Source organism: Nicotiana attenuata, unplaced genomic scaffold, assembly GCF_001879085.1.
Source record: "Nicotiana attenuata strain UT unplaced genomic scaffold, NIATTr2, whole genome shotgun sequence".
NCBI classification, from domain to species: domain Eukaryota; kingdom Viridiplantae; phylum Streptophyta; class Magnoliopsida; order Solanales; family Solanaceae; genus Nicotiana; species Nicotiana attenuata.
The window spans coordinates 33,997-106,085 of record NW_017671056.1 but is presented as its reverse complement, the minus strand read 5'-3'; the positions used below and the strand labels follow the sequence as shown (position 1 = coordinate 106,085).

The following is a 72,089-nucleotide window of genomic DNA, read 5'->3' as shown; positions in this document are numbered from 1 at the left end:
ACATACTCTGACTTTCCCATCTTTCTTCTGAACTGGCACAATATTGGCTAACCTAGTTGGGTACTCAACCACCCTGAGAACCTTGGATTTGATCTGCTTGGTAACCTCCTCCTTGATTTTCAGGCTCATGTCTTGTTTGAACTTTCTGAGTTTCTGCTTCACTGGCGGGCACATTGGATTGGTAGGTAACTTGTGAGCCACTATGGACGTGCTCAAACCTGTCATGTCATCATATGACCATGCGAAAATATCCTCATATTCTCTTAGGAACTGAATGTACTCTTCCTATTCTATCGGTGACAAGTAAATGCTGATGCGAGTCTCCTTGACGGTCTCGACGTCTCCCAAATTCACTGCTTCTGTTTCGTCCAGGTTGGACTTAGGCTTGTTCTCAAAATTATCAACTTCCCTGACAATTTCCTCCGGTATTTCGTCCTCTTCATTTGAATCACTATTCTCATGTTGCGTTACTTCATTACATGTCACAGTCACTGGTTCATCAGGAAAAGTAATAATAACACTGTAGAAGGAAAAGTATAAAAATAGTAATGAATAATGATAAAGAACAAATGCATTTGATTAAAGTTGAGAAACTCGTCCAGACGAAGCATGGTTCAATAAATCGAGCATTTATTTTGAAACAAGTAAATCTTAAAACAAAATTACTGGAAATCTTAAATGCCTAGAACGGCTATAGAAGTAAAATCTGCCAAGCTACCTAAGGACTCGGCGGGCTCGGGATGGTATGGTGGTCCAATTTCTGAGAATAGCTCCCTTCTCCACAGCCTGAATAGTGAGTCCTTCTTCCTCCTCCTCCTCAATTATTGCACTGCATTGTATCATTTATTCTGATCTTTACTTTTAGGATCACTTGGAAGAGGATGGTGTGGGGGACCTTTAGGTATGCTGATGATACCAGTATGTGTGAACCAACCTCAGTGGATGGGAAAAATCAAAATAAAGGAAAAAACAAAAGGTAAACAAGTCAGTAAGGTTTTTGAAATATTTGTAGCATTTAAAAATATATTGCGGGAATGTAAATTAGTGTCCTAATTTGGGAGCCTCGTTGTGCCCGAGGTAGGCCTAGCGACAAATAGATTCGGAGAACTTTAGATGCCAGTGAATGCCTCATTTCATGATATAAAAATAGACGAATCCCAAAATGACACTAAGATAAAAAGATAAGTCACTACTGGCACTTGGCCTTATTATATTTTAGGAAAGCAAATAAATCTAGCCTATTTGGTCCCAGAAGGACTTTCCTCGGGTTGAATGCTCTTGTCGATCAAATCCCCCAGTTCGCGTAGGTTCATCAGTAAGAATGCCTTTGCCAAATGTCCTCCTTCGTTTCCCTCAGCTTTCTGGCAGTCGGTGACTCTCTTCCTCACTTTTCCTTCCAATTCCATCAGATTGTATTCCAGATATTCCAGATGTTCGCTAGTATTGACGGCCCTTTCTTCCCATTCATTGATTTGGTCGCTTGATGGAAGATTCCTCCACCAGTATAGCAAGAGTGAGGGTATGCTAACCATACCGAATCTGGGGACCTCGTGCCTCATTTATGCAAAACAAAAGGGTTAGCCTCCTTATCCCCCACCAGACTCGACTATTTATACATTCATGATTAGCATATTGACATTTAGTTCTCCAAATTAATGCACAGAACGTGGTTGTGTCCGTTGGGATTATGGAAACCCCGGTGGACTTTGGATAAGGCTCATCTTAAAGGATCATTATGTGGACAACATAATTGATCCGACTAGGTTTGACCATGATGCATGCACAATTTTGACCAGAGTAAGGTTACTATGGGGTTTTAGACTAGTACCCTCAAGCGGACAACTTGAGGGGGAAGGCACGAAACCGTCGACTGCACCGCTAATCGACTGGTTTAACCGCAAATAAGCCTTTCCGAATTTAAGGGTAAGAAATAGGAAGAGCGCAACCACTCATTAAGCGTTGCTACAGGATTTGATACGCATGAGTGGAATATGATGTGGAGTATGATTTATGCAGCAATTAATAACATGTAGTCAAGTATTTGCATGTAGGAAAAATAAATACAGTATTTAAATAATTGAAAGACAGTTACAGGAAAAGAAAACAAAAAGATACGTCAATTTCAGGGATAAAGAATCATAAATGCTTAAAAGAAAACAGACAGTTAAATTCAAATAAGGGGAAAGGGGTACGGGATAAAGCATGCTTGGACTAATTCATAAAAAATAAGTTCGTTATGGTAAGAGCCTAAAAATGTCCCCAGCAGAGTCGCCATGCTGTCGCGCCCCCTTTTTTTTCCTCCACGGAGAAAGTCCGGGTTTTGACGTTCATGGGGGGTAATAACTCATTTCCTTTGGGGATTTGGGTATTTGAAGTGTCGCCACCTAACGGATTATGGTGCGTTAGGGCACCTAGAGCGATTAACTCTTAGACTAGCTTGCATTACCAGAGATTAGGGTAAGGGCTCGAAATAACCTTGAGGGGAAGGTGTTAGGCACCCCTCTCGGTCCACAACAGTGGGTCCCGACCGAACTTGTATATATGAATTAGTCTTTTAACAAGTAAATAGTTGAAACACATAATTGCAGATAAAGCATGTTGGACATTGTATGACTCAAATAATAAGACAAAGAATTTGAACAAGTTATATAGAAAAGTAAAGTTTTAGGTAAAGGGAATTTTGGGAAGGACGGGTCCTAGGTTGGTTAGCCTACAGGATCACCCCACGCAATGCCCCGTACACACTCCTCAATGAGGGGCTACACGTGACATTAACGCGTAGTCATCATATCCATATCTACCCTTTCCCACCCCTTAGCAGTTATTAAAGCGAGTTTTATTTAAGCGATCTCTATGCGTGCTGTTACCCGTCCCTTCCTAATGGTCCTAGAGGAATTTAGGACCTCTACCTACAGGCAGTTTTAGACAGACCCTTAGGTTTAAATGAGAAAATACTAGGGCGACAAGCAAGAACACATCGAACTTTTAGCAAATAAAAAGCAGGAAAGAGCAAATAAGAGGCTCATTTTTACCTCCACAGACAATGCATATAAACATCACGACTCAAACACAAATAAGGGCAGTATTTGTTAAACAGGATCCTAAGACATGATGTCTAGGTGAGTATCAGAACACATGAGATATGCAGTTTTATTTTATAACACAGAAGTAGGGGCCCTAATCAGTTTTCCTACTGATTTAAGCCTGTTAACCATTAAGAAGTAAACACAAAGAACAGTTTCCGATTTCATAAAGGTTGATTACCTAAGGCTTTGCCTAGGCGTAGGACAATGCACAACAGTTACCAGAACCATTAGAACAATGAAGGAGTTGTTTTACCTAAAAGAGCATGCTGTTCTAAGTCTTACAGGATACAGGACTATTACAAATTTGTTTAAAGCAGGATGAGACTGTTTATATTCCTTTTCATGCATCAGTAGTTTAAATAGGCGTAGCTGAGTGAGTATGAACGAGAACCTAAACATGGTATCTAATATGCACACAGAAGGTATAGAATGATTTATATGCAAAATTCCTAAAGTAGGATTTCTAAATGCACAGCTTGATTGCAGAATTTCCTAAAGCAGGATTTCTAAACGCATAAAAGGTTACAGCATTGTAGAGCATGCTGTCAAGTGTGCAGGGGTAGAAGTTTTTGTTTTAATGCCATTTATCCTAGAAACAGATTTTCTAAGTGATAGCAAGAATGTCAAAATGAGATGCCGAAACAGCATACATAATAAAAAAAACCTAGGGAGCATGGTCTCTAATACATGATATGCTTTGCACATGTTGGTCCTAAACATGGATTCTATTGCGCATATAGGAAATGTAAACCCAAAGCATGGTTTCTACCCCTTTGATGTCTATAACATGCATAGCTACCCTCCTATTTTCACTATCCATCCCCAGTATCTATTTACAACAAATTATTACAGGCTAATATCGAATGAATTACATAAGTAGATAAGGAAAATAAGAAGTTACACTATAGGGAGCCTGAAAGTAGGCCCAGATTTCTAGAATTTCCAATGCCATATTGCCTCAGAGCCTTTCACATAATCCGGGTGTGTCAGAGTTTCCTAAGGACCTCAAGGGATCCCGGACAGTGCTCACACCCAGATTTTATAATCATAGTTGAATAAGTGTAGTGTGGAAAGGCCAGCTCTAATGTATCAGAGTTCAGAGGGATCTCATAGGGATCCCTAAGCAGTCACACATTACAGGGGCAAAACTTAAAACCTAAGAGTAGATGTGAGGATGCTTGACATAGTTTTCAAAAGATTTAAGCAAGAAAACAGTTTGAAAAGAGACTTGTTTGAAATAGTTTTGTAAAAACAACAGAGGGAGTTATTCAATAGGACAATTTTGAAAAGAGAGTAGAGTAATAAGCAACAGTCCAAACACAGCACCCAAAACAGGTTCATACATAACCAAGGAACATAGAACCAAGGTAGGTTCAGCCACCACAAACAGGGTAATGGGATTTGGGGACACATAGAGCACATAGTATACAGGAGCATAGCAATTCTTGTGGAGGTTTATGTTATTGGGGGGATAGCTAGTGGTACCAACACAGTATGAATTTTAGAACCAATCATAGAATCAGACATTTAAAGTGACAGATCAGTTTGCAAAGTAAGTGCATATCAAAACTAGATAACAAGTAGACAAGCATTCAAAACAGGGTAGAGTCACATTGAGACAGACTACCAGGGAAGTAGAACATGTTCTGAAATGCCTTAAGAGGGTTTGACTAGCACGCTAGATGTAGCAATAATGTAAACATGTCAATTACATGTTGAACAACAGAACCATAGATAGAAACAAATTAGAAACATGATAAACTGAAGCAGTAAAAGAAACATATTGGTTTTGGGACTTGAATTGAAATCAGAACATACCGGAAAAGAGATAGTAAACACAAAGTGAAGAATAAGAGAGCACAATAATTATTAGCCTTGGCTTGCAGCCGGCTAACTCAGAATAATAGCAAGTAACCAAAGAAAGAGAGCACAAAAGTTTTGAGTGTGAGAGAGTTTGAACTAATGTGTTCATATGTGTTGAATGTTAATGAGAGAGCATATATATAGTAGTTTGAAACTAGGTAAAATAAGGTAAGAATCACAATTGTATAGTAATTATGGAACTGAGAACCAATTAGAGCAAAATCAGTACAAGTACTCCCTTAATTAAGGGAATCAATTCAAAAGGTAAGAACAGATGGCAAATAAGGAAAGAAATCAATGTGTAACTGGAGCATAACAGATAAGGAAATAATTCAAACATAGTAGGCACAGAGTAAACAATTAGGGCTAGGTTCATAAGGTTCTAATTAAGGAAATAATATAAGAATCAATTAACAGTATAGTCAGCCATGTAATAAGGCAAGAAGTAAACTAAAGTCGTAAATCAGTAAAGAATATTACATAGAAAATCAGTAAAGGGTATCAATCATAGAAAATTAAGGATTCAACTAGAAATAGTAGTGATTAGAACAAACTACCACAAATTTCTGTCAATAAACAAAGTAAACATAATATAGGAGGGAGAGGCAAAATTAGAAACCCTAATGAGCATAAGGGGGGTAGAAAATCACAGAGACTCAGAACATATGCATGAGAAATGGACATACGCATAAATTAGACGAGCAAATAAGCAAAGACAGTCTCAGACCCAAGATTAAAACCAAAAATTAGGGTTCTTAACGTAGTTAATCAGATAAAAGGAAAAACTTAAATAAACCATTTAAACATAGTAAACGTCATAGAATAATACTGAAAATCAGAGGAAAAGTCATTTTGAAAAGGGGTTAAGAAACCCTAGTTTTGAAGACGAAGAGGCATTTTTGAAAAATCGGAGATATTATCATGGAAACAGCAAAGTAACTTGGAATACTCTTAGATCTGTTACAGATCTAAGAAGTCAAGAGATAAATTAGGGTTTCAGAGAGAGATAACCAAGAGATGGAGAGATTCCGGCTTAGAAGCCATGGATCTTAGCCGGAGAAATAGAAAGGTCTTACTCAGACGGGCCAAGGTGGCGTGAGAATGGCAAGAACAAACCGTAGGTGTGAGCTGAACAGCCACTGGTCCCTTGAGGATCTCAGGGTAGCAAGAATACGACATGGGGGGAGCCATGAAGGCTAGGGGTGTGGTGGAACCACCATTAATACCGGCGAGCCAACGGCCGGCGAGTAGGAGCCATGGTTTAGCAGAGAGAGTTTGAGAGAGAATGAGAGGGTGTGATGACGGAGAGTGTGAGAGAATGAGAGAAAATGAGGGTTTGGGGAGTGGGGGAGGGGGTAGACTATTAGGTTAATTATGGAAAGGAGGGATCTGGACCGTTGATTAGAACCGACCAACGGTCAAGATTGGACCAGGGATTGGGTCAGGTAATTTTGATGGATTTGGCCTGGGGTTTGGGCTGTTTTAATTGGGTTGGGGTATGATTCAATTAGGCTAGAATTGAAATGAAGTTGGCTATTTGTTAAATACCCAATTAAATTAAATAAAACAATTTACAAAAATAGCTGGTAATTGTACAAAATAAATTTCATGCATAGAAAATAGTTAAAAATGATTACTTAGTCTTTTAAAATACAAATGATTAATTTCCGGTCAAAAATAGTATAAAATCATATGCTTGGGCTATAACTGCAAAGTTATTACAATTATAGCCAAACGATGCCAATTTGGCTAATTATGAAATAATTTGGTTTAAATAGGACCATAAATAATAAATTAAATCAAGAAATGCTTTTGAAATCATTTGTACTGCCGTTTTGTAATTATTTATTGGAAATAAAATGCTGGGTAAATTAATAAAAATATAGGAAAATATTGGAAGACATATGCAATTTGATATATTTTTTGGGAAAAATTGGGTATCAACATCTAGTCTGATGAATTTTCTCCTAGGATTAGAATCTTAGTCTGATGAATCTTTCTCCTAAGATAGAGGACCTAGTCTGATGAACTTTCTCCTAGGATCGAAGTCTTAGTCTGATGAATCTTTCTCTTAAGATAGGAAACCTAGTCTGATGAACTTTCTCCTAGGATCGAAGTCTTAGTCTAATGAATCTTTCTCTTAAGATAGGAAACCTAGTCTGATGAATTTTCTCCTAGGATAGAAATCTTAGTCTGATGAATCAGGAAACCTAGTCTGATGAATTTTCTCATAGGATAGAAATTCTTAGTCTGCTGAATCTTTCTCCTAAGATAGAAGACCTAGTCTGATGAACTTTCTCCTAGGATAGAAATCTTAGTCTGATGAATTTTTCTCCTTAGATAGAAGACCTAGTCTGATGAACTTTCTCCTAGGATAGAAATTTTAGTCTGATGAATCTTTCTCCTAAGATAACAAAGAAAAAAAAAGAGAAGAAGAAAAGAGACCTAGTCTGATGAACTTTCTCCTAGGATAAAAATCTTAGTCTGATAATCTCTCCTAAGATTAAAACCTAGTTTGAGGAAGTTTCTCCTAGGATAATAATTTAAAAGAAAGGGAAGTCTGGATTTTAAAAAAGGGAAGTCTGGATTCTTAAGTTATCAATCTTTAGTTGTCTTGATCAGGACCCTCCTGGATAATGTGATTTAATTTTAAAGTTTTTCAGGACCCTCCTGGATAATGAGATTTATTTTCAAGTTTTCAGGACCCTCCTAGATAATAGATTTAATTTTAAAAGTTTTTCAGGACCCTCCTGGATAATGGGATGTAGTTTTAAGTTTTCAGGACCCTCAAGATTTAGCGTAAGTTTTACTTTTAGGAAATAGAACTTAGCTGTCAAATTTTTACTCTTAAGATGAGATTTAATTTTATTTTTCAGGACCCTCCTGGATAATGGGATTTAGATTTTAAATTCATAGAACTCTTTTGGATAACAGGATTCGATTAACACTCACAGATGTTCCCGGTACCAAACTGGGGCAAAAAAGTTTCTTTTGTTTTGTCTGCTTTGCTGTAGTCTCAGGCACCCACCTGGAGAACGAGGGTATTTATTTCAAGAGTTTCAAGTTTTATGTCGGTAGAAGGCGCCCACCTGGAGAATGAGGGAAGTAATTTTAAGTTCCAGTTAGAGACGGCAGGATCCCTCCTGAAGAATAGGGGCAACCTCCAGTCCTGTTGTCAGTTCAAGTTAGAAGTATTAGGAGCCTTCCTGAAGAATAGGGTCAACTTTCAGTTTTCAAGTTCAAGTCAGGGAGGCATTAGGAGCCCGCTCGAAGAACATGTTCAGTTTTCAATTTCAAGCCAGAGAAGAATCAGGAGAATCCCGCCTGTAGAACAGGGCCAACTTTCAGTTTACAATTTCAAGTTAGAGAGGCATCAGGAGCCCGCCTGAAAAATAGGTCAACTTTCAGTTTTCAATTTCAAGTTAGAGAAGCATTAGGAGAATCCCGCATGAAGAACAGGGTCAACTTTCAGTTTACAATTTCAAGTCAGAGAGGCATCAGGAGCCCGCCTGAAGAATAGGGTCAACTTTCAAATTTCAAGTTCAAGTCAGGGAGGCATCAAGAGACAAGAGCCTGCCTGAAGAAACATGCTCAGTTTCAATTCCAAGTTAGAGAAAGCATCAGGAGCCCGCCTAAAGAATAGGGTCAACTTTCAGTTTTAAAGATTCAAGTCAAAGACAACAGGAGTCCGCCTAAAAAATAGGGTCAACTTTCAGTTTTCAAAATTCAAGTCAAAGACAGCAGGATCCGCCTGGAGAATAGTGGGAAATTTTAATTCAAATCAGAAAGTAGCACGAGCCGCCTGGGAGCAAGGTTTTCGAGCTCAAGTCTACTCCAAGTTCAAGTTTATTTCAAGTGCAAGCAGCAGGATGCCCGCGCTGAAGAACAGGGTAACTTCCTGTTTTCTTCAAATTCAAGTCAGCAGGATGCCCACCTAAAGAATAGGGTGAATTTTCAGTTTCACGTTGAAGGAGCAAGTGGAATTCAAGGAAGATTCAAGACAAGAAGTAGATAGGATCTTGTATTTTCTTTCATATTTTGCTGTAATTTTTCCTTTATTTTTGATGTAATGTAGGAACCGCGGACCGGAACCTCGACGGCACCTCAATAGGCTTCCACCTCAGTATACATCCATCACTGTTCCTTACTTTTGAACTACACGTGGCCTGATCCTTTATAGCCAAGGATATGTAGGCAGCTCAGATACTAAGGCTCTGTCACATTCTCTTTTCTTTTAGTTTTTGGTCTCTTTAAATAAGGGTCGGGTAAAAAAAACCTGTCTCATCGGTTGTCTGAAAACTCTTCGTTTTTCAGCAAAAGAGGGGCAGCTGTAGACAGTAATTTTTGACCCGCACAAATTTTAAGTTAGCTTGTAGTATTTATATTTACTTGAGTTTATTATAGATTTTTAATCCATGTTTATTACCACTTTAATAGTTTAATTTATTGTTTTAGTATTTAAAAAATTAAAAGAAAAATACAAAAAAATAGCTTCAATTTTTATATTTCGTTTTATTTTTCGTAGTTTATTTTGATTAATTAAGAGTGATTTGTATACAATTTAGAAGTACATTACATTATTTTAGTCTTCCTACCATATTTAAGCCCAGCAAGTCAAACGCCCATTCTTACCAACCCATTAGCCACTCTCCACTTAAAATGCAAAATTTAATCTTAGCCATTTATTTCTTTCTAATCCAATGGCCATCATCTCTTCCCACCTCTATATAAAATATCCAATTATAGAAACCCTACCCTAATTCCTAAAAAAAGTGAAGGACGGCAGCTCCTAAAAACAAAAGCGGAGAATGGAACTCCTCCACACCCAAGTCAGCCGAACCCCCCATTTTTCCCCTAAAGTTTTGCTTGATCTTCTCTGAAAATTGAAATAGACACACACATAGCAGCCATCTCCTAACCTTAGAGCCAAAGACCTCCCTTCCAAACTCTTGGAGAGGTCAAGCTCTCATCTCTTAAAGAATCTGAATCTCTCATCTTCTCATAGACAAGAGAAGGCAGCCGCAACTCTCTTCTTCTTCACGCCAAAAATCACAGTCAGTCAGCATTTTTGGTAGATTCCATTTCCACCCTTCATCAGTTGCTCAACTTCACCCTAATTCCCAGCAAAAACAGCCCTAAATTCAGCCATGAAACACCCCTAAACTCCAGCAAAACAATCTATGAAAACATCAGAGAAAGCAACGAAAATCAGCTATAAAATAGCCAAAAAATACTGCTAAAACCACGGAACCTGGGAATGCCTAACACCTTCTCTCGGGTTAACAGAATTTCTTACCCGAATTTCTGTGTTCGCGGACTGTAAAACAGAGTCAAAACTTTCCTCGATTCGGGATTTTAAACCGATGACTTGGGACACCATAAATTATCCCAAGTGGCGACTCTGAATTTAATAAATAATCCCGTTTCGATTATTGTCACTTAAATTGGAAAAACTCCCTTATACCTCCTGCGGGAAAAAGAAGGTGTGACAATAGCAGGCAAGTTCACAGGGTTAAAGCCATCCAGTTGCTCCATTAGAAACAAGTCAAACTTGGAAGTCATGGACCTCCTCTCAGCACGGGGTAACAGAACTTTGTTCACCAACTCGAAGAGCAACTGTAAATTGGGAGTAATACCTTCTTGTGAATCTGGTCCCCCTTTTGGTTCGCATTATCCTTTACCACAACATTCTGGAAGTTAGACCCACACACATCTTTCACACTAGACACACCAACCGTAGGGACTTTCAAAATATCCCCAAGCAGACTCACATCAAACACAATGTCCACCTCATTCACTAAGGCACAAATATGGTCGGTATCAACAGGAAAAAGGCTGGCATAAAAGCTTTGAACCTCATCCTCATACACTTTTGGTGCCTTAATTGTTCTGAAGCAGAACTAGTTTCACTCCTCATTTTTTTCACAGAACCAGGTTCCTTAACGGGTTCCAAGTTTCTCTTGCCAGACTTCATACCACTTGATTTTTCTTTTCCCTTAGACTTGACCAACACATCCTCATCAGAAACTGAGGGCTCACTCACAACATCCTTAAATTTTGAACTGGGGGTTGTAACATTCTCTTCTGAAGCAGATTGCTTCTTCTTTTGGGACCTTCTCACTAAGGAACTAGGTTCCTCTGTTGTTTCCTTCTCAACTTCCACCACAGGGACAGCCTTATCACACACTATTTCATTGTCTTTCACCAATCTCCTCTTTTTCTTCTTACTGCTCTTTTGAAGGGCAGAGTCATAAGCTACCTTTGCTTGTAGCCTAGTGGTAGGTCGCTTAGTAGAAGACTCAGGAGTGATCACTACCCTTCGCTTGACTATGAAAGCATCAAGAGGAGTGTTGTCTTGATCTTCCTCATCACTAGACCTCATCTCAGGGACTAGAATTTCCAAAGGCTCAACAACGAATGGAGGAGAAGATGCAGGAGCAGAACTGGCCTGGGAGTGAGTTCCCTGACCTATTTCCTCCGGAGAGGGGTCAGGTTCCTCACAAGAGGGCCAGTAGTTTTTGCTGGTGCAGAGCCTTCAACAGCCACCATTGCTCCTTCTCCCCCCAGACCTTGTGTCTCGTTCCTCTGAGACATGGAAGCACTAGAAACTATCTCATGTAAGAGTCCATCAGCAGATACCACAAGGATGGTGGATATTTTCAGCCTCAATAGGCTCCATGGCCACCACTGAGTTTGAAGCAACAATGGCGGAAACCTCTGCTACCTTAGAACTTTTACCTTGTTCTCCACTTTTCTTTTGATAAATGGGAAAAGCAGAAGATAGAGAACAAGGATCAATGACTTTAGGGGTTTCTGAGATAGTCGCCTTAGAACTGGAGGGTGACACGAAATCTGGGTTAGGGGTGATTTCAGGGATGAGGACAGGGATGGTTACAGAGGACTCATCGGGGACGGAGGACTCAATGGGTTTTTCCAGGTTAGTGATGACTGAGGCAGGAGTTTCGGAGTTTGAGTCAGCCATTGAAGAGATAGAGAGAAAATTCTTTGGAGAGGTTCTAATGGAGGACTATGATCTGTGAAGAAAGGAGATTGTTTTTAATGAGAGAGGATAATTATGAAGGGGGAGATAGGAACCGGTTCTAAAATGGCAATTGTGCTTGGAGAGGTACAATGTTTCAGAGGGAGATGGAAGGATTTGAAGTGAAAAAACGTGACAGCAGAGTTCTGAAAAGTTGGATGACATGCCAGTTGATTTTTGTACCTTTTCAAGACGTGTATTAAAGAATGCACAGAACTACTAACCTTTGGTACAAGAACCAGGTTATTGACCTGTCATTGAAAATTTCAATCCTCTTTTATCACCCATGCAATGCATCTACAACTTCTATAATCATCATGCGTGTTTACCTGCAACGGTATTGAAGTGAGTTAGACTTGGCCAGAAAATACTTTAGCTAATTTTACGTGAAGGTGATTTTCATAGCCAACTGATGGGGAATCAGGTTCTCAATTAGGCTTCAATAGCCCCAGCTTCACCCTGTTTCTTTCAAAATGTTCCCCACTCAATGCTTTGGTGAAGATATCTGCAATTTGGTCTTCTGTGCTGCAGAACTTCATACAGATCAGCCCTTTCTCCACATTGTCCCTCAGAAAATGATGTCTCACATCAATATGCTTGGTTCTTTTATGTTGAACTGGATTCTTGGCCATGTTGAGTGCACCGGTGTTATCGCATAAAAGAGTCACACAATCAGTAAATACCCCAAAATCCTCTAGTTGCTGTTTAATCCATAGGAGCTGAGCACAATAGGAGGCTGTAGCTACATATTCTGCTTTACCTGTTGAAAGAGCCACTGAGTTTTGCTTCCTTGTACCCCAGGAGATGAGACATGATCCTAGAAAGTGAGCCATTCCAGAAGTACTTTTCCTGTCCACAAGATAACCTGCATAATCAGCATCAGCATACCTAATAAGATTAAAATTGTCACCTGAGGGGTAATACAAGACCAGGTCCTGTGTTCCCTTAAGGTATCTCAAAATTCTTTCGGCAGCCTGTGATGAGATTCCTTGGGATTTGACTAAAACCTTGCACGTAGCCCCATACTAAAGACAATATCAGGCCTGCTGGCAGTAAGATAGAGAAAAGACCTAGTAATGCCTCTATACATAGTTTGATTCACAGGAGATCCAGTTTCATCCATGTCCAGTCGAGTAGCCGTAGCAATGGGAGTGTCTATCACTTTTGATGCTTCCATATTAAATCTCTTCAAGAGCTCCTTGATGTATTTCTACTGACAAATGAATGTACCCTTTGTGGACTGCTACACTTGAAGACCCAAGAAGAAATTCAGCTCGCCCATCATGCTCATTTCAAACTCACTTCCCATGAGTTTTGTAAATTCTTCACACAGAGAATCAGCTGTTGCCCCAAAAATGATATCATCAACATAGACCTGAACAATGAGCAGGTTCCTTCCCCGTTTCTTTAGGAACAAGGTGTTGTCAATTTTTCCTCTTGTAAAACCATTTTCTAAGAGGAACTTTGACAGCCTTTCATACCAAGCTCGAGGAGCCTGCTTCAACCCATACAAATGCTTTGTCCAGTTTAACACATATTCAGGGTGTTCATGACATTCAAACCCTGGAGGTTGCTTTACATATACTTCTTCCTTAAGAAGTCCATTCAGAATGCACTCTTGACATCCATTTGGAACAGAGTGAACTCCATATGAGATGCAAAAGCGATTAGGATTCTAATAGCTTCCATGTGAGCAACCAGAGCAAACATCTCATCATAATCAATCCCTTCCTCCTGATTGTAACCTTGAACCACTAGCCTGGCCTTGTTCCTTGTAGTGTTTCCATGTTCATCAAGCTTATTCCTAAATACCCACCGGGTTCCTATAATGGTTCGATCTGAGGGTCTAGGTACCAGGTGTCTTACATTGTTCCTTTCAAACTGATGCAGCTTATCTTGCATCGTTGTAATCCAATCTGCATCTTTCAAGGCTTCCTTGATATTTTTGGGTTCTATTTGGGAAAGAAAGGCTGAGAAGGCAAGTGAATTTCTGGCTTTTGATCTGGTTTGCACTCCAGAATCTAGAGGGGTAATTATGTTGTCAAGAGGATGAGACCTTTTTTGTTTCCAGTTGGGCATTTGAGGTTCATTTATAGAGAAGCTGGGTATATGTAACTGGTTCCCATGTGTTCTTCTCTCAGGTACCTGTGGAGTACCCAACACTGCATTAACCACTCTTTCTTTAGCTTCAGTGGTTGTAATTGAGATACCTGGTTCCCTTGAAAAAAAGGCAGCATTGTCTCCACTTGGCTCCTTCACTTGGCTCATCATATCTGCCTTTCCATTTGTCATGTCAATGACTTCACCAGGAACCAGTAAGGGATCTCCATCTTGGTCATCCTTGGCACTTTTCTCACAGGAGGGATATGACTCATCGAAGATAACATGAACACTTTCCTCAACACATTGAGTCCGCTTGTTGTATATCTTGTAAGCTTTGCTTTGAGAAGAATACCCTAGAAAGATTCTTTCATNAGCTGAGAAGTTGTGAGTAATGCCATTTTCATTGCAGAACTCATCAAATCTGGCATTGTCAAATTCTATTCCATGATCTGATCTAATACATGCGACTATAGACTCCATCTTCACCTGGATTTTCTTCACAAAAGCCACAAATACCTCAAAGGTTTCATCTTTTGTTCTAAGAAACAGAGTCCATGTGAATCTGGAGTAGTCATCCACTATCACAAAAATGTATCTTTTTCCTCCCATGCTTTGCACTCTCATAGGGCCACATAAATCCATATGCAGAAGATCGAGTGGCTTTGAGGTGCTAACATCCTTTTTAGACTTAAAAGAGGACTTCACATGCTTTCCCCTAGCACAGGCATCACACACTTTCTGTACTTTGAACTTTGACATGGGCAGACCACGGACCAGGTCCTTACGAATTAGTTTATTCAGAAGACAGAAGCTTGCGTGCCCCAATCTTCTATGCCAGAGTTCAGCATCATCATCAACAGCTTTCAGACAACTCAGATCACCATTTTGTATGGACTCGAAATCAGCAACATAGATGTTCTTGTATCTCTTGGCCACAAGTACCACTTCACCAGTTACCAGATTAGTAACTGTACATATCTTGGACAAGAACTGCACTTTGTTTCCTTTATCACAGATCTGAGAGACACTCAAGAGATTGTACTTAAGACCATTGACATAGTACACATTCTCAATAGAGTGAGTGAGTGATTTCCCGACTTTTCCAACTCCAAGAATGTACCCCTTTTTCCCATTGCCAAAGGATACACTCCCTCCTTGCAGGGCTTTTAGTGAAAGGAAGTCCATGGTGTTCCTAGTCATGTTCTTTGAACATCCACTCTCCATGAACCATTGCTGACTGCTTCCTTTCACTGTTCCCAGCACAAGGAAATCAAGAGTTAGTTTTAGGAACCCAAACAAGTTTGGGTCCCTTGTAGTAGGCAAGAGGATGAATAAGAGATCTCTTAGTCCATGCAGGCAATATGCGTTTTTTGTGGGTGGCACCTGGTCCCTTTTTAGTAGTTACATTTTTAGCAAACACTTTGTTTTTCTTAATGGACTGGACCCTGGCTTGGCAATTTTCCTTGAAATGCCCATTGTTCCCATAGTGGGTACACAGCCAGTTATCCGGTATAGTAACATACTTGCTATGGGGGTTGTAAGGGGTTTTCTCCCTTTGGAACCCTATTCCCTGCCTATTTCCACCATTATTAACATATATGGCAGTGATAGCTTCTGAGGACCAGGTCCACTTTAGGGACTTTTCAAGATCATTTTTTACTCTTTCCAGTTCAGTTTGGAGATGCTTGTTTTTCTCCGTTTCAACACACAGGCTAGTTCTCACATCCTTCAACTCGTTTTCAAGCCTAATGTGTTCCTCACTGGCTACCTCTTTTCCCTTTCCAAAATTTCCAGGTTTTGACTCAGTTCCTAGTCCCTCTATTGTTTCCCTCAGGTCTGCAATCACTACCAAGAGATCATCTCTTTCTTCCTCAATCTCAGTCACTCTTTTCATGAGGTCTCTTTTTCTTTACCGAAGTTCTCAATTGTTTCGTTATGGTCAACAACTACAACCACTAAGTCATCTCTTTCATGTTCTATGTTTGCAATTTTTTTGGTTATAAGAAATTTTTCTTTCTCCAGCTCACAAATGGTTTCCTTCAGATCAACTACACACACTACCAGATCATCTCTAGTTTGTTCAGCTTCTCCTAGCTCTAAGGTCAAGGCACCGTATCCTCCACAAGACTATGATAGGCATCAATCAATACACTAGCTAAAGACATGAGTTTCTTAGGAGGCTAGGATTTCAGATTTCTCTGAACATCCCTAAAATTTACCTCACTGTTGTCATCGTCTTCATCATCATTTGATTTGGCCATCAAAGAAAATATTGAATCATATTCATTTTCCTCACTTTCAACTGTCATCATGGAGTTGTCACCTGCATCAGTCTCATCTTCAGAATCACTAGAGGAGTCTCCCCATGCTGCAAGAGCCTGTTTCACCACATTGTCAGCATATCTCTTCCTTTTGAAGTGCTTGTCAGTAATCGGGTTCCTCTTGGCTGCTTTCTCAGGGTTGTACTTGGAGTGTTCTTGCTTCAGAAGAGGACAATCTTTGATGAAGTGTCCAGGCTTTCCACACTTGTGGGAGAGATCATAGTTCTTTGGTTTGCTGGATTTGCCCCTTTCAGTATTCCTCCATTTCTTCTGACCATCTTCTGAAACCTTTTGGTTAAGTAGGCCATGTCACTGTCCTCCTCACTCGATTCATTGTTTTTAGTTTTGAGTACCGGGTTCTTTTCTTTCTTTGGTTCTCTTCTTTCACTGTCTATCTTCCTCTTCATCTCGTAGGTCTTCAGATTTTCAACCAGCTCGTCTATGGTCAGCTCCTGCAGGTCCTTTGCTTCAGTAATAGCATTCACCTTGCTTTCCCAAGAACTAGGCAGGATACTGAGAATTTTCCTCACTAGCTTGTTCCTAGGAATGATTTCACCAAGTGAGTGTAACTCATTTATGATAGAGGTGAATCTTGTGTGCATATCTTGAATAGATTCATCGTCCTTCATCCTAAAGAGTTCATACTCGGTGGTGAGTATATCAATCTTAGATTGGTTTACTTGAGTGGTTCCCTCATGTGCTGTTTGTAGAGCTTCCCATATCTCCTTGGCAGTTTCACAAGCAGAGATTCTATTGTATTCATCAGGTCCTATTCCACACACCAAAATTTTCTTGGAATGAAAATTTTTCTCCACGGCTTTCCTGGTTGTGTCACTGTATTCTTTTCTGCTTTTTGGCATTGTAAATGGAAGGTCTCCAACTGCCTTTGTTGGGATGTAAGGACCATCATATATGACATCCCACAGCTCAGAATCTTCAACCATGATAAAATCATGCATTCTTGTCTTCCACCACCCATAGTATTGCCCATTGAACCTGGGTGGTCTGTACGTAGATTGACCTTCTTCAAAATTTGGTGGAGCAGCCATACGGATCCTTCCTAGGTGTTAGCCTGATAGGAGGAACCCGCTCTGATACCAGTTGATATTTTATATGAGTCCACCAAACTATAGAGTACCTGGTCCTCTATAAGTTTCCACTGAGAATACTAATAAAACAGTAAGTAAATGTGACAGGGAGTTTTACGTGGAAAAATCCCTGCTCAAGGGGATAAGAAACCACGACCTACACTGGTAGGATTTCAACTTCACTATGAGCAACTTTTAGATTACAACCTATGCAATCTAGGAATTAAACTCTTAATCCCTCACTAACTCGTAATACACCTATTACAAGCCACTTTGCAATACACCTATTACAAAGACTTCAACTCATGACTAACTCTAGTCACGACACAAACACAAGAGGTTTATGGTTTTACAAGGGGGTTCCTAAGCAACGCTTCTAGCTAAGCAATTTAGGAATTATAGTAAGAATAATCACAAAGTTACAACTCAACTAAGGACAACAAAATACTTGATTTAGGAACTGGTCCGTAGTAGCATTGAACTTTGTTCTTCAGGTTCTTGAGAGTTAAGTTCACTGTTGTGGAAGGCTTGAATGCTTGAAGTTCTTTCTCAAGTGTTCAAGTGATGTTTTTGTTGTAATACACTTGTTAATACACCTTTGATGACATCACTTAAATGATGCAACCACTTGGTTGGTCAAAGGACAAGTGACTGCAAAACTTCTGCATTGTGTGCACTATTTCTGTGGAGTCGCTTTCCAGCTGTGCACAGTTGAATTTCGTACTGCTGTCAGGGGAACACAAGGGATCAGGTCCCTGTCTTGTTTCTCTATTCTCTACACTTGCAGCATATGTGTGCCTAATGTAGATGGGCTACATGAGTTGATTTTTTAGGAGGCCCACAACTCACGGTATTCCATCCATCCGGGTGCCACGAAGATGTATCAGGACTTGAGACAACACTATTGGTTGAGGAGAATTAAGAAGGATATAGTTGGGTTTGTTGCTCGGTGTCTCAACTGTCAGCAGGTAAAATATGAGCATTAGAGAACGAGTGGATTGCTTCAGAGGATAGAGATTCCAGAGTGGAAGTGGGAGTGGATCACCATGGATTTCGTAGTTGGGCTCCCACGGACTTCGAGAAAGTTCGGTTTTATTTGGGTGATTGTGGATCGGTTGACAAAGTCCTTGCACTTTATTCCAGTGGATACTACTTATTCTTCAGATCGGTTGGCTGAGATTTACACTCAAGAGATTGTTCGCCTTCAGGGTGTGCCAGTTTCTGCCATTTCAGATAGAGGCACGAAGTTTAAATCGTAGTTTTAGGGAGTCGTGCAGCGGGAGTTGGGCACTTAGGTTGAGTTGAGCACAACATTTCACCCTCAGATGGACGGACTGTCCGAGCGCACTATCCAGATACTGGAGGACATGCTACGCGCTTGTGTCTTTTTATTTCGGGGGTTCATGGGACAAGTTTCTGCCGCTAACAGAGTTTGCTTACAACAACAGTTATCAGTAGCACATTCAGATGGCTTTGTATGAGGCTTTATATGGGAGGCGGTGTAGATCTCTGGTGGATTGGTTTAAGCCAGGTGAGGCTAGGCTATTGGGTACTGACTTGGTCCAGGATGCTTTGGACAAGGTTAAATTGGTTCAGGAGCGGCTTCGCATTGTGCAGTCTAAACAGAAGAGTTATGCCGACAGGAAGGTCCGTGATGTGTCTTACATGGTTGGGAGAAGGTTTTGCTGAAGGTTTCACCCATGAAGGGTGTTATGAGGTTCGAGAGGAAGGAAAAATTGAGCCCTCGGTTTATTGGGCCTTTTGAGGTGCTTTAGAGGATCGGGGAGGTGGCTTACAAGATTGCCTTGCCACCTAGTTAGTCGAGTGTGCATCCAGTATTTCATGTTTCTATGCTTCGAAAGTATATCGGCGATCCGTCTCATGTTTTAGATATCAGCACGGTTCAGTTGGATGGTGATTTGACTTATGATGTGGAGTCGGTGGCCATTTTCGAGCGGCAGGTTCGAAAGTTGGGGTCAAAGGATATAGCTTCAGTGAAGGTGCAGTGGAGAGGTTAGCCCGTTGAGGAGGCTACTTTGGAGATCGAGCGGGAGATACGGAGCAGATATCCACACCTATTTGTGACTCCAGGTATGTTTTTAGACTCGTTCCAGGAGGAACGTTTGTTAAAGAGGGGAGAATGTAACGACCCGACCGGTTGTTTCGAGAGTTGCAGCCCCGTTCCCCCATTTTCTGCTCCTTTTGTACTCTACAACTGTTATATGACTTACCGGGTTGTTTGGTTTGGGCCCGGAGAGATCTCAGAGTGAATTGAGACACTTAGTCTCATAATTGAAAGCTTAAGTTGGAAAAGTTGACCGGATGTTGACTTATGTGTAAACGACCTCAGATTTGAATCTTTATGGTTCTGTTAGCTCCATTAGGTAATGACTTAGGATGTGTCCGGATTGTGATTTGGAGGTCCGTAGTAGAATTAGGCTTAAGTGGCGAAAGTTGGAATTTTGGAAAGTTTGACCGAGAGTGAACTTTTTGATATCGGGGTCGGATTGGATTTTAGGAAGTTGGAGTAGGTTCGTGGTATCATTTATGACTTATGTGCAAAATTTGAGGTCAATCAGACGCGATTTGATAGGTTTTGACATCGTTTGTAGAATTTGGAAATTTCAAAGTTCATTAGGCTTGAATCCATGTGCAATTCATATTTTTGATGTTGTTTGAGGTAATTTGAGGATTCTACTAAGTTAGTATGATGTTTGGGACTTGTTAGTATGTTCGGTTGAGGCCTTAGGGGCCTCAGGTTGATTTCGGGTGGTTAACGGACTTGGAATTGAGTTAGAGGAGTTGCTGAAGATTGGCAACTGCTGGTGTAATCGCACCTGCGGAGTGGGAACCACAGGTGTGAGATTGCATAAGCAAGAAGGGGACCGCAGAAGCGGTCAAGGAGGAAGCTGGCAGAAGTCATAGGTGCGAGGTCCTTTCCACACCTGCGTGTCCGCAGATGCGAGTGTTGGGTCGCAAAAGTGCATGGGCGCTTGGTGAGGCAGCTTCGCAGAAGCGGACTAGGCGTTGCAGAAGCGTGTACGCAGAAGCAGAATGGGCGTTGCAGAAGCGCGAAAGGCCGCATATGTGGTTAAGTGAACCGCATAAGCGGTTTTGCTGAGCAAAATAAAAATTACAAGGGTTCGCAATTTTCTGCATTTTCAAACGTTTTGAGCTCAGTCTTAGGCGATTTTGGAGAGAGTTTTCGAGGGGATTCATGAGAGGTAAATCCCCTGTGCTCTTTTTTGATCAATAATCTTGTATCCTCATTAATTTTCCCACCTAGTTTGTGTGTTTTTGAGGTGTAATTTGGGAGTTTGAGGCTAGGAATTTGGAGAGTTGATTTGGGAGATTTGGATGACGATTGGGTGTTGGATTTTGATAGAAATTGTATGGATGGAATCGTGGTCGTATGGGCTTGCGGGCTTTGTAACTTTTGTCGGATTTCAAGACATGGGGCCGGGGGCCAGGTTTGAGCCGATTTCATATTTTGAGCTATAATTTCGTAACTTTTTTGTAGAATTGATTCCTTTAACCCGTATTGATTGTATTGTACTGCTTGTGGCTAAATTCGGGACATTTGGAGGCCGATTCGCGAGGCAAAGGCATATTGGAGTAGAGTTTTGCTCGGATTGAGGTAAATAACAGTTCTATATCTAGTCCTGAGGGTATGAAACCCCGGATTTTGTGTTATGTGATTGGTTTGGAGGTGACGCACATGCTAGGTGACAGGTATGTGGGCGTGCACCGTGGGAATTGTGACTTGGTCCATTCCGTGAAACTGAAAAGTTGAATAAACTTGTTGTTAGCTATATGCTCTCCATGTGTTATAGAAATTTGACTGTGAATCATATTAGAGACCATGTTTAGGGTATGTGTTGCTACTATTGGGACCCACAGAGATCGTGTTACATGTTAAATTACCTGCTAAATGCTATTTGTATTCAGTCTCAGTTTTTACTCGCATATCATATCTCAGTCTCTATTTTTCTTGTTGATTCATTATAATATTAGTGTTTGGGCTGATTTTCTTGATTTTTGAGAGCCCGAGAAAATGGAGGATTGATGACCGAGTGAGGCCGAGGGCCAGATTGTAAGGATATTTATTTGATCGGGCTACACACTGCAACATTTCATTGATTTATGTCATGATTAGCCTGATATAGTGCTTGGGATGAAGGAGCCCCTCCGGAGTCTGTACACACCCTCCCAGTTAGCTCAGGTACCTACTGAGTGTGAGGGCCGAGTGCTGAGTGACTGTGAGGAAAGAGTGACTGTGAGAAATGAGTGATTATGAGATTGGAGTGAATGGGGGGACTAAGTGATTAGTTGCCCTGAGAGGTTATATATGATTTCATTGTTGTTGCACATAGTTGCCATGTTTCACTCTTTGGAAACTTTTAAGAGATATTTTTATCTGATTTTACTTGAACTTGGCATGTATAAACTGATTTGACTTAATTTACCGGATTTAAAAGCATGTCGACTTTCCTTGTTGAGACTACTAAAATTAAAATATAACTATGTAGCTCGTCACTATATTTTAGTTCCTTATTTACTATTGTTACTTACTGAGTTGGTCGTACTCATGCTACACCCTGCACTTCGTGTGCAGATCCAGGAGTTTCTGGACGCAAAGGGTGTTGATATCGAGGTAGCTGTCTGGCGTTTGCAGTCCTTGCTTCTCCTTCCTTATCTTTTCTTTTGTTGTATTTAGATACAGACTTTGATAGACACTTCATTTCTAGACTGGTGATGTATAGATGCTCATGGGATTAGTGACACCCCGATATTGGGAGCTATTTTCCGCACTTGCATTATTTGGGTTTTACCCAGTTTATGAAAACTTTGCTTATTTACAACTTCTTGATTCAATTTCGGTTAAATATTGGAAGTATTTTGGAAATGTCGGCTTGCCTAGTACCATCGATAAACGCAATCACGACAGGTTAGAATTTGGGTCGTGACATTGATTAATATTTCTTTTCCCATAAAAATGATTAATTTTCTAGAATTGGTGTTCTATTTAATAATGTATTAAATTTCAGGAGAGTAAGAAATTTAAAATAGGGAAAAGACAGGATTATGACGAGCAACTAGATATTTTTTTTACTCTTTTACCATTATGGGTATGTGTAGTTTTTCTGGTTTAAACTTTTTTCAAGAAATTTTTAGGGTTAAGATTATTATCTTGCAAAGTTGTAAGTGGCACTCGATCTTAGTAATAAAATATATTTTTAAATGGGTAAAATAAAAAAGTTGGAAGTCTTTTAGTTTTGAGGGGTAAATATGAGTCAGTCCAGTTATGATAAGGTATATTTGGTACAAAAGTTAAACGGAGGACAAATTTATTCTATTTTTCATAGTTGAGAGAAAAATATGAACCAATCCACTAATGATAAAGTCACGTTTGGGAACAAATTTAAAATAAGAGCAAATTTACTCTATTTCCCATAGTTAAGGGGCATTTTTAGCCCTTTTCATACTCCTAGTTCTTAACTACCCGTTGGAACTCATAATCAGTTAGTTCAAATTGTAGATGATCTCTTAACACTTCGAGCTAGGGGTGTTCGTGGTTCAGTTTGGGTCGGTTTTTTTCTAAAAAGAAACCAAACCAAGTAAGTCAGTTTGTTAAATATTAGAATCAATCTAAACCAATTAAGTCAGTTTTTTATCGATTCGATTTTTGTCGATTTTTTTGGTTATTTATCGGGTTCTTTTCTTAAATATGAGACTGTGACGACCCGGCCGATCGTCTCATGAGTTACCGCTCCGTTTCCCCCTCTGCTTGTATTTGCTTTAGTTATCGGTTTTATGTGTGATCGGGTTGGTGGGTTCGGGTTCGGAAAGGTTTTGAGAAGGTTGAGACACTTAGTCTCTTTTTAAGAAAGCTTAAGTTGGAAAAGTCAACTGGATGTTGACTTATGTGTTAGAGGGATCGGATGTGAGTTTTGATGGTTCGGATAGCTTCGGGAGATGATTTGGGACTTAGGAGTGTGATCGGAATGTGTTTTGGAGGTCCAGAGTAGATTTAGGCTTGAGTTGGCGAAATCGAGTTTTTGGCGTTTTCCGATTGATCGGTGAGATTTTGATATAGGGGTCGGAATGGAATTTCGGAAGTTGCAGTAGCTTCGTTATGTCATTTGGGATGTGTCTACAAAATTTCAGGTCATTCAGACGTGGTTTGGTACACTTTTTGATCAAAAGCGGAATGCGGAAGATTTTAGAACCTTAGGCTTGAATTCGATGTGTTTTGGTGGTTTTGATGTTGCTTGAGGTGTTTTGAAGGTTAGTATAAGTTTGAATGGTAGTATAAGACTTGTTGGTGCTTTTAGTTGAGGTCCGGGTGGCTTCGGAGTGATTTCGGATGGTTGACGGAAGGTTTGGAATTAAGTTGAAGAGCTGAAGTATTTTGTTACTGTCATAACCGCATCTGCGGTTAAAGGATCGCAGGTGCGACCCCACAGATGCGGGAGGCCAGTCGCAGAAGCGGAAAATGGCTAGGAAGGCAGGAACCACAGAAGCGGTTGTGGGACCACATTTGCGAAGGCGCAGGTACGGAATGCACATCGCTGATGCAGTTTTGGCCGCTTAAGTGAAAACCGCAGGTGCGGCCATTGGGACCGCAGAAGCGGTCACGCAGGTGCGGCATCTGGACTGCAGGTGCGAAAAGCCTGGGTCAGAATGTTTATATTTCCTCCTTCGCGATTTTCAGAGGGTTTCACTACTTTTAAACACGAATTTTGGAGCTTTGGGCGATTTGAAGAGAGAAATCAAGGAGACATCATTGAGGTAAGGTTTTGGATTATGAAAACTCGTTTTTATGGTATTAATTCGCGGACTAGAGCTGTAATTAAGGGTAAAATTAGAGAAACTAGGGCTTAGAAACCTAGGCCTTTGATAGAGGATTTGAAAGACCGTTTATGGTCGGATTTTGGACTTTTGATATGTGTGAACTCATGGGGAGATAAGGAATCTAATGATGTAAAATTTATCAAATTCCGAGACGTGGGCTCGGGGGTCGGGTTTTGGTAATTTCGGGATTCGCGTTGCGTTTCAATTGTTTTCGAGTGGGCTTCGTCCCTTTAGCATAATTTAACGGTTACGTTCTATTTTTGGTAGATTCGGAGCATTCGGAGGCTGATTCGAGGGGCAAAGGCATTGCGAGCTAGAGTTTGGGCCGGATTGAGGTGAGTAATGATTTTAAATGCTATCCTGAGGGTATGAAACCCCGGATTACACAACGTTCGGCTATGTTGAGGTGACGCACACGCTAGATGACGAGCGTGGGGCCATGCACCATCGGGGATTGTGACTTAGTCCATCCCGAACGACTGTTTTACTGCGTACTTAATAGCAACTTGTTTGACATTGTCATGTTTTGGGCTAAATGCCATATTTGGGCTTCGTGCCAACTGTTTGGACCCTTTGGGGATTGTTACTGATATTTCCTCACTATTTGATTTCATACTTGTGTTGTCATGCCATATTTTTTACTGTTTTCAAAACTCAGCTATGTTATTCGGTTTTAAACACCTTAAATGATATTTTTAAGATATTTTTGAGCTGAGCTTCATATTTTACTGTTGCCCGAGGGGCTTATGAGATTCTGACTGAGTAAGGCCGAGGGCCTGTATTGTGAAGATACTTTTGGGTCGGGCTGCACGCCGCAGCAGTGATATACTGATTATGATAATGAGGCCGAGGGCCTGAGATTGTACGCCACGAGGTGGCTTGTGATTGATATGAGGCCGAGAGCCTGTTTATGATGCCACGAGATGGCTTGATATTGCGCTTGGGCCTTAAGGGGCCCCTCCTGGAGTCTGTACACCCCTAGTGAGCGCGGGTACCCATGATGATATGAGATATAGCCCGAGGGGCTGGTATTGTTCTGTGATATTGCCCGATTGGATGATTCTTTTGTTTACTATGCCCGAGGCGCAGTTCTTATGTGTTTTACCTTTCCTAGCTACTCTTTCTATACTTGTTGAAACTGTTTAAAAGGTGTTTTATGAGATTTCACTGCTTAATTGTGTTTACTGATTTTATTCTGCCTCTTATAGCTTATTGTTGTGTTTTACGTGATTTTATATTGCTCAATCTTCATTTATTGTTATTACTCACTGAGTTGGAGTACTCACTTTACTCCCTGCACCCCTGTGTGCAGATTCGGGCGCTACAGGTCCTGCTACTGAGGGTTGATAGTTTCCAGCAGATCTTCGGAGATTTACTAGGTAGCTGCTTGGCGATTCGCAGCCCAGTGCATTCTCCCTCTATTTTATTTCCTTTCTGATTCAGTTATGTAGTAGTGGAGTAGACTTTCAGACTTGTAGTATTGTTTTAGATGCTCATGACTGGTGACACCCCGATGTCGGGCTGTGTTGGTTTTAAATTCCGCAAATTATATTGTTAACCTTTGTTTTGCGATTTTAATTCTGTTAAAGACTTAGTATTTATTATTTAAATTCCTTAAAGTGAATTGGAAGTGTGTCGGCTGGCCTTGTCTTCACGAGAGGCGCCATCACAACCGGGTCCGGGTTTAGGGTCGTGACACACTACCAAACGCATATTCCGTCGATTATATTTTCAACGTAACACTATCAAATCAATTGCTCGTTGAGAAATCAATCATTTACCAAGATATATCGATGATAATTGAATCAAATAGTGATGAATAATTGAAGTACTCAATTAAAAATCAATTATTTTTAACATGAAATAAATTCTTGTATTTAGCAAAAGAAAACTACCAATCAAACTAGAATGTAAAAGTAATGAATTAGATGAATATAATAGCAAAGAACTAGACTAAAAATACAAATGACTAATATGTACCATAAAATTTTAGGAACTTTATATAAAAATTGTTAGACCCCATATTTTCGTACACGAATATACGCCATAAGTAAATTAATTAATGGGAGCTCGAAAGTGAGATGTTATATCCCGCATTTTTGTACGTTAAAAGTTTCGTCTTCAGTTAATTGACGTAGACTCGGGGATGAGATTATCTTGACGTTAACGTATTTATACTATTTATAACAAGCAATAAGAAAATGTCATGAAGGATAAAGGGTATACGAACTAAAGAAAAGGAGTTTCGTTGGAAGTGGCCAATTTGGAATAAAATATGGGTTGAGCGATGATACCCGATAATTATGAACCGGTACCATGCAAGGTTACCATATGACCACGACAGTATAATGTATAAAGTATATATAAAGTATATTAAAACTAAATAGAATTTTAAGTAATTAGAGATAATTCTAATTATACGGGTAATTGGTTAATTACCGGATAACGGGACATTACCTAATTACCAAATAAGTGGATAATGACTAACCTTTCCCACCCCCACCCCACGTGGCAGCCCACTATCTCTATGTATACATGACTCTTACAATCGAGCTTAGGTGGCCAGATAAGGATAATAGGAATTTAATAAAGACTGGTTACAAGTCTTGTTTCCATCTTTCATTTTGACAAAAATCAGAACATAAGAATCATATATCAAGTCTAGTCTCCATTTTCATTTGGAAAGAATCAAACGTCCTTAACAAGAATCACATATCAATTCTTTCAAAGTTCAAAAACGTTCTTTCTCAGTTCAGAAACATTAGAAGCAGAAGCTAACCTATCGTTCCAAAAAGCTTCATGGAATCAGAAGCAATTTCGTTCCAAAATTTCAAAGGATCAAAAGCAAAATTTCGTTCATGAATTTCAAAGAAGCAGGAGCAAATTTCGTTCAAGGATTTTAAAAAAACAAAAGCAGAAGCTTAATCTGACTTTTTTTTGAGTTCTAAGTTCAATCAACGAAGGTTTTCCAACGAAATATTATACGGAGTTTTCCCTACTTCAGGTATGTTAAGGCCATCCCTTCAATCTTTTAGCATGGTCCAAATTATGCAGAAGAAACGAGCAAACGACAGTTTTCATAAATTACTCTATTCATAGAAATACTAGGGGTGTCTATATTCTTGATTCCCCATGTGAATAATTATTATCTTCTGTTCATGAGTCTCAGAATAATACGCAGTTGAAAAAGTTTATCCGGAAGGAATATTGAGATTATTACGTGTTTTTCATGAATTTCACCCATTTATACATGTGCATTGACCCATGAACAGATGACGTTATATACACGTATATATGTAAATATAGGTATGTGGGATATTGGAAAAGGTTACGGCATTATATATGCACCATCACTTGATCAGCTGGTATACGTTGATGATTTGTCCAAAGTGGCCGAGATGATATGATGGGATGCCCTCAGAGGCTTGATGATGTTATGTACGTACAGACCCATGCATTACATGACATTTTTACGCATATGCATGATATTATAAATGTTTCGGGCTTTATAAAGTTATTCAGATTACAGATGGATTTCTTTGTTCCATGTTTCATCTATATCTCTACGTATAGATTTTCATGCCTTACATACTCAGTACATTTTTTCGTATTGACGTCCCTTTTGCCTGGGGACACTGTGTTTCATGCCCGCAGGTCCCGATAAACAGGTCGAGAGTCCTCCAAGTAGGCAATCAGCTCAGCGGAAGATGTTCGTACGCTCCATTTGTTTCAGAGTTTCTTTTTTTGGTTAGTATGATTTAGACGTGTATCGTTTGGTATGGCGGGACTTTGTCCCGATCTTTGTGAAAATTATGTATTCTTTGAGGCTTGTAGACATATGTGATGTACGTAAAAGATTGTATGGCCTTGTCGGGCTATGTTCAGTATACGAGTGGTTATTTTTTCCTTATAGGCCCGTACGTCATATGTATAAGTTTGGACTACATGTTGGATCGTCCAATGTCGAGTATTTCTCCATGTTTTATTGTACTTATCTCACAACAGCCTCTCTGGCTCATTTACCTATGATAGTGTGATACGAAAGATACGTTACATAGGTACTCGGTTGAGTAAGGTACCGGATGCCCGTCGCGGCCCATCGGTTTGGGTCGTGACAAAAGTGGTATCAGAGCAGTTCTGTCCTAGGGAGTCTACAAGTCGTGTCTAGTAGAGCCTTGTTTATGGGTGTGTTGTGCACCACACTTATAAGCAGGATGCTACAAGGCATTTAAGACTGTCACTCTTTCTTCTTACTCTAGATCGTGTGGTAGAGCTCACTTATAAGAATTTAAATCCCGAACTTCTATTCGTAATAAGACGATGCCTACATTCAGAAAGACGATCGATAAGAGATATAGCTGTGAAAGTGTTGAGTTAGAGGAACTCGATTTTTGCGTTTTGCTTATGATGGGTAAATGAGAGGTCTTCAGCAGATCATGCGTATAGTAAAAGGTGTACGGTTCTTGATAAGGAGCTTTTAGGAAAGAATACTTATTCAGTCTTACGGTAAAAAGGAATAACAGAGTCAAAAGTTAGGCACGAGTTGCAGCAAGTAAAAGAAGCAAGATGAAGAAGGGTACGAGGTACCCAGTTAATAAAGAATATTCTTATTTACCATTCAGGAAGAGAGATATAAGTATTTTGAGTTACCTTCAACAGTAACAGAGGTATGTATAATTGGCCACCCCGATCTGCGTTATGCTCTATGGGAGATAACAAATATGGTTTAAGAGAAGGACATAATATCACAATCCAGCTGGGGTTAGAGTAACCCAAAATGGTGAATTGACCGTTTGTGTTGGTCGATATTTCTGAAGGATATTGCAAATGTACTAATAGATCTCCTTGTGAGACACCCAGATGGCACACTCTAAAATAGTACAGCTAGATATGAGTACTATAAAGATAGGAACTGGAAACCTTGAAGGGGTAAATATTACCTTAGTATGGCTCCTGTTCTTAGTAGAGGGAGAATGTTAGGCTGCCCGAAGAGCCAGTAGATGGAGCAAGGGAAGGTAAAAAGTGAAAGAATGTCTTGTTGAAGATGTCAAAAGAAAAGGATAGACAGAAATATTAGCAGAAAAATAAGAATAGAGAGATAAGGAAGCATTATGAGTAAGATGTGATACATGAATGATAAACGGTAGATCAAAAGATGACAGTATTCCAGAATCTATAGTCAAGTGAAGAAAGAAACGAGAGGTGACTGGCCTTGAGAATATAGGCTATAAAGTTATATCCTCATTTCGAGAAATAAGTTCGCAACTCTGATGCGATTGCCAAAAGGAAAAGTTAGACCCCAGAGTTCTAGAAGCCAGTATGGATAGGTGAACAAGATTAACAAAACATGAATTAGGGACTGAGTGATTTGATAATAGTCGGCATCATGAGAATTTCATATTTCGTTCCGGCGATAGTAGAATGGACAACAGAAGAAGATTCAAGAGAAAATTGGAGAATGGACATTCAAGAAGACGCTTCCCTAAAGCAAGCAATATGAGCAAAGTTAAGCTCAAGGGACTGTATGTTTTAGTTACACTAAGTATCACCATCGCAAGTAAGGAATTTTGTTATCCTCGATATAAAAGGATTACCGCAAGGCGTGTAAGGGTCATCGATGATATGAAAGGACGCCAAAGATGAAGAGGTAAAACATCTATAGGTAGGTTGTCGTAGCTCCAACTCTCAGTACTCCGCTAAAGGGGGGAATATGGTGTGATGTGGTGTTAAGTAAGAATCAAGTGATTCTAGTAATTATGGAATGGTAAAGAAAGAATGTGATAAAAATGAGATTGCACTTATTCAAAGCCTACAGATATACTACGATTCCAAAATATTATGCAAACACAACGTCAAGGAAAGGAAGTAAGCGTCCCTGCCGAGATGTTATTGATAGATAAAGAGCCAGTGCGAGACGTAAGTTAAGATAAAGGAAATAATGATTACAAGAAACATTGATATAAGAACGGGCCAATGAGTAATTAGTAATTGGTTCGGGAAGAGCCTAGTTACAGATAAACAGGAGGTTAAAGACGAGTCAGCAGATCGTGCAAGATAAATGTAGTAAAACCCAACATGGAGAATTCAGCCTCGCTGTCATGTCATTATAATACTTGAGATATATTCAAATAAGAGTAGGGGTAGTTAAAGGTACCGTATGAGTGTGACGGAGATAAAAGAAAGTGCCACTGAGAAGACAGTCAAATATCAGTTCAGAAGCAACCCTACAAACGCAAGGGTAAGGTGGTAATTAAGTAGCTACAGATAATTGTAGGCGAGGAAGGACATCAACAGTTTTATTGGGTATACAATGTAATAAGCTCACAGCTTTACAAGAGTCAGAGGGTCCTCCCTAAGTACTACAGTGAAAGACTAGCTGAGGAAATGAGGAAGAAGGTTCATAAGCACCATGACTTGAAGAGGAAATGGTCTTGTAACAACAGTTTCACAACAACATTATACTTCCTCCATAAGAAAGAGGAACCTACCATGGCTAGTGAACGGGAAGAAAAATCAAAAGCAATATTCGAAGATCATGTTAGTTGTACGAAAATTCTAGCATGCGTGAGAGCTAAGATAAGCTAAGTATGCACCCAACAAGGGGGAAGAAAGACCAGAAAAGGTTATGGCTTACGTTTAAAGAAAACTAAGAAGGAACGAAAGAATCATTCGATCAATTATCCAGAGTTGGTTACGTTATGAACACACTTAAGAGTTTGGAGTATTATTCATGAAGCATATATGTTGACAATCATACAGCCGTAGAAGATTCAGGTATAAGTTAAAAGAAAGAATTGAGCCCAGGTTATAAACAAACGAATGAATTGTTAGAAGATTGTATCATGGATATTCCATAGCGTCCATGGAGGGCTAAAGTAATAACTAATACGATGAGCCGCAGATTGGAAGATAACTTAAGCCAACATAAAGGCCGATCAGAAGAAGGAGGAAACTAAAGAGTTACATCAACAAAGTAAATCAGGAATCCGATTATTGACCCGAAATTGTAGAAATCGTGATTAAGAACATTGCAGGATCACTCTTAACATCAGAGGTACAAGAGAGGAAGTACAACAACCATATTCTATAACAGCCCTACGATAAAGCTAGTTGGAAAAGTACATGCCTCATAAGAAGTCAGCGCGAAGCTCCCACCGCATTGTGTACGCACAATGTTATAATAAGAGCTTCAAGTTATGGATGTGAATTATACCTATGTGGAAGGGAGGTATGAAAGAGATAGAAGATATGATGCGAGATTTTAAGGCAAAGGTAAGCAACGTATGAGATACTCAAAGGCAGAAGATCGTGAATAGTCCATTCCTCGAATAAAAGGCTAGAAGCACGAGGATTCAGTATCTAGGAATAATAGCGGCATCGTCAGTAGCATATCTTCCAGCCTATGGTCTAGGTATCGCAAAGCCTGACTAAGACAATGAAAAAAAGTTAGAGACGATGTGATGCCTCGCTTGACGATCCAAAATGACATAAGGAAATCTATGATGCAAGCAAGTTGGAAGGTTGCAAGTAATATAAATATGAGAGGAGATTAGGCTGGCATTCTTAAGATGAACAATAATGTGGAAGCATTAGAGGATATAGATTTATACGTATGGGATAAGTAATAAAAATAACCTGGAATTTGATAGCATGCCTCAGTAACGAGAAATCGAGGTAAGAGTTATGGTATAGTATGACCTACATAGATGCAGTAAAATCACAGGAATGGATAACCAGGTCTATGAAACAAGATGTAGCAATATTCGTAACTTCAACGAAGCACCGAGAAAAGAACTTTAGTATACCTACAAATGCCCGGAGGAACATTTTATCAAGCTCTGTATGTGTTTGCAAAGTGAGGTCTAGAGATTGGCTAGGAGATAGAGCAAAAAAAGAAGAAGAGAGAAACAGAGAGAGGAAAGAATAGTCGCATAGGCGCACTTACAAGGTCAGAGTCATACAGGCTGCATGACAGAAGATAGCAACAGTTACGAGATTGGAAAGATTTTGACCACAAGTCGTGGTATGAGAAAGAGGACTAAAGAGGGGAATGCCCTGGCCTTTGGACTTATTCGCAGAACAGTTGCCTAGATGGAAAGAGGAGTACTAAAGTATTCGCAAGAGCTATGGGATATGAGAATGATAAGCGCATCAGTCAACATTCGAGGACGAATGTTCCAAAGGGGGGAATGATGTTAGACCCCATATTTTCGTACATGAATATACGCCATAAGTAAATCAATGAATGAGAGCTCGGAAGCGAGATGTTACGTCCCGCATTTTCGTATGTTAAAAGTTTCGTCTTCAGTTAATTGACGTAGACTCGGGAATGAGATCATCTTGACGTTAACGTATTTATACTATTTATAACAAGCAATAAGAAAATGTCATGAAGGATAAAGGGTATACGAATTAAAGAAAACGAGTTTCGTTGGAAGTGACCAATTTTGGGATAAAATACGGGTTGAGCGATAATACCCGATAATTATGAACTAGTACCATGCAAGGTAATATATGACCACGATAGTATAATGTACAAAGTATATACAAAGTATATTAAAACTAAGTAAAATTTTAAGTAATTTGAGATAATTCTTAATTATATGGGTAATTACCGGGTAACGGGACATTACCTAATTACCAAATAAGTGGATAATGACTAATATTTCCCACCCCACCCCACGTGGCAGCCCACTATCTCTATGTATACATGACTCTTACAATTGAGCTTAGGTGGCTAGATAAGGATAATAGGAATTTAATAAAGACTTGTTACAAGTCTTGTTTCCATCTTTCATTTGGACAAAAATCAGAACATAAGAATCATATATCAAGTCTAGTCTCCATTTTCATTTGGAAAGAATCAAACGTCCTTAACAAGAATCAGATATCAATGCTTTCAAAGTTCAAAAACGTTCTTTCTCAATTCAGAAACGTTAAGCAGAAGCTAACCTATCGTTCCAAAAAGCTTCATAGAATCAGAAGCAATTTCGTTCCAAAATTTCAAAGGATCAAAAGCAAAATTTCGTTCATGAATTTCAAAGAAGCAGGAGCAAATTTCGTTCAAGGATTTCAAAAAAAAAAAAAAAAGCAGAAGCTTAATCCGATTTTTTTTTTTGAGTTCTAAATTCAATCAATGAAGGTTTTCCAACGGAATATTATACGGAGTTTTTCCTACTCCAGGTATGTTAAGGTCATCCCTTCTTTCTTTTAGCATGGTCCAAATTATGCAGAAGAAACGAGCAAACGCACAGTTTTAATAAATTACTCTATTCATAGAAATACTCGGGGTGTCTATATTCTTGATTGCCCATGTGAATTATTATTATCTTCTATTCATGTGTCTCAGAATAATACGCAGTTGAAAAAGTTTATCCGGAAGGAATATTGAGATTATTACGTATTTTTCATGCATTTCACCCATTTATACATGTGCATTGACCCATGACCAGATGACGTTATATACGCGTATATATGTAAATATATGTATATGAGATATGGAAAAATGTTACGACGTTATATACGCATCACCTCCTAGTCAGCTGGTATACGTTGATGATTTGCCCAAAATGGCCGAGATGATATGATGGGATGCCCTCAGAGGCTTGATGATGTTATGTACGTACAGACCCATGCATTACATGACATTTATATGCATATGCATGACATTATAAATATTTCGGGATTTATAAAGTTTTTCAGATTACAGATGGATTTCATGTTTCATCTATATCTCTACGTATAGATTTTCATGCCTTACATACTCAGTATATTTTTCGTACTGACGTCCCTTTTGCCTGGGGACCTTGTGTTTCATGCCCGCAGGTCCCAATAAACATGTAGAGAGCCCTTCAAGTAGGCAATCAGCTCAGCGGAAGATGTTGGTGCGCTCCATTTGCTTCGGAGTTGCTTGTTTGGTTAGTATGATTTAGACGTGTAATGTTTGGTATGGTGGGACTCTGTCCCGATCTTTGTGAAAATTATGTATTCTTAGAGGCTTGTAGACAGATGTCATATACGTATAAGATTGTATGGCCTTGTCGGTCTATGTTCAGTATACGAGTGGTTATTTTTTCCTTTTAGGCCCGTACGTCATATGTATAAGTTTGGACTACATGTTGGATCGTCCAATGTCGAGTATTTCTCCATGTTTTATTGCACTTATCTCACGACAGCATCTCTGGCTCATTTACCTATGATAGTATGATACGAAAGATACGTTACGTAGGTACTCCGTTGAGTAAGCTACCAGGTGCCCGTCGCGGCCCATCGGTTTGGGTCGTGAAAAAATATACACATATATAGGTGTAATAATAAATTTAAATAGCTACTTTTATCGTCAGTTTGGTTCGATTTTTTTTCGATTATTTTTTGATTAAAACCAAACCAAACCTAAAAACTATCGATTTTTAAAATTCAAAACTAAAACCAAACCAAACCTAAAAAGTATCGATTTTTTTGGTTGGTTTGATTCGGTTTTTCGGGTTTTTTTGAACACCCATACTTTGAGTTGTTTCTTTGAGTATATTATCTAACAAAATTGTACTGCACTATTTTAGGCATATTTTATCTGCCGCTGACCTGTGTAATTAATTCAATCCAATTTTTGAACATGATCCATTCTACTTTCCAAAGTTAGGGTACGAACATAAGACAAGTATTGTACATCTAATATAATATTTATTATCTATCAACAAACTTTATTGGATGACTCATAAAAGAAGAATTCCTGGCCAGCCACACGTAAGTATATATTTTTAATTTATATAAGAGTAAAAAAAATCACATGTTATTACCAAAAAAAACAAAAATCACATGTTGAAAGAGAAAAAGGATACATGCATCAGAACCTTGCCAGATTTTTCCATTATATGCCATGCATTAATGTTTATTCAGATGTTCTGTACTTACTTTCTACTAGGTATGAAATAAGAATTCCCTACCATACGCAACCCCTTATATTTACTATTTATAGTATGTAGTTTTGAATTTTAAGAAACCACTTTCACCAATGATTTGATCGATTACTCAATTATATTAGTACTAATTTGTAAATCTACTAATCGTACTGGACTTAATTATAGGAAATGCCTCAAAAATGGTAAAACATGAGCAACTCAAGTTTGTAATAGTATTTGGACAAATAAACCAAATGTATGAGAAAGTCGAGTGCTTTTGGAAGTGAAGTAGCACACTAGACTAAATTGAGGAGTCCGAAACTTAATTAATGATTTTTTGTACAAAAAACACTTTTTTAATGTTTTAAAAAAAAGTTACATTAATGAGTACTTCGCAGTATTATACTGCGAATCGGGTTAACGGAAATTTTGCCGTTAAAACAATTCGCAGTATCATACTGCGAAATATTAAAAAAATAATTTTTTTTATGCAATTCGCGGTATAATACTGCGAATCGCTTGAGATGGGCCCCACCAATAATTAATTGACATAACAATAATTCAAATACGTAAAACGCAGTATAATACTGCGAATTACTTTGAAAAATTGTACACCCCAAGCTCGGACTTGCCTTATTTATAGACGTTTCAATTTTATAAAAATTCATTCAACACTTAAACTTCAAACATACGTTCATTATTCTCTCTTCTCCTTATCAATCAATTTTTTACAATGTCTGAAGTGCCAAAAATAAGGGTTTCACTGTATTGGGGGGATGAGGTTGTGGTGGAGAATAACTCTGTGAGGTATAGCTCACCTCCACAGTGTCATGTTAAATTGCCGCTTAATATGGAGTACGATACATTGGTATCGTTGTTACGTAAAAAAATGAGTGAGCGGAGGCGTTCGGTTAGCCTTAAAGTAACCGGTAGATTTCCTTATTCAGTGACTCCGCAGGGGTTTGCTTATTATTCTGAGTTTAACATCGAGGATGATGAAACTCTTAGAGATTTTTTGCGGATTCCGGACGAATACAGGGAATTTATTGTAATAAAATTATTGGAAATGTACGTGAAGGTGGAGGACCTTCCTAGTAATGAGGGCGTGCATAGCAGGGATAACCCCCAGTCATCGGGTGGTTATTCTGGAGCAGCTTTTGCCGGACAGATTACAGATAAAAGAGCTTGCCTTGATTTAAACTTGTCACCACAGGCGAATGAGCAGCCACGAAATAATGTTTCCACTTTATATAATCAACAAGACGACTGGTAAACTTCAATTTTACTACGTTTTAGCAAATTTTTTTTTCATGTTTTAATTGGATTTGTATTAACACTCATATTTTTTATAGGGGGTATCGTCCGGATTTGAATTTTACAAGTTATGACCAAGCCCCTAGTTGGAATATGGGCAGGTCTTGAGTAATGGACCACGGTGGTCCATCTGGTAGTTATCACCAACATGAAAATATCCATCATGAAACGTCAAGACAATACGATTTGTAAGTAAAGTGATATAGCGATATCTAAAGTATTTTTCCTGAGTATTGGGTAACTTATGTATTTGTTCTTTTTGTGCAGTGAAAACGAGCTTCTTGAAGCTCCTGGCCTCACACAGTTGCCCATAGACGACGTTTTTACTCGTGATTTGGCAGATGCGCAGAGTCAGGAGGATGATAGTGATTATGACAACAATACGGATGAGTCTGGGGATGACACACCCTTCCATGATGAGGGGGATGATGAGGAGGAGGAAGTGAATGTTGAACCTGAGCTGACCAGGGAGCATGTTCCTCCACCTCCCGCTAGACCAAGAGTGTATGAGTCCCACGTGCCATTTCATGAGCGAAATATTCCCTACCTTGATAATTTGCCAAGCATGCCTAACGTCGATGCCCTCACAAGGGATGATGATGAATTACGGTCAGTGATGTGGGATGAATCTAGACCAGCTGTTCTTACAAAGGGCATGTATTTCCCCGATAAAGCTCGCCTAATTAGGGCTGTAAAAATCTACAGTATAAGAGAGTGTCGTGAGATGACGGTAAGTGAGTCAACTACGGAGAAATACAAGGTTGTATGCCGTAGGTGGTTTATGGGTTGTCACTGGATGTTGCGTGCCACAAAGAAGAAATCAGGTTTGTGGAAAGTGGGTAAATTTATTAGCGAGCACAGATGTGAAATGGACACATTCAATGAGAATCACTTCAACTTGGATGTGGACTTGATTTCCCTTGTCTTGATTCCATTTTTGGAAGTGTCCATTAGGTTCAAATTGTTGTTAAAAGATAGTTGTTACTATTATTTACATAAAGCACTATTTACAGAAAGTTAATACATAAGAAAATCAGTGTGTGCCGCAGCCTGTGTGCTTCAGTGATGCTGCTGGCCTAAGTCGCATGCCCTGTCGCTCGGGCACACTATCTGGATCATCATCATCAAGCCGCCTCTTTATGTGAGGATGTACAGCAGCATCAACACCACAACTGTCAGGGTCGGAAGAATAGGCCGTCGTGCCGTCAGCAACCTACAAAACAAGAAGTAATCTTAGCATGTGTAAATGTATTATTTTATGAAAATGTATTATTATCTTAACCTACAGAATGCACTATTATTTTAAGTAAGAAAACATTTTCTCACCATGGTCTCGTCGACCTCCTGGATATATGTATCGATGGTGTGCTCATCACCGCATGTAGTATCCTCAAAGATGGGTTGGGACGAAGACTGCATAAGAAAGTAACAATTAATTATTTGCAGCGATTTAAGGAAAAGAAAACAAATTGAAATATTAAAGTAATACAAACATACCGCCGCCTGTGGTAGATCCGCGTGAAATGCCGGGGACGATGGATAACTCAACCTACGCCCGCCATCCACGTCCCAGGCCGGCCGATCCTCAGCTGCGGTAGATGGGCATGTGAAGTACTGATCTACATCCCCGTCGAATGTACCCATGATCGACAATGCTCCTGACGGGGTGACCTGCGATGCTGGCAAAGATAGCTGAAGGCTATATGAAGGCATGCTGCTGGAAGGCTCATCTGCATGAGGGATATAACCCTGCTGATCATCTCCAAAGCCCCCAACTCCAAACTCCGCGTCATGTCCATCGACAGGTGGGTCGACAGGTACCTCAACGCCCCCTTGCTGACCACCTCCTCGCCGTCCCCTGCGACCCCGTGGGGCACCCCTGCCTGGTGGGGGACCCCTCGCTGGTGCCCTACCCTTGGCTCGTGAGACTGGCCTACCCCGCTGGTAGGCCTCTGGAGCCACATACTGAGGCTCATGGTCTAACATCTCGACATCTCTCGCCTGCAACAGTGTCAGACGAACCATCTGAGCCACCTCCCGGCCATACTCAACCACTTCAGGGATGTCCGAACGCTGCTGCATCTCCTTCCCGACTGGTAGATGCGATGAAGCCCAATAGCCTGTGAAACATTTAAAATAGTAATTAAATAACGCTATAACACAATTATAAGATATTAATAAGTCACAAAAACATACCAGTGCCTCGTGCCTCCCGGCGTACGGTCTGTAGCGCTCGCCAAGTACATGAACAGGGTTCCCGATCATCATTCGGGTATGACGGCGGTACCACCCAGCATACAGATGGATAGAGGCCTCCTGGAAAACTGTAGGTGGTAGCGGAATGCGCTCAGTTCGGTCCTCCCAATAAGCTATCTGCTGCTGTAGCTATCCAATATACTGCCGGTCCATGTTCGAATGGTCGTCCCGCTGATAGTGTGTAGACTCCCATCCAGGCTCCCTCGGTATAGGCTGAGGATGGCCAAACTGTCGAAGCACACGCTCCGTGGCATGATACTCAACGTAATCCCAGAAGATCAACGGGACGGAGGTGCTCCAAATCAGCCGGTCGACTGAGCAACAAGCGGGTAGCTGACCAAGCAACTCGATGTTGTATGGCGTCCAGATGAACTACCAATAGTAACAAAAAAATGAGTACGCAAAACACAACTCAATTTAAAACAACCAAGTGTAGGTACATATTTACCTGTCCGTCCACCAACATATCTAACACATCCCTAAGAAGGGGGAGATTATGATGAGCATCCATCCCTCGGTAGGTCCCACGCCGGAGAATCCACCTGATAGCTAGAGGGAGAAGCGGATAATCCTCACCGGGCGGGAGTAGTGGTAGAGGTGGTTGCAACGGCATGATCCGCTGTCAAGCCCAAACCTAAGATAAAATGTTGATGTAAATTTATGAGTCATTTCGCGATATAGAATTTGGGGTAACGAACAATGTATTCGAAAATTTTTTGCACCTGTAGGAGGGGCAGAAAACCACATATATCAACTGCTGGACCTACGCTCGCCCGGCACATGCTCCTATATAGATAGGCCAGAACAGTAGCACCCCAGCTGTACTGTGGTAGCTCATCCAGATGCTCAAGACAATGGAGAAAGCGCATACTCACTTTACTCCCCGAAGTGTCCGGGAACAAGACACACCCGAAAAGTAGGAGCAACGCCAACCGAGTGTACCTCTGAATCCAAAGATGGTCCGTCTCGTGGGTAATATCTGGGTGCAAATCCGCCATCTAATCTCTAATGAATGACAAAGCCACGCGACTGCCACCCCGGTCACCCTAAGGTCTAGAACCAGTCAACTGCCCCATCATGTCCGCCAACTGTGCACGAGTCATCCCTCTCCGGTGGTGGGGCAGTGCGAAGGCGCGTCCCTCTACGCGCAGTCCGTATAAAACTTGGACATCCTGCAGCGTGATGGTGGCCTCTCCAGTGGGCAAGTGAAATGTATGCGTCTCCGGTCGCCACCGCTCTACCAAGGCCGTGATGAGTGACCAATCAAGCTGCATCCGTCCAAGCTCAAAAATGGTATATAATCCCGTAGTCTGGAGGCTCTCTACTACGCGCTCATGGAAAGGATGCTCGGCAATAAACTCCCACAAATCATCAGGCCTCCTGGGGCGGAGAGCCTACATCGATAACTGTCCCTCCCAAACATAGGAGGACCTATGGTCGCCCTGCAGCACTAGTAGCTGATCCTCCGCAGATCCACGATGCGCAGGCGGAGGAAACGCCATGTCGGCTACTATAATTTAAACAAAATTAATTGTTTGTGTTAGTGTAATAAATTAAATAATTAAGTATGATTTTTGAATTGGAGATAATAGTTATGTATGGGTTCCAAACTTGGTTTTTGAGGCCTGGTACCACCGAATAATCCTTAATTATTATGCGTCTCAATTCCAACATTTTCAGAATTTTGTTAACTTAATAAATTAAATTATAAATTTTTGTAATTGGAGATAATAGTTATGTATGGGTTCCAGGCTTGATTTTTGAGGCTCGGTACCACCGAATAATCCTTAATTATTATGCGTCTCAATTTCAACATTTTTAGAATTTTGTTAACTCAATAAATTAAATTATAAATTTTACTAATTGGAGATAATAGTTATGTATGGGTTCCTGGCTTGATTTTTGAGGCCCGGTACCACCGAATAATCCTTAATTATTATGCGTCTCAATTTCAACATTTTTAGAATTTTGTTAACTTAATAAATTAAATTATAAATTTTTGTAATTGGAGATAATAGTTATGTATGGGTTCCAGGCTTGATTTTTGAGGCCCGGTACCACCAAATAATCCTTAATTGCGTCTCAAATTCGGGTATATAAATCAAATATAACACAAACAATAAAGTAGCATTTTTTGTCACAAACATAATATAAATTTGGGTATCAAATAAATCAATCCGGATATATAAAAGATACAAAATTAAACACAAACATAACATAAATTCACATGGAAACATGCTAAACAATACTAATATGCATGACTATACGAGTTTCGGCATAAACTAAATTGAAATACCTCGATGTAAATTCTTTGAATATTGTTGAAATTGAATTTTTGCACTCGAAACACGGTATCCAAAGCTTTTTTTATATGTGGGACCTACACGCCTTGCTCTTTATGGGACGGGTAGGCCCGAATTTTTTTTTTTCAAAATAAAACGGGAGTAGAGGACAGAAAGGAATTCTTGAGTTTGTTTTTTAATGGAGGGGGGCTGAAATGTCAGGGAAGATGGAAGAAGAATAGCCTTATTTAATTAAGGCAACTATTACATTAAACGCTGTGTTTTTGTTAAAAAAATAAAAAAAAACTTTTCAATATGATACTGCAAATTGTTTTAACGGCAAAATTTCCGTTAACCCGATTCGCAGTATAGTACTGCAAAATACTCATTTTTGTGACTTTTTTTTTAAAACATTAAAAACATACTTTGTGTCTAAAAAATCATTAATTAAGTTTCGGTTTCCTTCTATTTGCTGACCCAACGAATGATAAGCCATACACACACATGTAATGCCAAAACGAATGTCCCTTCTCTAACTGAGAATTAACGCTGAATAGTCACATGTGCAACAATGGTAAAACAGCACAGTAACTTCACACTCGTCATGATCAACTTTACGAAGATTTCCTAAAGATTGTCATCCCTCCAAGTAAGAGAATTGATGCTGAAAGTTCCTATATACAAGGACAGCAAAACAACTTACCCTGTTTATACATTTAAAAAGTTATGCATTCTCGTAACGTAACAGCTATAGATAAATGCATCCATTTCCATACATCCAAGTTCATCAGTAAACTTAGTCAGACCATAAGTGTCGGATTGCACCCCAATCTATGTTTACATCTGATTGGGGGGATTCATCGTGAATGCGGCCAACAGAATCAACCCCACTTGCATGACAATCTATGTTCACATGTGATAGCAAATTTCTCGGGTTGATCACTATTCCCGCAAGTATTGATAGAACCACAAATCCCAGTAGAAATGATCCAAGAATCTTCAAGACATCCTAAAAGAGAAAATGTAACATGTTTTAAAATTGCACCATAGGTAGTAATTTAAACTGAAGAGCACATGTAGATGCAGAGTATGGTACAAGTTTCAACAAGCACAAATCAATTATCATCCATAAAACTACGAATACGTGCATTTTACTTTTTCCATCCATGTCATAATACAGCTGAATGTTATACCTAAAATGAATATTGCACGCAAATGTAGCACTGTGAACTAGAAATAGCAATTTTATAACTGGATCTTAAGAACAGGCTAGGCGGGTGACATTCATCTAGTGGCAAAATAGGAGTAGCCCAAATCAATGTTCCAACAGCCTGGGCTACATTAATATCAGCCGTTACAGCATTTTGTCAAAAAGTAGAAATGATGAATAAAAAAAGCTAATTGCTCTTGCATATCGCATTTTTATTTTATTGCACAGTGAATAACTTTTAGCAACTCTACTGTATAGCTACAGGCCGAAAAATAAAACAAACGGAAAAATGAAATTTGAATGGTTGGAACATGACCCTTTATTTACTCAAACCCATTTTAACCCGCATAAATTTGACCCGAACACGTGACACCCTAGACCCTAGTCAAGAGACGAAGCATAAAAGGGGAAGCGACCAACATACATCAACGACTGCACAAAAATACGCATTACTGCTTCACTATTTAACTAAATTGATTGTTCCCGAAAGACTGTCCATGGAGATGATGGCACGTAAGACCATACGAGTTTAAACCTGTCTTTAAAGACAGATGAATTTTGTAAAAGTCCCTAACAAAGAAGTGAAACTACCTAAAACAAGAATCAACCATGTGAGTTAAGTTCCTCTAACAATAATCTCACCTTGCTGCCAAATGGGCCTTTGAAAGGTAAGTTTTTATCAGCGTGCTCGAGGCAGTAACGAAGCATGTTAACTATCGTCAACTTAGTTCCTGAATCATCGCTTTCTGAAAACACAATACCAAAAGGAGAAAAAAAAAGGGAGGAAAAAGATTATAGTTCAGTTCAACTTAAACAGATTCATGTAACAGCATGCTAACTAATCTTGATGCCACCTGGGATGTCAAAAATTTGTTTCTTCGGATGAATACCCAGCAGATGTCCCAAATACATGCGGATTCGCGTACGATCAGAAAGAGAAAGTAAATCACCTTGTGTGAGCACGACAACAGGCTTGTCATCTGAGATGGCGAGAATAAGCAAATTAAAAGAGCCGTAATATGCTCCAACAACGAGAAATAGAAAATGGGATGATTAAATGCTGTAATATGTGGTAAACTTAGCATCAATCTGACACTTGTTTTTGGATGAAATAAGGATTTTTTTCCTTGTTACTTTCAATGTTAATTTTGGAAATCCAAGATGAACTCCCCCTTATTCTGATCAAGGAAGCTTCAACCAACATTAATTGATACCAGGAGAACAACTACAATTTTGTTACTACCTACACATTTTCTTAGTACTCACAAAATGCCTATAATGTTCAATCAACTACACTCCTCTTACCGCGCTAAAAGACTGATAATAAAGTTAAAAGAAAGTGAATTAATACCTTTGAATGACAAGAGAGGGTCATTGAAAATTGTAGCAACAGCTTGGGCTTTTTGCCTCTTTGTTTCATCATCACTGTCCATCAATTCAAAAATTGAGACCGCACTGACAACGAATATGACAAAATTAACCACCTTGGCCTCAATGGCACATGAACTATTTTGGTCTTTAGACTTCATTTTAGATTTCAGATATGCGTCATCAGAATCCCTGCCAAAGGGAGCATTTCAGAAAGTCCAGGTACACCAAGTAAGGTTTTGTTTAAAGAAATTCAAGGAAAAAACAATGATACAGACCTCTTTATTAGCTCCCCATGACGAACACCCTTTGTCATCCATTGCTTCACCATTTTCTTATTTTCAGTCAAATCATCAGACAAACTACGTGTGTCATACAAACAAAAAGAACTTGAACCTCTTGGTATCGTGTATTCTTGGAGAAAGTATGTCCCATCTCCAACAGAAGAATCTGGTAACCCACAGATTCAAGAACAATTGAAGCTGCTATGACATGTTAATTATCTGAAAACTACTTAAAGAAACAAAACAATCTAATTACATTAGTATCTATGACAAATAGAGCACATGACCAGCGTACTCTTTCTGGTTACCTTATATCAAATTTCACTTATTCCGTGAGAAAAGAAGAAAGAGAACATACACGATATTGGAGCCCTTTGTGGTGTAAAAGGATCATCCTCAAGCGCCATCGAGATCTTGTTAACAAGACTGCTTTTTCCAGATGCTTTTGGACCAATCAACAAGAGTGTCATCTTTTTTGGTATATTATAATCGCTCTTTTTCACGCCACCCACCTCCTCAATCCATGATCCAGGGGTGTAACTGCAGTGGTCATTTACAATGTATCTCAACAGATGCATAATAGTTACAAGTAAACAAGACAAAGAACAATATGATATGCTACAATAGATTCTACCATGTACAGTTGAGAAACTGAATACATAACTTCCAGAATGAAAATAAGATGAGGTTATGCAAAAATACAACTAGCTAATGTGAAAGAAATGGTAAGATATTTCATCACACGGCACTAATCTAAATGCAGCTGGCTCTAGGCCGTCAAATTAATGAACAGTAGTTGCAAAACAAGCTGAACTATATCTACATAGATAAACTAGACTCAATTAGCTTTTCCAGCGCCATGGTTAAAGACATCATCAGTGTGTGTTGAGCACCTCAATAACATTTAAGCTAATGTAAACAATCTGTTCATTATGTTACTCCTACACCATAGCAAATAGCTTGCACAGCCAATAAACTTGATGCTCATTTTAGTTGAGCATAAACGCCTTAAAGCAGCAGAATGAGAGCAGTGATTAAAGAAGGGGAGCTACAACTACCAAATAGAGCAAGCATGAAAATAACCTAAACATCGGAAAGGAGTAAAGAGTGAGCATTGTACATAGAGAAATGATAGTTCTAAGACTAAGATCTATGCTGCAGAAGAGGAAAAGTGAAATATCTCAAAAGTAGTCGTCCTTCCGTGGACGTTAAATGTCTCTAAGTAAGGGCCTCAAGTGTGTCTTAGATGCATAAACTTGTCATGTGAACATGGGACCAGAAAAAGCTGGGAAAATTGTGGAAAATAGGTTATATGTCAAATTGAAATATACGCAGCATTTTATTTGACAGCGAAGTCATTATCTAGAAGGGCTCTAGCATTGCAAAATTCCGTTCCTAACCTTAAAAGTCACACTACCTGTGGAATCCCACAGAGGAAGAGGATCTCTCAGGACTATGTTTCAGAATTTAATTCTGGTTCTATATGCATATGGTATTATGATGCTTGCAGAGCATCCTTATTACAATGCACAAACACTGAACTCACGGTGAAAATAAAGGACTTGATTAACCAATAAATAGTGATGCTAGTCAAACAAAGGTCAGTAAATATTAGGGTTAAATGGAATCTTTTGACAAATGCTGAACTTAGATAGGACATGGAGCACACTATTTACCACCTTAACGGAAAATTTCTTTTAGCACGGAGCATGGATTATCGGGACCAAGGTTTTTAAGGAGGATGGTGTCAAGTATGTGGCATAGGTAACACAAGGTTTCATAAAGGGTGAGACCCAATACTTTCCACCTCACAACTGGAAAAAGGATTCAGTTAAAACTTGGGACAAAGGTCCTGGATAATTTTTCCTAGTTCAAAACCCAAATTCCTACTTTCTGACGCTTAGCAGATTATCCAGTATCAAAACAGAAAATGTAACATTTAATCCAAACATCTTGACACAGAGGAGGAGAAATCAAACAAGGCCATGAATCAAATAGCACCCAACCAATAAATAAGTAGAACGAATACGAGGAGCATTGTTAAATTATCATATCTAGTTACTTATCCCCTAGAGTAAAAGAACAAAAATAGCAAACAAAAATTACAGTACCTCGAGATTTTACTTTTGGCTTCCTTCAAACGGTCTTTATGAAGTTGCAGTTCATCATAGCTCTTGAGAACATCCATATACACATTCCTTTCCCGCTTTCGATTGACCTCATCCATGGAAACTGAAGAAGCTCGAACCAATTTCTCAGAATCCATAAAACCTAGTCCAGCTTTTCCATTCTCCACTTTTGAGCCAAAATGATCACCACCACTGCACACATTCCAATAACCAACCAGTAGTATTACAAACATGAACACACACACACACACACACACACACACACACACACTCTGTAGAGAGTCAAAATTTGTAGAAAATCAAGAACCAGGTTACAGTAAATACCTGAGAAAAGTTCGCGAGCTTAGTGAATTTTTAGGGAAGTTTCGATCAAGAGATGATTCTTCTGCAAGTACCAAAAATTCAATCTTTTTCAGTGTTGTCAGTATATTGAGTCTACATTTAAAAAAAAAATTTATGCAAGATATAAATTAATCAATCGATTTAATCAACTATGAGAAGAACTACTTTTATTATTTACCTGAGACTAACAGTCAACCTACTGCAATTTTAAAAGGACTATACTTTACAAACATGCATAGGAAAATTATGCAAGAAATGTGAATACCGATTACATTAAAAAAAAAAAAAAATCATAAAATGTACCAGTGGAATAGATGAGAGGGGAATCAAGGGTTGTAGTATCTCCACCCATAGCTGCTCACTCTTCTGTTATTTAGGTATTTGAAAGTTTAACAATGGAGTACTTATTAGCAAAGAAGAGTTGAAGTTGAAGAAGCAAAAAGAAGGTTTTGAAGCAGGGTGACATGTGCTCGATGATTATCATGGGCTGCTGCCACGTGTCATATGATTTGACTGTAGTTGATTGGTTCTTGGGGTCTCCAGTACTATTATGCTTTCTCTAATTAATGACGTAACGTTTTAGTTGGATACAATTAATGAGGTTGGACATGTTTCGTCCTTTGAACTGCTCTTCAGATTTTCTTTAATTTAATTATTTTTACCAACTTGATTTAATGAGATGAAAATCCAGTCAGCTGTATGCCAATAATTTTATACTCCAATTACATAAATACTAGGAAAACCACTCATGGGTGGAGTTAAAGGAACGTTGTATAAATATAACGTCAAAATTATCTTTTATCTATATATAGTTACTATTGAAATTCCTTGACTTCATCATAAGGGGCATATCCAATTTTAAGGTTACTTGTTTAGTGTATTTGCGTGTACATCGCGTCAATTAGTATAAAACGTGTAAAAAGAATAAATTATTAAAAAATGGCAATTGATGTTAAACTAAATACGATAAAATAATTGTTGCTATATTAATACAATAGTTGAATTCAATATCTTCGAAATATATAAAGCTGATGAATTTAGTTGAATTAGTTATGTAGTATTTGGAGTTTAGAGATTTTATTACCACTATTGTATAAAATATAAAATATGTTATGTTGTTATATCTCACGCAAAATCTTTTTTACTAAATTTATATTCATAATATCATAATATAAATTAATAATAAATTAGTTATTACTTAATTAATTATCAATTTTGGACAAAGTGATTTTTTCATAGTCTTTCAGTTGGTATAAATAAAGTATAAAAACTTTATGCTAATCATCGTGTACGGAATAAATCCGTTTTCTATTTTTTTGGACAATACATAAACAAAATCTAATTTTAATTTATCAAGATTATAAAATAAATATTTTATGTAGAAAAATGAGGTTAAGCTACTTTATAACAAAAGATATTAAAAGTTTAAAAACGTGTTCTGCTCTTTTCGTTTTTTCTTTTTTTCTTTTTTTCTTTTCTTGAGTTGAGTCTAACATTAAAAAAAATTATTTAAATATTTTTATATCTATTTTTAGCATGTGAAATTTGTTCTTTGTAACTTAAGTACATAAAAAGTTTATTTCTTCATTTAAAGGTCATCAAACTTATAAATACGATAAGTGAACCAAACTATTGGCTAGATTTTTATTGATATAAGTCTAAATTCCTTCTATACATATTCATCCAAGACCAAATAAAAGTTAACATTACCTTAAGCTCATTCCGAATAAACTATACTATTGACAATTTTGAAATTTCAAAATCAACTTCACTGAGGACAATTTTTTAAATCTATAGTTATTTCAAAGTTTCAAGTATATTAGTTTATTTAAAGTGTAAATACGATCTATAGTTACAATTTTACATAGTATGAATGTAGAATATTTAGTTTTAAAATTAACATTACCACTGGTAATTATGACTTCTAAAAATTTAAATCTAAAGTTAAATCAAAACTCTTTAAAAAGAAAAAGAAAAAAATTAACATTCATTGGTGATTTCTTTTAGGTAATCAATTATTGAAATCATTTGCAAGAGAAAAGATACTAACAATTATATATATCAGAGGCTAAGAATACACATTAAACTCCAAAAGCAAGTTTATAGTCCACAAGGATATAATGTTGGTTTAAGGAAATAATTGAAGTAAGGTAAATTTAAATTGAATTTGAAGTTCTAAATATTAGGAACTTTTATGTAGTATAAATAAGGAAATAATTTTTTTTTTAAAATTCAGTTGATTTTGAACTCCTAAATATTAGAAAAATAGTTAAATGACTATTTTATCTAGTATTTAAAGAATAAAAAAGGCGAACAATATTTCTCTAAGGGCATTTGTGCTTTTACTTATTCTTAGAGTACGCGCGTTGCGCGTGTTCTTTTATTTAATGTATATAAACTTTTTAAAAATCATATATTAATAAAGAATGTTTTGAGTTATAAAAAATAAATTAATAGAAAAAAATCAAGTCCCTGAACATGATAATATTATTTAACTAACTCAACAAAGAAAAAGAAAATTACCTCAAAAAGTTCCCCAATACTTCACTATATTATTCACATATTACTGAATTTTACTAAAATGGAATGAATGCCACCTTTTTGGTTAATTTATTTAAAATTGTCAATAATTTTTCTATTAAAATATTGTATCAACAAATGTTAGTTATTTCACCAATTTACAGCAAAATGAAAAAATCACCAAAATCTTTTTGAGTTCCTCTCGACTTATACTTTGCGCGTTTCTCATCTTAATGAGTAGTTTTGGTTAAAAGTTACATAAATATTGTTCAAAAATTGTATTTGAGTAATAAAATAAAAATAAAAGCTCCTAAAATTGATGAATATTGATCATATATAACTAACTTAATAAAGGAAGAGACTTTCTCTCAAATTCAGTTTAAACTTTGTTCTAATGTCATAATTTTATCAATTTAATTTCACAAGTTATCATATTTTTTTAAAGTTTCGGCAAGAACACATCGCCCTTAAAAATTTACAAAAAATTCTAATGATATTTTTGAAAAGTTATTCTCAAATCTATTCGAGGAGGCACAAATAAAGTTAATTAGCTATACTTTTATTGCAAATTTTCAAAGATTTTTTAAAAAACACAAAATATTAATGCATATGAATCGATTATTTTGGGGTCTTAATTGCACATATATAAATTATTTTGTATAATTACAATAAGATTTTTTTTCTCAATGGTGATGATCTAGTAAACAATGCTTATCAAGTTAAGCATCCTAAATGTTGTATATATAAATCTGTTTTGAATTAGTATAATTTATATAAGGTATAATATCAATTTTAAAGTTCTAAATATTAGGACTACTACCTAGTTTAATAAGGAAAGACTTAATAATAAATTTTTAGTTGATTTTAAATTCCTAAATATTAGGAAAGTAACATAAATTATAATTTTGTCCTATGTAAAATTTAAATTTAAAGGGTAAAAAAGGCGAATAACATTTCACTAAGGGGCTTCGCGCTTTTAATATAGTATAGATAGATATAGATGGGTTCCCGTAAACCCAGTAATTTTTGCCCAAATCCTGTATTTATATTTAAAAAAATTACTAAAATCAATAAATATTTGACTAGGAGCCCAATTATTATTGTATATATAACTCGAGATCTGTTGGGTTTTTTATGTATTTAATTAATATATTAAATACTTAAAAGAGGGTGAATGGGAAATTGAGGGAAATGAAATTTTTGAGTGAAATTTTAAGTTTCCCCCCTTGGTAAATGGACATTGTCCCATATTGGAAGAGGAAGAGGTTTTTTGTGGGTATATAAGCAATTGCTCTTCTTCTAGCTCTTAAAGAGTTGAGAAGAAGGCAAGCCTCGCACCGTCGTCGTTGCTCGGCTCGGCTTCGGTTAACTACCCTTCAATTTTCTCTCTTTATTGTTGAGTAAATGACCATTTATGTAATGGCATTTATGCTGTGGCCGTTTTGCATAAACGGTTATTTTGAAGAGTTGCACCTCTTCAGATTTCAGCCCAACTTTGGCTATTAATACAACACTATTCTGCTCAGAATTTCACTACGATTTTCTGAGTTTCTCCTTCTTCTGCATACTTTTAGCATCAAACAAAGAAAAAGTAAGTGTGATTTGCTTCCGAACTTTGTGTTCGCTGAAACACTGGGGTTTGCAGTACCACTACATAGTGTGTAATTCGTTCTATCCTGGGAGGAAATAATCCATAACCTTGGGTACTAGGAGGGGATTAAATTCCTTAAGGAAACACTGTGAATTCAGTGGGCTCAAATTGGTTTTCTGTCATTTCTGTTTATGTTCATTTCTGTTTATATTCATTTATATTTCCAGAATTATTTTACAAATACAGTATACTAACAAGATCGTTATAGGAACCCATAAACTTCAAATTTTGGATCCGCCTCTGTTCATCATGTGTTTACTTTATATTTTGAACCCCATAGTAAAAATCTTGGCTCCACCGCTGCTCGTAACGATCAACTCTACAAATGAATGTCACTTGTCCTATTATATAAGAGTTTTATTGCTGAAAGGTCCTATACATGCAAGAAGAGTGTTCTACTTCTGCCGTTTATACAAAGAGAACGTTGCATTTGCGGAACATAACAGCTATATACAAATGCATCAACCTCATTACATCCGAGTTCATCAGTGAACATCCCCACACAATAAGTGTCGAATTGCACTCCAAATTGCGACGCCTCATTGTGAAGATCGTGAACATAATCAACACCATTTGCATGACCGCTTATGTTTACATGTGATTGCAGTACCTCAGGCTGAAGATTGGGTACAGGACCAACAGTAGTTGCATTCCGGCCTATGTTTATGTGTGATTGCGATGCCTGTAAAATTCGAACACAGGATCAACCATAGTTGCATTAACAGGTTAGGCGGGTGGCATTCATCTAAGTGGCAAAATAGGAACAGCAACAGACTGGGCTACATAGCTAAGCATTACAGAATCTTGTCAAATAATAGATGACACAACCCGAACATGTGACACCCTAGATCTCTGCCAAGAAGCAAAGCATACAAGTGAAAAATGCCCAACATCAAAGGCAGTGTAAAATTATGCATTACTGCTTCAATATTTAAATAAATTGATAGTTCCAAGAGACTGTAGCTAGAAGGATGAAATGTTGACTGACTATAGGATCTAGGAAATGTCCATCAACCTATGGTGCAACCATGATGATGATGATGATGGCATGTACGCCGTACAAGTTTTAACCAGTCTATACAGACAAAGGAAGTTTAAAAAGTCCCTAACAAAGAAGTGAAACTACCTAAAACAAGAATTAACCATGTACGTTCAGTTCCTCTAACAATAATCTCACCTTTGCTGCTAAATGGGCCTTTGACAGGTAGGTCTTTTTTGAAGGGTAGGTATTTATCAGCGTGCTCAAGCCAATAACGAAGCATGTTGGGTATAGGCATCTTAATTCCTAAATCATCCGGTGCACTAAGCTCCCGCTATGCGCGGGGTCCGGGGAAGGGCCGGACCACAAGGGTCTATTGTACGCAATCTTACCCTACATTTCTACAAGAGGCTGTTTCCACAGCTCGAAAATATAAGAACAAAGAAGAAGAAGAAAAGGAAAGGGGGGGGGGGGGGGGGTTAAGGGGAATACGGAGAAAAAAATTAGAGTTTGTTCGACTTAAACAAATTCATGTAATAGCAGGGTAACTTATCTTGATGCCACCAGGGATGTCAAAATTTTGTCTCTTCGGATGAATACCCAGCAGTTGTCCCAAATACATGCGGATGCGCGTACAATCAGAAGGTGAAAGTAAATCACCATGTCTGAGCACAACAACAGGCTTGTCATCTGAGACGGCGAGAATAAGCAAATTAAAAGTGCCTTACTATGCTCCAACAACGAGAAAGAGAAAATGGGATGATAAATACTGAAACATGTGATAAACTTAGTATCAATCTGACGCTTGTTATTGAATGAGCTAATGATTTCCTCTTTTTTTTCTTATTACTATCGATGTTATTTTGTAAATCCAAGATGAACTCCCACATATTCTGATCAAGGAAGCTTCAATTAACACTAATCATTATCTAGGAGAACAATTATAATTTTGTTTCTATCTACACAGTTTTTTAGTACTCACAAAATGCATATAATATTTGATCAACTACACTACTCTTAAAAGGCTAAAACACAGATTGAAGTGATAACAAAGTTCAAAGAAAGTGAACTAATACCTTTGAGTGACAAGAGAGGGCTGTTGAAAGTTGTAGCAACAGCTTGAGTTTGGTACCTCTCTGTTTCATCGTCACTACGACAACTATTTTGGCGAGCTTTTAGACTTCATTTTGGATTTTATCAGAATCCCTGCCAAAAGGAAAATTTCAGAAAGTCCGGGTAACCCCAACCAAGGTTTTGTTTGAGGAAATTCAAAAATAATCATATAGACCTCATTATTAGTTCCCTCACTTCCCCATGACGATCACCCTTTGTCATCCAGTGCTTCACCATTTTCTTATTTTCAGTCAAATCATCTGAAAAACTACGTGTGTCATACAAACAGAAAGAACTGAACCTCTTGGTAGTATCATGTACTCTTGGAGAAAATATGTCTCATCTCCAACAGAAGAATATGGTAACCCACAGATTCAAGAATGATGAAGCTGTTATGACATGTTAATTATCTGACAACTAAAACTTAAAGAAACAAACAACCTAATTATGTTAGTCTAGGACAAACAAAGAAGACATGGTAATCGCATTCTTCCTTATCAACTTTTATCAGAGTTTCACTTCTTACATGAGAAAGGAGAAAGAGAACATATACGATACTGGAGCCATTTCTGGTGTAAAAGGATCATCCTCAAACACCATCGAGATCTTGTTAACAAGACTGCTTTTTCCAGATCCTCTCGGACCAATCAACAGGAGTGTCATCTTTTTTGGTATATTGTAATCGCTCATTTTCGTGCCACCTACCTCCTCAATCCGTGATCTGGGGGGAGTACCTGCAGGTGTTCATTTATTATGTGTACGACAACAGATGCATAGTACTTATAAGTAACCCAAGACAAACATTCCTTAAATAAATAAGTTAAACCATTTGAGGAGCATTATTAAATTAGTATATATAGTTACTTATTCCTCCAGAGAAAAAGAGCTAAAATATAAATTAAATGCATACAAATCACGGTACCTCAAGGTTTTATTTTTGGCTTCCTTCAAATGGTCCTTGTGAAACTTCAGTTCATCATAGCTCTTGAGAGCTTCCATATATACATTCCTTAAACGCTTTTTAGAACCTCATCCATAGAATTTAAAGAAGCTCAAACGAATTCCTCCAAATCCATAGAACCTATTCCAACTTCTTTATTCTCCACTTCTGATCCAAAATGATCACCGCCACTGCACACATTCCAATTTCCAACCACTAGTATTACATGCATGTACCCACACACAGAAAGAGAGAGCGGCAGCCTGTAGAGGGTCCATCTTCATAGGAAAAACAGGAACAGTAAATACCTGAGAAAAGTTGGCGAGCCTAGTGCATTTTCAGGGAAGTTTTGTTCAAGATGATTCTTCTCAAGTACCAAAAATTCAATCATTTTCAGTTTTTACTTTTTCCAGTACAGAGAGTGTAGTTCTTTAAATAAACAAAATTTATGGAAGACACGAGAATCAATCAATCAACTATGTCTTAGTTCAAAATCAATTCCAATGAATTACTCCGTCTGCTCCAGTGTAAGGACACTCTTCTTTCTAGTTTGTTCCAAAAAGAACAACATTTCATTACCTTTGGATGCTCGTTAGCTCTAAACTTCCGAACTTCCAATTTTTATTTTAATGACATGTTGTTATAACCGCAAAAATGTCATGGCATGTTAGTATCACAACTTCAAGTTCAAAAGGTACTTTTGGTACATGACAGTAGTCTTTCTTTCTTCTTAAACTCTATGCCCAATCAAACACCTCCATATAACATAAAACAACACCACCATATAAAACAATATTGAAGATTATATGAGTAGAATTATTTTTACCTAACTGTCAACCTACTGCAACACTGCATTCTTTATCTGAGTTTAAAAAGAACTATACTTTACAAACATACATAAGGAAAATTATGCAAGAAATGTGAATACATACATACATACAACAACAAAAAAAAAAAAAAAAAAAAACCAGTGATTTCCCACAAGTGGGGTCTGGGGAGGGTAAGATGTACACAGCCTTAACCCTACCATAGAAGGGCAGAGAGACTGTTTCCGATAGACCCTCGGCCGGAGAAAGAATGAAAAAGTAGGGACAACAATAAGATAAATAAGACCGAATCTAAGAAAGCAGTTAAACTCTAGGTAGTAATAATCTATGAATAAAACGATATCATACTAATACTAATGCTAGCGAACTGAGTAAGACAAAGGGAAACATTCGACTAACTCTTATATGTTTTTTTGAAGCGAACATTATATTAACTTAAAGTAGGAGACATACAAGGAGCAGTAAGCTGCAAAAGGGAAAGAACCATAGTTGGGTCATTACAAAAGGGGAATGTTGCACAATAATAATGATAAACCTAAAATACTCATTCAACCGATTGCTCTTCGTCTTCAGTAGTACCTTCCAATACCAAATACTGAAGAGCAATGGAATATTTTGCAGTTTTTGCCCTTGCAAAATTGTTACTGCTACTCCTAATAAGATATGATCCAAAACCATCCGCTTTAATTGTGTAAATAGAGGAAACCCATCTTTTGTAAATATATAGCAATCTCGGGGAATCTCCATTATAATGAGTATCAGAGAGTAGAAGCTGACATGGCAATGGCCCCTTTTGATTAGCATACATAATTGCATTTTTACATAGTGCTAATACTCGAACCATAGCAAAATCTTTTCCTCGATTATTGTTGTATTTCTCTTGGCATTTTCCTTCATTAAAAAAATCAGCAAAATCATCAATAATAACTGAAATTGGAGCAGGATTATCATGTATATGAAATGCAGCAAAGTATTTCTTAATTCCTTCTTCGTCCTCTATATACTTCATCTGTATACGTTCAAAAATATCAGAGGATGGATCAATTCGTTCAGCAAGATACGGGGGTTTTGTTTCCAACTTACGACGGTTGCAAATGAAGACTACATTACCCTCCCTACTCTCTGTTGCTGAGTTAATAGCGAACTGGAAAAGTAAAGACGTTTTTCCGGATGAAAGTGGACCAGATAGGAGGAGAACTGGGTCACTACTGCGAAGACTATGGAATCGTCCAACAGGTAAGAATTTCTCCACCATTTTTGTTGGAACTTTGAATAACTCAAGTCAAGTGAATACTTCTGTGATTTTTTGGGTTTTTAAAACTCCACACCCTATATATATATATATATATATATATATATATATATATATATATATATAAAAAAACACTCTCTGCCATGTGCCTACTGATTATGGTTAATTGTCATGAGATTATGTTTTTCAAACTCCAGCTTTATTATGCGGATATAGTTTAACTCAGCATAAAATTTGAGAAAAAAAAGACATTTTTAATATATGTGGTTCTAAAAGCTTTTTGGGACCATGCTATTTTTGATTATAAAAGCTTATCATTAAGAGTAAAGTAGGTAAAATAAAAAATTTAGAGTTAAATTATTTCCAAATATATAAATACGTTATTTTTTTGGAACAAACTAATAAGGAAATGTGTTATTTAAATTGAAGCAAAGGGAATAATGAAGTTGGACACTTTGATATTGTAGAAGGAAAAAAAAAAGACACCTGGATAACATGTTCTCACTTTGAAACTAAAATAAAAGAATAAACAAATTTACCCTTGCGTTAAACTCAAAATGGATCTAAGAGCAGTCCAATGGACTAAACTCGAACCCGTGACCTCTTGATCACATGGCAACAACTTCACCGGTTACGCAAGGCTCCCCTTCAATCAATCTAAGTAACACAAAACAAATAACAGAACACAATAAAATGACATGTGACATTGTTAGATAAGAGGGATTTGTAAATTACTTCGAGAAAGGGTAGAGATACTTCTATAAAAAAAATCTATGAAATAATGCAAGTTCTATCTTTCTCCCCGTTTATGATTGTCTAATAATTACAACAGTTCTTTCGCTCATCTCCTACAGAGATGTTCCCACAAGGACACCAACTATGCCACGTAAAAGGGGCGTGGGTCACTCTTCATCTTTAGAAGAAAATCTTCCGAGAATGAAAGAAGGGCTTCTCGACTTATCATAGTCCTCGTGAATAAATATTAATCTATGATGATAATGACATTTACAAATTACAAGTAATTCCTACTAATCTCTTATTTACTCGAGTCAGCCAGCTGAATTGGTAGCTCAAAGGCATTGTCTCTGCTGGAAGGAGGATGACATAGCCAGAAATGGTCGCTCCAAGAAGTTAGACGGCAAAGATGTCATGCCAAAACCAGTTGATTGTGGAACTCCAATATTTGAGTGTGGAATTGTGCTGCAGAGAAAAAATAAAGCGAATTTTACTTTCACGCTGTCATAATGATTAACAGTTGAGTTCAATTTACTATATTAAACACACTAATATAATAAAATATAAGACATCATTCCACAAGCAGCTTCAATTAATAGTTTCATGCAAAAATAAACTATTATAAAACAGATGCGCCCACTTGCATTCCCTGTTACTGACTTGCAAAGTGACACACTAGAGTCTTTTAGGTGTTTGTTTTCCGAGGACATGTTTTGGAGGCTACCTGTTTAGCAGAGGGGAGCGGAGAGTTGGAAGATTAAGTTACGTTCAATCTCTAATTTGAGTAAAGACATTATAATGGTTCAGATGTTTAGTGAAATTCAGGGTAGAGAAATTTGTTACAGAAACTGGTTAGCAGGATGATTCCATTTCTGTTCTCCACAGGGGAACATATTACTCAACAACTCAGCGAAACTGGGTAGCAGGATGATTCCGTTTCTGTTCTCCACAGGGGATACATTACCCAACAACCCACCAAAACTTATGCCATTAACAGAAAGAAATTTGATAGAAAGATACTGACCTGAATGATAATGACAATGAGGAGTCCACTGGAGTAGATATTTGGTGATCAGGAGGAAACAATGACCAGAAAACTGAAAAGGAGTAATCAACACAAGCCATGACCATCTCTAGATAATAATATAGAAGATGAAGATTTCAACTAACTATATAAAATACCCAGAAAGAACATAATATGCCTGTCAAACCTTTCAGTATTCTAGGTTTCGAGAGTCTAACACAAGGCAATTATAGAACCCACCCACCCCAGAACAAAAAGAAAAAGAAGTCCTATAAAATTGCAGAAACGGTTAATACAACAACATATTACACCAAAAGGAAAAGTATATGAGCTACCTGATTGTTGTGAGTGATCCTGGTAACCAGGGCAGAACAGCATATCCTGCCAATGTTACCAAAACCATTTTAGAAGAATATAGGCAAGGCAAATCAGAAGTCTTATGAATAGAAATCTCTGAAAACAGTGACCCAAATCTAAAAAGAAAAAAAAAACATGAGACAACTCACCGTTCCTGTACCTTGACTTTTACTTGCCATCTTTGCAGGAAATAGATCTACATAATGAGGTAAAGGTAAATTGTTTCAGAAAGCTGCCACAGAAAACGAGATCTTACAACAACAAAACAATAACTTGAAAAATTAAAGCAAGACATATATCAGGCAAGGACGTTTGTCTCATGTTCTTAAAACAAAAGTGATACTATGAATAAATGGTTTTTTGCGTTAAGAGTGATTCATATGTAAGATCTAAGTGTCAGGCATGCTGTCTTTAGAACTCTGTTTCCCTGGGCATATTTGAGGCGTGTTTACACTTGGATTACCACCATATCAAGAATATAGATTTCCATTTTGGTGGATACAGCGGCATAGGTATTACTTCTACGAAACAAGATAGAGGAAGACATTAGGACAAACATGTCAGTTGTTACGAGAGCCACAATTTGCATGAACAAAAAGCAATTGTTGCAACAGTTCTTTGATTGTTGCAACAAATTGAACCATAGACAATTGTGTATTGCAATCTAAAGTGGGTTTACATATATATTACCACAGGAGACGAAAATAGGAAGCATGATGCATGGTGAAATAATCAAAAACTTAAAAATTCATACCCAGGCAAGAGGGACTCGGGTTCACAGCCAAAGTCAAACCAAGATAGCAGTCATCCTTTTCTGTCCCAAAATCCCACAGGTTCAACTCAAGATTAGGCTCAGGTCCTGCACAACAGGCTAGCTTCATGACTAAAAGCGAATAACGACACATGCTAAAAGTACTTTACGAGTTCTTACCAACATTACTCAAATCCATCTGCAATGGATCCCCTAGAGAACGAGGAATCCACATATCAACCTATTCATTAGCAAGTGGCCAATTATTCAAATCTCTACGGAAGGATGCCAATTACAATTATTAGTTGAAGCAAACAACAAATGACAGAAAATAGTTTACATGAAAAAATGGGTGCTGCAAGCATTGGTCAGCAGTTGGTCTCCTCAATGGGTCCCACGAACAGAGTTGCTATGGCAGGAAGGGAGGGATTGATCAGCTAAAACCATTTCCTATTTCGTGCATAATATATGTCAACAATGTAAAGAAGCAGCTATAACAATACCTTGATCAAATCGATAGCTTCCAAGCTAGCACTTGGAATGACATCAGACAGATTGGCTGGTTTAATCTATCAGAAACAAAAGAAGATAATAAAAGAACTGAATACATGATCATTTGCATGTCCGTGATAAAGGTCAAAAGAAATTGGAGGAAACTAACAAGAAGTTCATGCTGGACTTACATCAAGACAACTAAAATCAAACAACCGTGAAGCACTTTTCAGTTCTGGGAAGCTAGTCCAGTCTGGCGGTCCAAGAATACAGCATATCTTATACAACTGATCAATTTCACTGGACAAAGAAAAAAAGATTATTCTCAAAGAAGTAGTTCTCCAAATAATTCAACTTAAGACAGATACGAGTCAAGTTTCAATTTTCCACAGAATCCGGACAATATGTTCCCCAAGCTCTTGGAAATAACTATATCATCCAACTGTCAGTTCCATTTGAGGTCAAAGCAGTCTAGGTTCCAAGCTAGAAGAAGATAGTAGATCTTTTTCATGTAAGACAATCTGGGATATGAAATCACCTTTCACCAGGGAAAATTGGGCAAAGAGTGAAAAGTTCAGCAAGTACAGCACCAACTGCCCACATATCTGTGTTCATTCATAAATATGTTAAAGCAGCTGATAGTAAAGAAAAAGAGGATATAAGCAAGATTATGAAATATCAAAATACTATTCAAAATAAACAACTATGTATAACAATAGTTGGCTGTTTCTGCTATCATTTGTTGACCTTATTCTCATGACTCATGAGTCAAGAAACAGATTACTTAACCAACAAAACAAACATGAAAGTTTATCCAAGAGTTCTCTGACGCATTGAGCAATTTCAAAATTAAGTCCATCAAGCTTAAGACTGAGAACTTCTAAACAACACCAGTTCAAAGAGATATACTTTTTTGGATAGATCATGGAAGAACCTATTAAAGATCCAAAATAAAGCAATCTCACAAATGCAGTGGAAAAAAAAAACAAATTGACAAACCCAAGCATGTGAAGTAGACTAATACCGAATAAACATATGATAATTTTAAGAATGAAAAAAAAACAAGTTATATCGGTCAACAATTTTCTAGTAACCCAAAGTTTCTTTTGTACATACATCTATCATGCTAGACAAATATGGACAACACCTAAGGAAATACGAAGTTTCTAGCAGGAGAACAACGGTAAGTCTTCTCTCTAGTTTTACTATTGAATCAAGCCAGCAGTTTTGAAGTCAATACTTTGAGGCATGTGTTAGCATGGTGAACTTGGTCCAAGGCAATTCCTGTCACTCTCCTGTTTTCTTTCACACAACTTTCATAGAAATCATTCAAGGGTATAGTACCCTCAAAGAGCCAAGGTTTACCCTCAAAATTAACAGAAAACATTTCAAGAAAGTTAGATTGTTTTTCCAGCGTAAAATATCAAAAAACACGGAACATACAGCTCAGCTATGTACTTAGATTAATAAGTTTATTAGGACAAGTAGAAAACTAGCTGCCACAGTCGTCGAGATTCAAGAACAAATATTCAGGATTAGATAATTCTTATCAAATCCTATCTTCTAAACATACAGCAACTTATTGGTGTCAAATGAAAATGATCCATTGTGTCCAAACAAGAAGCTTCTGAAATTGCAAGAACGTATTGACAGTGCATACCGATAGCAGGTGTGTATGATGAAGATTGCAACAAAACTTCTGGTGCCCGATACCTTTTAAAGACATTAGAACATCCTTCCATCAGAGGCAAATTTTTCACTAGCACGTGGAGACAAATGATGCACCAAACAAGAGAAGACAACTCACCAACGAGTTGAAACATAATCAGTGAAAGGAGGTAATGAAGACACTTCTCTAGCCAACCCAAAGTCAGCAATTTTAATTATGTCATTTGTCACCAGCAAATTCTCTGAGGCAGAACAGGGGTAACTTTAGTTTGCACTTCCATAAACAAAGATAGTAAATAAACCACATGACATTTCAATACCAGGTTTCAGGTCCCGATGAAAGTAACCATTTTTATGCATGTGGGCAAGTCCTTGCAACACCTGAGACATCAATCCTCGAATCTCTTCCTCAAGAAAAGGTCTTTGTCGTTCTTTCATTAGTTGGTACAAGTTATGTTCCTAGACACATTTAAAGGGAAATAATTTAGAGGTTCACCTTGACATAGTATATATTCTCAAACTAAAAGCAGTAATTGCCAGAATGGCACAAATATACACTATGTTAACTGAATTAAAGATTCTACTGCACAGACAACGAGACATGTGCAACATCAAAGAGATCTAGCCAAAAGTCTTAAACTGGTACCATGTACTCGAGTATGAAGAATAGCTCATTGTTCTCCCTCACAATCTCCTTCAGTTTGATGATGTTAGGATGATTCAATTTACGGAGGGACTGCACAGAGAAGATTGGAACTCAATTCTAACACGGTAATTTTTTCTGAATCAATGTGTTGAAATATTTCCTTTTAGACCATCAAATGTGAGACCAAATAAGAGGAAACCCACACACCTTTACTTCACGTAGATTAACACATTCTTCCCAAAAATAGAACTTCCTCTTCATTTTCTTTACTGCAACCTGCAACACATGAAATAAATCTATAAGTACAATTTCAGAGAAGAATCAACATCCTGTGAGATGTCCAAGCACTGAGAAAAAAGTAACTAGAGTATTCCAGTCAACTCCCTTCAAAGGAAACAAAGAAGAAACTGAAAAGGTCAAATTTTATTATTTTTCATTTCTTGTAATAGCATAGGCGTGATTAAACACTAATCTCATGTCTCGCCTCAATGTAGCACGGATCTTTAACATGGTTCTCACAAATTATTACGTATGGGACTAAACACAACATGTCCCCAGTCAACTCCCAAAAGGCACTTTTGGTTAGCTAGAGTCTACTTGAGATTTTTGGCAGATATTATTACTGTTGTGTAAGAAAGGCGCCAGTAACTTTCCATTACAAAGGAAACCAAGGAGCAAATTCAAGCATTACCATGTTGAGCTCTGGTAATTAGAACTAAATGAGTTTATTAATTCAGATGCGCAACTCTTCAAACATGCAGCAGATCAAAATCTTTTCTGCTGCTGCCAAACACAAGGTTCCTACTCAAGTCTTAGATTTTGTAAACAGTATTTTGTAACGTCTCCTTATATCAACTAAATGAAAATAGCTGAAAAATATGTGTGGATATATAAAACGTAACAAATTCGGAAGCAAAGAAAATTACTTACAATTTCAGATGTTTCTGTATTAATGGCCTTATATACATTACCACAAGTTCCATCTCCAAGCTCCTTCAATATTCTATATCTGGAAGTATAATGTCCGACCAAGAAGCACATAAGTTAGGATCATCAAAAGGAAAACCACCTTTTAATATCCACATAGGGTCTCAATCAGACTTACCTTTCCATTTTCGATTTACAATGACTGGAAGACCAACAATTTCTCAATGGACCTCTAACCTCCTGATAGAGGTTTCTACTCTGTAAAAATAGTGCTCATGTGGTTGTTGACATATATCACTCTTTATGTGCAGCATACGATACGGTAAATGGTAAAAAATCCACCTCTCATCACTAAAAAAACTGAAAATCAACTGAAAGACCATCAACATGCTTAAACGCAGCCTTCACGAGCTGCAATCAGTAGTTATCATCTAAAAGGCAGCCACTGATTTCTGTCAAATACTTGCTATATTGTGGATAAAATAAGAGTCAGTCGTGTCAACAAGATATCAAACCAGCAGCACATCTCTTTTCCATGAGCTTCAGTTATGTTTTATCTGTCAAAAAGTTTCAGAAAAAGTCAGAGACAACTGTAGAACATGAATAGCGCGTGCTACCTTCAGTGCTTTAACGTATTGAAGAATCTGGATTGGAAATATAAATGGAAAAACATTAAAAGCAGAAAGCTCTCTGAGCTATGTGTCAAACAACCAGAGACGGATCCAGGATTTTAACTTGATGGATCCAATCTTTTTGTTTTCATCACTGATCCATCGCACATTCAAAATAATGGGTTCAAAATGTAATATTTATTGAAATTTTGGTGATATATATATATATATATATAAAAGCTTCAGATAAATGTTACTGGGTTCAGTTGAACCCGTAGCCTGTTAGCTATATCCGCCTTTGCAAACAGCCACCGCGAGAGAGGAGACACAGGATGAGATAAAAAGGTACAAAAATAGCTAATAGCATACGCAGGCTGCTATTCTGTAGAAGAGCAATCTCCATTCACTTTCTTATTTTGTCAATACCTATGGCTTTATATTCATGAATTATGTAGCAATTGGCTTCACCTTTTTCTTGCTATAATTATAATTTTCTATATGACATCTGCATCTAAATAATTCAGCTATAATTAAGTAAATCTCTATTTTTCTTCTTTTTCATATTTGTTTAGACAGAGAAAAGTGTTTCAACGGAGAATTACAAATCACAGACTATTTAGTATAAATGCCAATCCAATGACATGGTAAATTTACTACATGAATATATAAATATATAAGTGCATAAACACGCTTGTTATGATCAAATCAAACAGCAATTTTGACCAAAAAATTAAAAAAATTCCCAGTAACTCTTCTAGTACCAATTCAAATCAATAGCACAAAAAGAAAATTGAATTTGAAGCAACAGGAGAATAATGCGAATGAATTTATTCGTGATTTCCTGAGTAAAGCAACAGAAATTGATTCTCCAGCTACTAGAAAAAAACGTATAATAAGAACAATATTAGAGTAAATACAGAGAAATTTGAAGGAAAAAAATCGAGCTCACCGGTTAATGCTGGAGAAACAGTCAAACAATAAACATCTAGAGAGAGAAAAAGGAAGATTTATAGAGAGAAGATGAATGTGCCGAATGCCGATCGATAATGTAACAGCAAAATCATTTGAAGAAGCATTGGAGAAGAAACCAAATATATTTTTCGAAATATAAAAAGTAATAAAATATTAAAATAGTTTTTAGATAAACAAGAGGAATTAAAAAGTAGCAAACGATTAAATGAAATTAAATATTGCGAAAGATGCTTGGTGGTGGGAAAAAGGAGTGGTCCTCTTTTAAGTAAATTTACATAAAAGCCCTTCCGCCAACTTGTTTCTTTCAACTTATCCTTAGTCGGTTACTTTATTGCAACTTTGCCCTCTAATAGCTTGTAGATTTACTACCCTTTGCCATTTGGGCTTCTCATGGGATGTGCTTGTGCCGCAAAAGGCTTGAAATAGCGATCCAGAAATTTTCATAAAGCACTATCTTCTAGTGGTAATTAGCTATCTATAGATATCATTTGCTATATTACGAATTGGAGATACGTTTTCTATTATTATATGATGTTTTGATGTATTTAAGCTACTGTATTCATGAATACAGTAGCAAAAGTCAGCGCGAAACATGGGGCTACAGCTGGATGGACGAATGTATGTGGGTGTATGTGACTGTATTCGACTGTATGTTGTAACGTAAACTGCACAATTCCAGGTCTATTCAGATTTTTTTTAACGAAAAGTATATAAATTAACATAATAGACTCCTAATATAACTCAACTAACCCAATTACATCACCCATAATCGTTTTTTTATGCGAATAATCTGAATTTTTTCCTAAATCGTTATATACATCAAAACATAGCATTCGCCGACAGTCTGTTTCTTCCCTTTTCTCTTTTTTTTCGTGTGGGCTTCTGTGTTCAACAAATAAAACAGAGAATTGATACATTCATATACAGAAATCGGTCAACCAATGATACATGTTGGCTTTTTTTGCGAATATATTCTGCATATTACTTAGTTGGTGTATTAAATCTGAATACATAATTACAATACGACTGTTATATTAATTCATGATCTCTGAATACAAATATGAATAAAATCTGAATACATAGTTGGTATATGATATTTGAATATTAAATATATATGTATACATTTGAATACAGATGAATACAATCTGTATATACATACGATATGATTGTATTGTAAAAAGATGTAATATTTCATTCATTAGAACTGATTTTTTTTTCTGAATACATATAAATACAACTAAATACAAAACGACTTTTGTATCAGGGATTGTATGTGATCTCTTAATATTAAATACATGTATTCAAATATTCCTGAATACATATTAATACAATATGTTGAATACATATGAATACAACTTGGACTTCTTTCGATTTGTCATTGTGTAATTTAGCTCTTCTCTCTGAAGCTGTAGTTGCTGATACACCTGCAAATTTCGACTCCGCTTGAGTGATTTGCAAAGAGAAAGAGGGTACGTCGAAATTGAGTAGTTTGGTGGGTATACCTCTGGTTACCATCTTGTGTGACGTTGAATCCGACATTGGAGAGTAAAACAATAGCTTTCTATTGAGTAAACAATAACAATGGTTATTGTTTTAGAAACAAACATAAATCTGTATCCAGATCTAAGAAGCTAAATACTTGTATCAAAATCTAAGAAGTTAAATACTTACCACAAGAACTTGTATCAGAAAATAAAACCGAGATTTTAGAGAGAAATAAACTGGGGAGTGAGAATGAGGGAGACCTGGGCAATGTGGGTGGGAGAAGAAGTCTGAATCGTGGTTTTGTGGGAGAAGAGAGTAAAGTGTATCAAAAGAGAGAGAAAGAGAGAGAGAGAGAGAGAGAGAGAGAGAGAGAGAGAGAGAGAGAGAGAGAGAGAGAGAGAGAGAGAGAACGTGGTTTGTGAATTTTAACGTGATTACGTGAGAGAAAATTTGAAAAAGGAGAGAGAATAATAATAATTAGCGTATATGGTGGCTTAAGGGTAGGATGTAATCATAATTAGATATTTTGTGGTATTTATTTAAAATAAATAGGGTATTAAACTTTTCTATAGGGTGTAACAATTCCATAGTGATCTGATCAGATTTAACTTGGGCTTGAGCTTGGGCTGGGCTTGAAACAAGAAATTAGGGGAAATAGGGGATTTTACCGAGAAAATCTCATTTTATACCCATTAATTCCAAATTATTTACCCTGTAATGTCCAAGCCCAAACTATTTACTACTCCTACTCATGCGGCTCAAACTATTTACCCGGCTATTCATTTGAGTTTTAAGGTTTTGGGAAAATCATAGAACAGCAATTTGGGTGCGCTGGAAACTAATTTTTTCATCTGGGTGTTGTCCAAACCGGTTTGTTTCAAGAAATTGAGGACTAAATCGGGTTTTTTTAAGGATTTTCATGAAGTTACCTTGGAAGATGTAGAGGTTGCTTCTTCTTTGGAGAATCCTAGAGAATTAACCAGGTATTTTACCAAGAAATGTGTCGGGGCAGGAGCTGGCGTTGCACTTGTTGAGTAGAAATATTGAGATACAGCTACTACTTTGCCTCTGAACCTGGCGAGCATATCGTTAGCTATTGTTGTTAAGGATTTTGCAAGAGAAAAAAAATACTTCTTCTACCATTAACAGAAGAGTTGATGGGTTTAACTATTTAGATATTTATTAGTTCGAAAGAAATGGGTCTTAATCCGCGAAATTTTCAGCTGATAATCGAAGAAGAACACAGCTACCCAATAGTATACTGCTACGGTATACATATGTTGTAGGAGTATATAGCTATACTGCAACAGTATACTATTATAGTTTACAATATATTGCAATGGTATATTATAATAATCGAAGAAGAACACAGTTACCTAACAGTATACCGGTACAGTATACAATATACTATAGGAGTATAGTTATACTGCAACAATATACTATCATATTATACAATATATTGTTATAGTATACTGTAATAATATGCAATATATTATAATAGTATGATGTAATAGTATACAATATACTATACTAGTATACCTATTGCCCGTAAATTCACTTGCCTTTTCCCTTTTAATTTGCTTTGAGCTTTTACCCAGCGTGAGGGGCAAATTGAAAATGAAAAAAAAGAATTATAGTATGCTATATAATGTAACGGTATACTCTTACAATTAGATCCTTTTAGAATTTTTTGAAATTTTTATTGACAACTGATATTATTTAAGTTTAATAATTGAATTAAATTTTTTTATTAACTCTTTGCGTACAATTGTATACCTGGTATAGCTATATACCATACTGGTATCATATGTTAGTGTCACGATCCGGATTCCCCACCCGGGTGTCGTGATGGCGGCTCTTGGTAAAAGCTGGGCAAGATGATTATTCCAATTATTTAGCCCTTTTTCCTTTTAAATCCCTTAACAATTGTAAATTAACATTTTATAACAACGGAAATTAAATAAACGGAAGAATGAAATTCAACAATTAAGCCAATACCAATACAAATCTATAACATAAACCACCCAGAACTGGTGTCACATTCTCACGGATCTAAGAAGAACTACAAATAAAGTCTGATCAAGAAATTACATGTCTGTCTTTGGAATATAAAAGAACAGAAATAAACTAGGTAGGGAGGGGACGCCAAGGCCTGCGGACGCCTGCAGGACTACCTCGGGTCTCCTAATGGTTTGAAGGCAGCAACCTCTCTCTACGGTCCAAATGCTCCAGCACCGGGATCTGCACACAGTGCAGAGTGTAGTATCAGCACAACCGGCTCCATATGTTGGTACGTGTCGAGCCTAACCTCGGCGAAGTAGTGACGAGGCTAGGACAAGACTACCAAATAAACCTGTGCAGTTAAAGCATATACGGCAATAAATAATAACGGAAACTAGCAGTTAAAGATGGGAAGGGAACATGCTGCGGGGAAAATATCAAATACCAACAGTAACTCCAGAGAAAACATAAAGGTTTGCATCAGTAAGAATAAGGAAGCAGTAACGAATCAGTCCACTTTCATCATTTATTGTTGCGGTGCGCAACCCGTTCCAAATCATATAACACTGTTGCGGCGTGCAACCCGATCCAATCATATAATACTGTTGCGGCGTGCAACCCGATCCAATCATATATCATTGTTCACTACTAGAAATCCGGAAAAAAACGACCACAAAAAGCGATCAGTGTTGGTCGCTTATTGTCCAAAAAGCGACCAAACGTGCCTGGTCGATGTTAAGTTGGTCCCTTTACCTTAGGGACCACGTTGCGGCGTGAAACCCGACCCCTACTGTCCTCCCTTATTACTTTATGTTGCGGCGTACAACCCGATCCCGTATAATATTGTTGCGGCGTACAACCCGATCCCAATATACATTTCAACACCAATCACAAATGAATCCCGGAAAGGGAACAATAAGAAAACAACAATGTCCCGACATGAGAATCAATTATGAGAATAAGCACATCCCGGCAAGGGGACCAACAGTAAGAGCTAACTACGTCCCGGCAAGGGAATCAGCTATAACCAAGCTTATGCCAACATTTAACTTCACAAATGAAACCTCAACTGGAACCAATACTCAACAATAATCATATACCACGAGGAGAATCATAATTCTTGCCCAACACGGAGACTCAACAACTTAAGCATTTGTAGTATTTATCAAGAACACAATGATCACAATTTAAAACTCACGGGCATGCTTGACAACGACGTATAGATACTCGTCACCACACCTATACGTCGTACACTACGCTAGCACATAGCAATTAAAGCACAATACCTATTCCCTCAAGCTAGGGTTAGACCAAACACTTACCTCAACGCCTCGAACACAATTCAAGCCTCAACTACCGCTTTACCTCTTGTTTCCACCACCAATTCGCTTGTATCTAGCCACAGTTTAATTAATACTATTAATAAATGCTAAATCAATCAATTCTAATGCATGAAAATGAGTTTTCAAATGATTTTCCCAAAAGTCAAAAATCGACCCCGGGTCCGCTTGGTCCAAACCCGAAATTCGGACCAAAACCCGATTACCATTCACCTCCGAGCCCGGATATACAATTGGTTTTGGAATCCGACCTCAATTTGAGGTCTAAATCCCCAAATTTCAATATTCCTAAGTTCTACCCAAAATTCCCAATTCCACCATGAAAATCCTAGATTCTAGGATGAAATCTTGTAAAAATAAGCTAAGGAGTGAAAGAAATGAGTTTAAAATCACTTACTTGTATTTTGGGGAAGAAAGAGTGTTTGAAAAATCGCCTCTTATGTTTTAGGTTTTTGAAAAATGAAAAAATGGCTGAAAAGGCTCGTTTATATATACCCCTCTCAGATCCTCACCGCTGACCGTAGAAAAAGGATCGCGACCGCGGAGCTCCACCACAGACCGTGAAATATCGAACGCAGCCGCGAAGACTGGCCTTGCTCACCGCTGACCGCATAAATCCCACCGCGATCGCGAAGAGCCCACCGCGGTCGCGAAGACCCCATCGCGGACCGCAAAGCTTGGCTTCAGAGACCCGCAACTTTCTCAGAACCAGCAACTCTTATGTTCTAAGTCTAAATTCACTCCGTGGCCTATCCAAAACCCACCCGAGCCCTCAGGGCTCCAAACCAAACATGCACGCAAGTCCAAAAACATCATACGGACTTGCTCGTGCGATCAAATCATCAAAATAATATCAACAACTATGAATTAAACCTCAAATTCATGAAATCACTCAAGATCATCAAAATTGCTATTTTTCTCAACTATAGGTCCGTTTTATACCAAACCAATTCCGATCTTTACCAAATTTTACAAATTCAACTTAATCATTATTTCAAACTTGTACCGGGCTCCGGAACCAAGATACGGGCCCGATACCATCAAGAAAATGCATCAATTCACTTCTAAAAACCTTTACATTTTCCAGAAATAATTTTCTTTAAAAATTCATTTCTCGGGCTTGGGACCTTGGAATTCGATTCCGGGCACACGTCCAAGTCATATATTTTACTACGGACCCTACGAGACCGTTGGAACACGGTTCCGGGTCCGTTTACCAATAATGTTGACCAAAGTCAACTTTATTCAATTTTGAAAGCCAATTTCCATATTTTACTTAGTTTCCACATAAAAACTTTTCGGAAACGCGCCCGGACTGCGCACGCAAATCGAGGCGGGAGAAAAAGAGGTTTTTAAGGCCTCGGTACACGTAATTTACTTTCAAAACGAGTGATGACCTTTTGGGTCATCACAGTTAGTTAATATTTTTTGATTGTAGTAGCTACATTTAATTGGTACACAATTTGATTTTTCTTTAGTAATAATATAAAAAAAAGAATAATAAAAAATATTGAAAACAGTAAATAAAATTAGATTATGAAGATAAAAAGAATATAAAAAGAGAAGTTAAATGAAATTAGAAAAGGAAAAAAAGAAAAAAAAAAGAGAAGAAAACGAGAAAAAAAAAGCATAGAAATAAAAAAGAATCGGAGAATTAAAAAAAAATCCCACAAAAACTACTATGGGTAGGAAATATAATTAGTTTATGGGTAGAAAAATAAATGGGTAGATAAGGGTATAGTTTTGTTTTTGTGGGTAACTGTGTCAAACCCCCATTTTTACCTACCTATACTATATATGAAACTTATTTATCCTCTTTAATCAAATTTTAACTTAATTACATGGTCATATACAATTTACCAATTGCATACAAATTAGGTTTAAATGAGTATCCTTTGATTGTAGCCTTTTAATTTAGTAAATCCCGAAAAATCCTCACAATTACTTACTTACCCAGACAAACTCAATCTTTCTAAAAGATTTTCTTCTTTCTTTCTTTGAAATTAACCCTCTTTCTACACCGACTCTATAAGGTTATCTCTTCTAAATCTCATAATTTTCTCTAACAATTACGAAGAAGGGGATTAATTTTTTATCGATTTGAATGTTGCCATGGCTGGAGTTTGAAGCTTTTATGTGCTTCCCCTTTTCTTGTTAGTGTTCTGATGGCGGGCTAGCAGCAAATGTATATTAATTATTTGGCAAGATTGCTCGAATTAAAATTGTCAATCAATAAATTTTGAAGGTGTTTGACTCTCCACCATTGACAACCATTAAAAAGCTTCGAAGCTTTGAAATCGAATTCGAATTTTCAAAAAATATCTTTTTATTTTCATTGGGTGTTATTGCAAACGATTGGGAATATTCTATGGAGTTTATATCTAGATTTTGAGGGTATTTGGTGAATATTATATTTTATTTGGCTGGATTTCCAGATTGTAATTCGAAGAAGAAGCAGAAGAACACACCACGTATAAAATATATACAAAATACATACAAAAGACATATTGTATAATATTTGTATGAAAATTATATTTAGGTTGTATTATATTATAGTTGTATTTAATTGGGTAAGAATGATGTATGAAAGTTATAGATAAGTTGTATAATGTATAATTAGTTGTTGAAATTTGTTTTTTAGTATGTGCTGTTGTAGATATATCAGATTCTATATTGAATTTGTATGAAATTTGTTTCAATTTGTATGTCGTTGTACCATACATTATGCTTTTCTTAAATAGGGAATTATGGCAAAGCGAGAGAAGAGTTGCGCTAATTATGGCTTCAAATAGGTAACACACAAACTGAAAGCAGTCTTATTTAGATGTAATGATAATTTGAACTTTGTTCATTTCAATTACTCACTTTTCCAAGCAAAGAATCCCCTAATTTAAAGCACTAATAATGGGTTGTATATAAATTATAAGAATTTTTTTTTAGGGCGGGTAATATATAAAACTCAGACAATTTTAGTAAATAAGTTTCAGATATTGTATAAGAACGAAAAAATTCCAAATCACATTGTATAGCAGCTCTTAAAATAATAGCCGGTAAATGTATATTTTCGTATATTATATTGTTGTATGTTATATGCAAAAAAATATACAAATTTTATTCAATTTTACGACAATCACATGTAAATAGTTTCGGTTGCGGGTGATGATTAGCTATAATTACGTATTTTAGTCGCTTATTACACTCTAATTTACTACACTTTAATTGAGTTTGAGCTTTAATCGCTAGTGTTTTGTACTAATTGTGTGTTTTATGCCTTGTATGATGATTCCGATCTATGTAGATATTATGAAATGAATTCAAGTTATTCTGCAGCTTTGAAGTCTGAGTAAAAGACCAAGGATT

General features: G+C 37.6%; 3 protein-coding genes and 2 long non-coding RNA genes across 6 annotated transcripts; 1 reads left to right on the top strand and 4 right to left on the bottom strand.

Annotated features, from left to right (window-relative positions):
• The first annotated feature begins 33,120 nt into the window (after positions 1 to 33,120).
• LOC109205559 lies at positions 33,121 to 34,529 on the top strand. The gene is made up of 2 exons (XR_002064699.1): positions 33,121 to 33,538; positions 34,181 to 34,529. It is a non-coding gene; the product is annotated as an uncharacterized LOC109205559 (long non-coding RNA).
• Positions 34,530 to 41,615: 7,086 nt separating this feature from the next.
• LOC109205564 lies at positions 41,616 to 46,891 on the bottom strand. 2 transcript variants are annotated; one of them, XM_019368274.1, is made up of 9 exons: positions 46,742 to 46,891; positions 46,421 to 46,481; positions 46,079 to 46,288; positions 44,326 to 44,507; positions 43,962 to 44,133; positions 43,667 to 43,875; positions 43,266 to 43,295; positions 42,958 to 43,061; positions 41,616 to 42,114 (listed from the first exon to the last, which is right to left on the bottom strand). In XM_019368274.1, the coding sequence occupies exons 1-9, from the start codon at positions 46,788 to 46,790 to the stop codon at positions 41,902 to 41,904; spliced, it is 1,230 nt and encodes a 409-aa protein (XP_019223819.1). In that variant the 5' UTR covers positions 46,791 to 46,891; the 3' UTR covers positions 41,616 to 41,901. The 2 variants fall into 2 exon arrangements, with proteins under 2 accessions (XP_019223819.1, XP_019223818.1); XM_019368273.1 differs by having other exon boundaries at positions 43,170 to 43,295; positions 46,742 to 46,889.
• Positions 46,892 to 52,132: 5,241 nt separating this feature from the next.
• LOC109205558 lies at positions 52,133 to 52,981 on the bottom strand. The gene is made up of 3 exons (XR_002064698.1): positions 52,877 to 52,981; positions 52,665 to 52,794; positions 52,133 to 52,278 (listed from the first exon to the last, which is right to left on the bottom strand). It is a non-coding gene; the product is annotated as an uncharacterized LOC109205558 (long non-coding RNA).
• Positions 52,982 to 54,884: 1,903 nt separating this feature from the next.
• On the bottom strand, positions 54,885 to 55,778 carry LOC109205563. Its single transcript, XM_019368272.1, has one exon. It carries the CDS (start codon positions 55,721 to 55,723, stop codon positions 55,013 to 55,015), a length of 711 nt encoding a protein of 236 aa, XP_019223817.1. The 5' UTR covers positions 55,724 to 55,778; the 3' UTR covers positions 54,885 to 55,012.
• A 654-nt stretch (positions 55,779 to 56,432) lies between these two features.
• On the bottom strand, positions 56,433 to 64,077 carry LOC109205562 (serine/threonine-protein kinase MHK-like). Its single transcript, XM_019368271.1, has 18 exons — positions 63,881 to 64,077; positions 62,499 to 62,877; positions 62,324 to 62,402; positions 61,601 to 61,669; positions 61,394 to 61,483; positions 61,068 to 61,206; positions 60,887 to 60,989; positions 60,740 to 60,792; positions 59,618 to 59,684; positions 59,271 to 59,379; positions 59,091 to 59,156; positions 58,928 to 58,996; positions 58,768 to 58,828; positions 58,591 to 58,695; positions 57,986 to 58,032; positions 57,815 to 57,860; positions 57,480 to 57,552; positions 56,433 to 56,920 (listed from the first exon to the last, which is right to left on the bottom strand). Exons 2-18 carry the CDS (start codon positions 62,504 to 62,506, stop codon positions 56,791 to 56,793), a joined length of 1,314 nt encoding a protein of 437 aa, XP_019223816.1. The 5' UTR covers positions 62,507 to 62,877; positions 63,881 to 64,077; the 3' UTR covers positions 56,433 to 56,790.
• Between the last annotated feature and the right edge of the window lie 8,012 nt (positions 64,078 to 72,089).

Coding starts and splice junctions, on each gene's coding strand:
- LOC109205564 (XM_019368273.1), bottom strand. CDS start 46,790: ATGGGTGGAGATACTACAACCCTTGATTCCCCTCTCATCTATTCCACT. Junction 44,134..44,325: donor ACAAAGGGCTCCAATATCGT/GTATGTTCTCTT, acceptor GTGGGTTACCAG/ATTCTTCTGTTGGAGATGGG. Junction 43,062..43,169: donor ACAAATTTTTGACATCCCAG/GTGGCATCAAGA, acceptor TTGTGTTTTCAG/AAAGCGATGATTCAGGAACT.
- LOC109205563 (XM_019368272.1), bottom strand. CDS start 55,723: ATGGTGGAGAAATTCTTACCTGTTGGACGATTCCATAGTCTTCGCAGT.
- LOC109205562 (XM_019368271.1), bottom strand. Junction 58,696..58,767: donor GATGGATTTGAGTAATGTTG/GTAAGAACTCGT, acceptor CCTGTTGTGCAG/GACCTGAGCCTAATCTTGAG. Junction 57,553..57,814: donor GGATCACTCACAACAATCAG/GTAGCTCATATA, acceptor ACTCCTTTTCAG/TTTTCTGGTCATTGTTTCCT.